We start from the raw sequence: 72,089 nt of genomic DNA, 5'->3' as shown, positions 1-72,089 counted from the left end.
TGAGGTACATCTTATGCTTTCTTCTGCAATCCCACAAATCTAGGTGAGGTCAGCTTCCCATTGCCTCCCATAAAGCTGTGGATTTTCCTAGACCGCCAGTTATACCATTCCTCCCTCCCTCCCTCCCCTCTTTTCTTCCTTCCTCCCTCCCTTCCTTCCTTCCTTTCTTTTCTTGTATTTTTTTTGGCAGGGTCTCACTCTGTCACCCAGGCTGGAATACCGTAGTGAGTGCAATCACAGCTCACTGCAGCCTTGACCTCCCAGGCTCTAGTGATCCTCTCACCTCAGCCTCCCGAATAGCTGGGACTATAGGCATGTGCCACCATGCCTGGCTAATTTTTGTATTTTTTTGTAATGATGAGGTCTCACTATGTTGCCCAGGCTGATCTTGAACTCCTGGGCTCATGTAATCCATGTGCCTTGGTCTCCCAAAGTGTTGGGATTACAGGCATGAGACACTGCACCCAGCCTCAATTCTATTATTTCTCAAAATGCTAATATTTGTTAGGCTTTAGGAATTGAACAACTTCATATTAGGTATAAAGGAATTGCAGGGGAGGAATGCATTCTACACTTCCTCCCACCACACACATATGCTACACATCCACTTTAAAACATATATCTGAAAGAGAATATATAAGAAAGAAAGTATAATGAGTTTCTTATGAAGTTTGTGAATATGGATTTGTTCTTTTTTCTTTAATATTTGCCCCTATCATAGCTTCCTAGGAATTGTATTTTCTGTGGTGCCCAAAGTAGAGACAGATGCATGGGTATAAGTGCGTGTAGGCAGCTTCATGCTCTGTAAAGGCACTAAGGCTGGCGGCCTTTTGTCTGAGTGACAAGTACCCTGAGTGCCCACAATTTCCCCTGCCACGTTGGGCCTGAACAGCGGTTTCCCTCTATGTATGGCAAGTTTATCAACTGCAGTTACTATGTGTTATTTTTATTTCTCTCGTTCTTAATAACAGTCAATTCAAGTTATATCAGAGTCGTATCTGAGATATTCTCTCCTTCTATCAGTGCAGTGATGTTATCTGCCTGTAACAACCACCACTGGCCAGGCATGGTAGCTCAGGCCTGTAATCCCAGCCCTTTAGGAGGCGAGGCAAGCGGATCACCTGAGGTCAGGAGTTTGAGGCCAGCCTGGCCAACATGGTGAAACCCCGTCTCTACTAAAAATACAAAAATTAGCTGGGCATGGTGGTGGGCACCTGTAATCCCAGCTACTTTGGAGATTGAGGCAAAAGAATCGTTTAAACCCAGGAGGTGGAGGTTGCAGTGGGCTGAGATAGCATCATTGCACTCCAGCCTGGACAACAAGAGTGAAACTCTGTCTCAAAAAAAAACAACCGCTGCTTCTCCATTGTCTTAGTGGGACTGGCATTTAGCCCAGAGTTCATAAAATGTATTTACATTCAAGAGCCATAAACTCATGTTTTCTTCCCATCACATGCAAGGCATGGATGTTATCCATTCATATTTTTTCATTTAATAACAAAAATATAATAGAACTTAAGAAATATTAGAGTTTCTTTCAGTTAAATTTGGAGATTTATTTTTGGAAATGACTTCCTGAGCAGTATCTCTGCTCTGAATTTGGGACTAAGACAAATTTCCCTGTACAGTTGACCCAGTGAGTTCTTATAGAGAGAATGCATATTCTCCAGGTATGAATAGAATTCAGGCAACTTTAATTGCATCTACTACTGGCCACAGCGCCCCTGAATGAGTCCTACAAGTGAAAAAGTAGTTTTGAACAATGTTTCAAAATTGACACATCTGCTTAAAAATTGTATTCTTTCCTTACAAATATCTTGGTTATCAAAATGGGTAATTTGCTGAAATATATATAAACTTCAACTGTGCCATTAAACAATGGATTATAATAAAGAAACGGAAAAATAACTGCTGTATAAAGTCATTTAGCTGGAAGTAATCAAATCAAGCCCTTTCTTTTTTTTATTCTTCAAATAATTCTATGATCCTGGCTCCTGATAAGAGGGAATTGTCTTACTAAAGGCATAATGGCCTCCTAGGGATTTGCTTTCCTTTCAACAATGAAGCAGGAGGAAAAGGTGTCATTGGGGATTTGAATTTAGGGGACTTGTTTGTACTTAAACTTGGCTTAATAAGTATTCTCTAGAGCTTGTTGTTTTTCTTTTTGTTATTAAAATAAAACAAATTTTGTAACTCATCTGTCAATGTCATTCATAAAAACAAGTTTTCACAAAAAATAGTCTTTTCTAAAATAGAAATACAAAAGTAATATTTCTCTTATAAAAGACTCAGACCAGAAAGATATAAAGAAGAAAACAATCATCCAAAACAACCACTATTAACCTGTTGGTATGCTTTTAGAATTTTTAAATTCATATATTCACAGGCAATTTTTTTTAAAGAAAAAGAGAGAAAGAAAGAAAAAAAAGAATAATAAAATGAACAAAAAAAGAAGGAAGGAGAGGAAGAAAGAGGAAGAGGAAGAGGGAGAGAGAATGGGCGTGTTGCTTTATTGCCCAGGCTAGAATGCAGTCTAAAAATGGGTATGCCTATAATTGTGCTTGCTAATGGAGACGTGAAAAAAATGAGGGAAGAAAATAACAAACAAGCAGCCAACCAATATTTCATTTAGACCTGTAACTAGGTGTGATGTGGTACTGATAAGAGTGTATATTTTGTGTATTTAAAGTGGAGAGTTCTATAAATGTTAATTAAGTTTACTTGTTCCGGATCTGAGTTCAGGTCCTGGATAACCGTCTCATTGATCTAATATTGATGTTGAAGTCTCCCACTATTATTGTGTGGGAGTCTAAGTGTCTATATAAGTCTTATATATCTGGGTATTCCTGTATTGGGTGCGTATATATTTAGGATCTTTAGCTCTTCTTGTTGCATTGATCCTTTTATCATTATGTAATGTCCTTCTTTGCTTCTTTTGATCTTTGTTGCTTTAAAGTCTATTTTATCAGAGGCAAAAATTGCAACTCCTGCTTTTTGTTTATTTATTTATTTTTCCTCTCCATTTGGTTGGTAAATCTTTCTCCATACCTTTGTTTTGAGTCTTTGTGTATCCTTGCATGTGAGATGGGTCTGGATGTAGCATACCGATGGGTTTTGTCTTTTTATACAATTTGCCTGTCTGTGTCTTTGGATTGGGGGATTTAGTCGATTTAAATTTAGAATTAATAACAATATATGTGAGTTTGATACTGCCATTTAATGTTAGCTGGCTGTTTTGCCCATTAGTTGATGTAAATTCTTCATTATGTTGATCCTCTTTACTTTTTGGTATTTTTTAGAAAGGCTGATACTGGTTGTCCCTTTCTATGTGTAGTGGTTCTTTCAGAAGCTCTTGTAAAGCAGGCCTGGTGGTGATGAAATCTCTGAGTGCCTGCTTGTTCACAAAAGATTTTATTTTTCCTTCGCTTATGAAGCTTAGCTTGGCGGGATGTGAAATTCTGTGTTGAAAGTTCTTTTCTTTAAGGATGTTGAATATTGGCCCCCACTCTCTTCTCGCTTGTAGGGTTTCTGCTGAGAGATCTGCTGTGAGTCTGATAGGCTTCCCTTTGTGGGTAACCTGACCTTTCTCTCTGGCTGCCCTTAGTATTTTCTCCTTCATTTCAACCCTGGTGAATCTAACAATTATGTGCCTTGAGGTTGGTCTTCTTGAGGAATATCTTTGTGGTGTTCTCTGTATTACCTGGAGTTGAATATTGTCCTGCCTTGCTATGTTGGGAAAGTTTTCCTGAATAATATCCTGAAGCATATTTTCCAGCTTGGATTCATTCTCTTCATCACATTCAGGTACACCTATCAAACGTAGATTAGGTCTTTTCACATAGTCCCATATTCCTTGGGGAGTTTGCTCGTTCCTTTTTATCCTTTTTTCTCTAATCTTGTCTTCTCGTTTTTTTTCATTAAGTTGGTCTTTGACCTCTGATATCCTTTCTTCTGCTTGATCAATTCGGCTGTTAATACTTATGCATACTTCGCGAAGTTCTCGTGTTGTGTTTTTCAGCTCCATCAATTCACTTATATTCCTCTCTAAATTGTGTATTCTTGTTAACATTTCATCAAACCTTTTTTCAAAGTTCTTTGTTTCTTTGCATTGGGTTAGAACAAGTTATTTTAACTCACAGAAGTTTCTTATCATCCACCTTTTAAAGCCTGCTTCTATTAATGGAACACACTCATTCTCCTTCAGGTCTTGTTCCATTGCTGATGAGGAACTGTGGTCCCCTGTAGAGGGAGAGGCGTTCTGATTTTGGGTATTCTTAGCCTTTTTAGGCTGGTTTCTTCCCTTCATTATAGATTTATCCACCTGTGGTCTTTATAATTACTGTCTTTAAAATTGGGTTTCTCAGTGGAGGTCCAACTTGTTGATTCACAGCGCGGGAATCTGAGCAACCCACTGCACCGGGTAAAACAGCGACGTTAAGATTGATGGTGAACTGATGTGAAAAGATGTCTTGTTTCTACTGTATACATGTTCGTACTGTTTAATTTTTTACCATTACATGTATTCTCAAGAAAAATATATCCCTTCTTAAGCGGAAGCTGCTAATCACCCACCCATAATCCAATTACTGCCATCTGCAGAAGAAAACAAGTGCTACAGCAAACATCTTATTCAATAGTGAAAGCCTTAATGCCTTTATCGTAAGGTCAGAAACAAGACAGGGATATCCGTTCTTATCTCTATTCGTCATTGCATTGGAAGTCTTAAGACAGGACAATGAAAAAAATAAAATAAATAAAAGGTATAAAGATCACTTAAAAAAAAGAAAAAAAAAGATTGTTGGTGCTTTTCTGACTCTGCACCAAGAACCGCCGCACTGAGGCACCGGCAAAACTGCCTCGCCAGCCACAAGAGTCATGCTGGCAACCTGTGGGGCTCCTCCACTGGGAATCTCCTGGTGCGTGAGCAACAAAAATTCATCTGAAAGTGTGGCATCCTCTCGTTCTCTGCGCATTCACTGGGAGCTACAATTCCGATCTGCTAGTGATCAGCCATCTTGGATCTCTCTTTTTTTTTTTGTAATTATAAAATGACTTTTAATGACAAGAAAAAGTTAGGAATAAAATAATGCTACATAAATGCTTTCTTATTATGAATATTTTGGAAGACAATCACAAAGCTAAAACTTTTAAAATAATAATTGCTACAGAACAGTCAAGAATATGCCAGAAACTACATTCTTGATCTTAAAATATGAAACACAACTTTGAACTGTGCTTTTAAATGACCAGTAGATTTGCAAAATCTGTGATCACATGAATGTCAGTTTGGCAGAATGGTCGTAAATAATAGTTGATGATAAATGACGATGTTCAGGGTGTGGAGTGATCTCTTGTGGAGGGCCACAGGGGTTGGCGTAAAGCTCTTGTCTTCTCTAATATCTGGATTATTGATGGTTAGCATTAATGATCTTTTCCGCGGAGCAGGACCAGGACCCTGAAGAATAATTTAGTGGAGCGTGCCGGGAGTCAATCCACTCTCCTCAGGAAAAGGGTGGTCTATGGGGCCCTGGAACATCTCAGGGGGCGCCTCCCCTATGGTCCGCCTCCTCCCCCGGAGTAGCCAGGAATTTTCACAGATAATTTTTAACAAAACTTGGTTTAAGCTTTACTTTTATATTTTAGTTTAAGTCATGTATTAAAGACATATTTTATGTTAATAAAGATGTTTATATCATTCTTTGTAGAGGTTACATAACTTTTCATTGTATAATGCACCATAATATATTCCAAATATCCCATATGGATGAAAATCTTTCTATGTATAAATTCTTGCTATCATACATAAAACTGCAAAACATTCTTGAATATATGTCTTTGCCTACATTTGTCCCATAATTTCTCTTGGAAAATTATTAGAAGTGAATTTACTAGACCAAAGTATATGTGCACTTGAAATGTTGACAGATATTATTTCATTATCCTTCAAACAAAAGCATAAATTTAAACTCTTGCCAACAGTATATGATGGTGATCATTCCCTTACTCCTATTCCAACATTCAGCTTTGTCCTCTTTAAGAAACCTGGCCAAGTTGGTAGAGAACAACAACAAATCTCATTTTTCTAGCTTTAATTACTATGGAGCTTACCCAATATATAATGTTTGGGGAGTAACACAAAAGACTTAGGATATTGCATAAAGATGTCCTTGGATGTCACCTCTTGCCACTTTACAGCTTAAGGACTTTGGTGCAGTCCCTAGCAGTGAATCATGAAAGATGGCAGGCTCAATAAATGTGAAAAGTAAATGAAGGACTTCTGCTCTCCAGTCTAGCATGTAAGAATATTGATGATTGTCACTCCATCTAACATTAAGTAAAAAGCTGAACAAACTGAAAAATCAGAAGCTTTTCTTAGATCCATAAAAGAGGCAAGAGAGGCAAAGTCACAGGGCAAACTGCTTCCCCCCATTCCCCCAACCCCCGCCAAATTGAAAAGACTAGCAGGAGAATAGAGAAAATGACACTTACTGAAGTAATAATCTCTATGGGAAACAGTGCAGGGTACATCATGCCTGACTATTAATAAAAAAATTATAAGACATAGAAAAAAGCCAAAAACACATTTGTAAGAGATAGAGCAAGCATCAAAACCAGACTCAGATATGGCAGGGATGTTGAAATTATCAGATCAATAATTTAAAACAACTATGATTTATATGCTACAAGCTCTAATGGATAAAGTAGGGAGCATACATGAATATATGGGCAATGTAAGCAGAAAGATGGAAGAAAGAACCAAAAAAGAAATGATAGAGATAAAAATCGCTGTAATAGGAAGAATGCCTTCAGTGGGCTTACTAGTAGACTGGAGACAACTCAGGGAAGAATCCCTGAGGTTGAGGATATCTTAACAGAAAGCTTCGACTCTGAAAAAAAGAGTACAAAGACTGAAAAAAAAAAAAAGAACAGACTGTGATACAGCTACAAAGGATATATTATATGCATAATGGAAATACCAGAAGGAGAAGAGAAAGACAAAGGGCTAGAAGAATTATCTGAAACAATAACAGCTAAGAATTTCCCCCAAATTAATGCCAGACATCAAGCCACTGACATAAAAATCTGAGAGAACACCCAACAGGATAAATCCCCCTACAAAATACCCCTAGGTCTATCACTGTCAGACTAAAGGAAATCAAAGATAAAGAACAAAATCCCAAAAGAAGCCAGAGGGGAAAAACACCTTACATAGTGTCTTAGTCCGTTTTGTATTGCTATAAAACAAACAAACAAACAAAAAACCTGAGGATGGATAATTTATAAAGAAAAGAGAGTTATTTGGTTCACCATTCTGTAGACTGTATAAAAAGCATGATGCCAGGCCAGGCGTGGTGGCTCATGCCTATAATCCTAGCACTTTGGGAGGCCGAGGTGGGTGGATCACCTGAGGTCAGGAGTTCAAGGCCAGCCTGGCCATCACGGTGAAACCCCATCTTTGAAAAAAAAAAAAAAAAAAAGCATGATGCCAGCATCTGTTTCTCTCCTGGTGGGGCTTTTGTGCTGTGTCAAAAAACACGGTGGAGAAGGTCAAAGGGAAAGTGGGCACATGTGAAGAGGAACCAGATTCAAGGAGCATCCTGGCTTTACAGCAATTCACCCTTAGAAGGAACTAATCCATTCCTGTGAAAGCTAAGCCAATATTGCCAAAGTGGGAACCCACTCACTACCACAAGAATGGCACCAAACCATTTGTACCAGATCCACCATCATGACTGAAACACCTCCCACTAGGCCTCACCTCCCACCACCACCACAATGGAGACCAAATTTCAACACAGGATTTGGTGGGGACAAATAAGCCATATCCAGACCATAGCACTTAAAGAGGAAAAAAGACAAGAATTACATCCTACTTCTCTTAAGAACCTTTCAAGCAAGAGGAGAATACAGTGAATATTTAGAATTGAGGGAGAAAAACCAGCAACCAGGTTAGGATTCTGTACCCTGTGAAATAATCCTTGAAAAGTGAGGGAGAAATACTTTCTTAGACAAAGTTGAGAGAATTTCTTGGCAGTAGACCTGCCTTGCAACAATATCTTAAAAAGTTCTTTAGAGAGAAGGAAAATGAAGAAAACTATAAAACTCAGATGAGAGATATCGAAGAACTTAATGAATTGAAAGAGCTTCATGTTTATGAGTAGGAAGACTCAATGTTGTTAAGATGTCAGCTCCTCCCAACTTGATCTTTAGATTTAATGCAATCACAATCAAAATCCCAACAGGTTATTTTGTGGATATCAAAAAACTGATTCTACAGTTTATTTGCTACTATGGTCTAAATGTTTGTATGTCCCCCAAATTCATATGTTGAAACTCCCAGGGTAATGTGGGGCTATTGACAGGTGATTATGCCATGAGGGAATTAGTGCCCTTATAAAAGAAACCCCAGAGAGCTAGCTCACTCCTTCTACCATGTGACCACACAACTAGATATCACCACCTATGAACCAGAGCACAGACGCTAAGTCTACTTATGCTTTGATCTTGGAGTTCTCAGCTTCAAGAACCATAAGGAATAAATTTATAAGCCACTCAGTGTAAGGTATTTTGCGATAGCAGCCCAAGTGTACTAATACAATATTGCCAACGCAATATTGAAGGAGAAGGAAAATGTTGAAGTACCAATACTACCCAGCTTCAAAAGTTACTATATATAAAGTTACAGTAATCAAGGAAATACAGTATTGGTGAAAAAATGCACAAATAGATCAATGGAATAGAGAGCCCAGAAATAGACCAACATAAAGTCAACTGATCTTTGACAAAGGAACAAAGGCAATACAATGGAACAAAGCTAGTCTTTTCCGCATATGAAACTGGAATACCTGAACATCCACATGCATAAAAGATCTGGACATAGACTTCACACACTTGGCAAATTTTAACTCAAAATGGAAAATTTAATGCAAAACTATAAAACTCCTAGAAAATAACAGGAAAAAACCTAGATGACCTTGGGTATGACAATGACTTTGTAGATACTACACCAAAGACACAATACATGAAATAAATCATTAATTAGGATGGATTTCATTAGCTTTAAATAACTTCTGCTTTGTGCAAGACAATGTCAAGGAAATGAAAAGAGAAGCCACAGGTTGGGAGAAAATATTTGCAGAAGACACATGATAAAGCACCGTTATCCAAAATATACAAAGATATTTAAAACTTAACATTGAGAAACAAACCACCCAATTAAAGAGCTGGTCAAAGATCTTACAAGACACCTCACCAAAGAATGTGTGCAGATTACAAATGATCACATGAAAAGATGCTCTGCATCACACGTCATTAGGAAAATACAAATTAAAGGAACAATAAAATACCATAATACAGCTATCAGAATGGCCAGAATCTAGAACACTGACAACACCAAATGCTGACAAGGATGTAGAACAACAGGAACTTTCATTCACTGCTAGCAGGCATGCAAAATAGTACACCCACTTTGGAAGACAGTTTGGCAGTTTTTTACAAAACTAAACATAGTGTTATCATTTTTTCCAGAAATCACGCTTCTTGGTTTCACAAAAACATGTACATGAATGTTTATAGCAGATTTATTCATAATTACCAAAACTTGGAAGCAACCAAAATTTCCTTAAGTGGGTGAATGGATAAACTGGTACATCCTGACAATGGAATGTGACTCAGTGCTAAGAAGAAATGAGCAATCAAGCTATGAAATAATGTAGAGGAAACTTAAATTCCTATTACTGAAAGTTAAAGAAGCCCATCTGAAAAGACTACATACTATACCATTCCAGCTATATGGCATTCTGGGAAAGGCAGAACTATGGAGACAGTAAAAATACTAACGGTTGCCAAGTTATGGTGAATGGAGGAATGAACAGGTGTAGCACAGAGGATTTCTGGGGCAGTATGGTAACATAATGGTGGATACACATCATGGTACATTCGTCCAAACCCATAAAATATACACCAAGAATGAACCCTAATGTCAACTATGGACTCTGAATGATAATGATGTGTCAATGTAGGTTGATCAATTGTAACAAATGTGCCACTCTGGTAGGGGATGTTGATCATAGGGGAGGCTATGGAGAAGTGGGGGCAGGAATATATGCGAAATGTCTGTACTTTCTGCTTAATTTTGCTGTGAACTCAAAACTGCTTTAAAAATAAAATCTATTAAAAATAAATAAATGAAAATATAGGTGCCTAAGACACAAACATTGTCTGTTCCCTGGGTTTAATGGCTATCACTTTTGTACTTGTTCACCTTCTATCTGCCTTCTATCTGCAGGACTGGTCAGTTGGCTCGTTTAGAAAATTAGGGTCTTTTCATACCCTGTGTGCCAGAGATTGCACTGCTAGAAGCACACTAAATTCAAAAAGAGGAATTCTGGTCTAGTGAACATGAGTTTGAATAATAATAATTAAAAACTTACTATGTACTTTGGAGTAACACTTTGACAATCAAATATCTTGGTTACCAAAATGGGTCATTGATTGAAATACATATATACTCCAGTGGTGATATTAAACAATAGATTATAATATAATAAATACATGGAAATAGCAACTGTCTAAAGTCAGTAAGCTAGAAAAATCAATGAAGTCCAATTTTTTAATCCTCAAGTAATTATATGATCCTGGTTTCTGATAAGAGAGAATTGTCTCACTCAGAGGTTTAATAGTTTCCCTGAGTATTTACTTAAGAGATAATGGGGATCCTGTAATGACCCTAAACAAAACGTTGGGATCCCAGAAGGCAGTAATGCATGACAGTTTAGTTTTAAGTGACGTTATCCAAGGGGGATATGGTTCTTTCTTCCTGAATGAAATGGTCAGCTGGCACTACCTAAATGCCTTTTATGATTTATCCATTTCATCCAGGCTATATTACTCAGAACTTCAAGGTTTCCGTCATCTGCATTTTTTTTTTTCTTTTTTTTGAGACAGAGTCTCCCTCTGTCACCCAGGCTGGAGTGCAATGGCACAATCTCAGCTCACTACAAACTCCACATCCCAGATTCAAATGATCCTCCTGCCTTAGCCTCCCAAGTAGCTGGGACTACAGGCATGCACAACCATGCCTGGTTAATATTTATATTTTTTGTCTAGATGGTGTTTTGCCATGTTGCCCAGGCTGGTCTCAAACTCCTGGACTCAAGTTATCCCCCTGCCTCAGCCTCCCAAAGTGCTCGGATTACAGGCATGAGCCACTGTGTCTGGCCCTCAGTCATCTCTTTTTACAAATACTTAGGCTTTGTGACCTTGGGAAAGTAGCTCAACGTCTCTGAGTTTAATTTTCCCTATGTGACCTATGTAAACAATAAAGAGATTGCATAGTGCACCATAAACAATTTGGATTTACCCCAGGGATGCAAAATTTATTCAACATTATTGGTAATACAATTATCTACATTTTAACAGACTAAAGATAATTTAAAATGTAATCTTTTCAATACACAAAGAAGTTCAATAAACTAACATTTATTTATTTAAAAATTATAATGATAGGGAACTGCTATAATATGCAAATGGTATCTACAGAGAAAACCTATAACAGGCATCATGCTTAATGGTGAAACACTGTAACTATTCCCAGTGAGATCAGTAACAAGGCAGGGTCTCACTATTTCTCTCTCTACGCAATATTGTACTAGATGTCCTAGATAAGATAATAAGGAAAAAAAGAAACAAAAGATAAGGATTGGAGAGTAAGAAATAAAATTCTCTTTATTTGCAAATGATATCATTGGGTAGAAAACTTCAATGAATCTACAGAAAAATTACTAGAATAGTAAGAAAAGTTAAAAATGTGGCTCCTTTAAAAACAATATGTACCTTTAAGTTGCAGTTCTAAGCATCAACACAAAAATTTTTAAATATACTATTTTTATAAAAAGGTTTTTATGGTACTATAAAAATTTCAGATTTCTAGGAATAAATCTAACAAAATTATAAGAAAAAAAGATGTATAATATCTTTAGAGCAAAATTATAAAATTTTATTGAGAAGACACAAACAAATGGAAAAACATTCTATGCTTATGGATAGAAAGAATCAATATCATGAAAATGGCCATACTGCTCAAAGTAATTTATAGATTCAATGCTATTGCCATCAAGCTACTACTGACTTTTTTCACAGAACTGGAAAAAAACCACCTTAAACTTCATACGGAAGCAAAAAAGAGCCTGCATAGCCAAGACAATCCTAAGCAAAAAGAGCAAAGATGGAGTCATCACACTACTTGACTTGAAACTGTACTACAAGGCTATAGGAACCAAAACAGCATGATACTGGTGCCAAAACAGATACAGACCAATGGAACAGAACAGAGGCCTCAGAGGTAACAGCACACATCTACAACTGTCTGATCTTTAACCAACCTGACAAAAGCAATGGGGAAAGGATTCCCTATTCAGTAAGTGGTGTTTGGAAAACTGGCTAGCCATATGCAGGAAGCTGAAACTGGATCCCTTCCTTACACCTTATACAAAAATTAACTCAGGATGGAATAAAGATTTAAATGTAAGACCTAACACCATAAGAACCCTAGAAGAAAACCTAGGCAATACCATTCAGGACATAGGCATGGGTAAGGGCTTCATAACCAAAACACCAAAAGCAATGGAAACAAAAGCCAAAATAGACAAACAGGATCTAATTAAACTTAAGAGTTTCTGCACAGCAAAAGAAACTATCATCAGAATGAACAGGTAACCCACAGAATGGAAGAAAATTTTTGCAATCTATCCATTTGACAAAGGGCTAATATCCAGAATCTACAAGGAACTTAAACAAATTTACAAGATAAAAAAAAAAAAACCATCAAAGAGTGGGCCAAGTATATTAAGAGACACTTCTCAAAAGAAGATATTTATGCAGCCAACAAACATATGAAAATAAGCTTATCATCACTGGTCATTAGAGAAATGCAAATCAAAACCACAATGAGAAATCATCTCATGCCAGTTAGAATGGCAATCATTAAAAAGTCAGGAAACAACAGATGCTGGAGAGGATGTGAAGAAATAGGAACACTTTTACACTGCTGGTGGGAATGTAAATTAGTTCAACCATTGTGGAAAACAGTGTGGTGATTCCTCAAGAATCTAGAACCAGAAATACCATTTGACCCAGCAATCCCATTACTGGGTTTATATCCAAAGGGTTATAAATCATTCTATTATGAAGACACATGTACACATATGTTTATTGCAGCACTGTTCACAATAGCAAAGACTTGGAACCAACCCAAATGTCTATCAGTGATGGACTGGATAAAGAAAATGTGTCACATATACACTGTGGAAAACTATGCAACCATAAAAAAGGATGAGTTCGTGTCCTTTGCAGGGACATGGAAGAAGCTGGAAACCATAATTCTCAGCAAACTAACACAAGAACAGAAAACCAAACACCACATGTTCTCACTCCTAAGCAGGAGCTGAACAATGAGAACACATGGACACAGGGTGGGGAACAATACATACCGGGGCCTGTTGGGGGATGGGGTGCTAGGGGAGGGATAGCATCAGGAGAAATAGCTAAAGTAGTTGACAGGTTGATGGGTAGAGCAAACCACTATGGCACATGCATACCTATGTGACAAACCTGCACGTTCTGCACATGTATCCCAGAACGTAAAGTTTTTTTTTTTTAATCACTTTTAGGTGGTATCTACTGATGAAGAAGAGGGTTATAATCACAAGCTCCTTAGTGAGCAATAGGAAATGGTAGCTTGTGGTATAGAAAGAAGAATGGGGTGGCACTAGAGACCAATTTAAACCACTTCACAATTGGGCCTGACCCCAGCTTTGATTTGGAACTCAGGGCAGGAGCAGTCCCGCAGCAACGTCTTTTCCTGTCTTCAAGCACAGGAAATCAGTTACACTGACCTGACATACTTGGGTAATAAACAGTAGCAGCCTTTCCCAGGCAGCGTTATACTTCTTCCCCTGTTAACGTCTCCCATTGTGGAAAAATCTAAACAAACTAGAATTAACAGGAATCCAACATCTTCCTTTTCATAACAAAAATTTTCCTCACCTAACTCATTTAGGAAACTTCTTTTTGGGAGGTTAAAAAATTGGAAAAAGAAAAGCTTAACATTAGTGCATAGCTGTTTTTAACTTCTGTATGTTGAAAAAGCATATCTGATCAAAATTTTTCACCTATTATGTTTGATATATAAGTAAATAAATGCACACACAGACACAGCAATGATGGTGAACAGTCTACGTACAATGGCATGGATGAGTCTCATAATATGCTGAGTGAAAGAAATCATACTAGAGAATACATACAGAAAGATTCTCTCTATATATAAAGTTCAAAAACAGGTGGGGCCAATTCATGGTGCTGTTAGAAATCAGAAGAGGGGCTACCTTTGTTGGGAGGGGACAGTTAATGCCCAAAAGAAGAAAGCCTCTGGGGAGTGGTAATGATCTGGATGCTGGCTACAGGACGTGTTCAGTTTGTAAAAATGCATTAAGCTGTACATATATATATGTATATATATATATATATATTCCCTTTTGTATATAATATTCCAAAGAATTTCAGTTAATATTTTCTTACATCAGAGTAGTGTAGCTCAGTTAGCCCCAGCAAGCCTCTGGCTTAATGTGGTTTTACCTTTCCAGAAAAAAAAGCCATCAGTTATTTTAAGAGTGGGAAAATTCGAAGGGCAAGTAGAGTATAAACTCCAGAATGAAGGTTTACCGGGTAAGAGTCTCTACATTTTCCAAAGCTTGTTTATTTCTTGATTCCAGCTCTGAAGGAGTCTCAGCACTGTCTTTCTCATGTGTCTTAGAAGAAGATAGCACCTGCTTCTAACACCTGATACACTGTATTTACCAGCACTTGGCAAAGAGAAAAGCAACACATTTTTCCTATAGGAGAAATTTGGTGCCTGTTTCCTACCAGAAACCATAGAAAGTATTTAAAACTTTCCAGGGGGGCAATAGTCTGAAAATAAACAAATTGATGCTATAGAATGGACAGTTCAGGCTTCTTTTTTTCCTCAAGATCTGCTCCCTGAGCCCCTAAAGACTTTTCTGTCTGCTACTGTTTCTTCATTCCTCATCTGCAAAGCCAGCCCTGAGAAGTACCAATCAAAACCAGGGAAGGCTCTGCAAAGATGTACAAAGAGAAGTCACCTTAATAACCACTGACTGCTGCTTGTGATATATTTCACTCAAAAGAGGAGTTAAACAATGGAAGAGAATGCAGAGGCCAGAAACAATGCTGAACATTGACAGCCACCTGATATTTGAAAAAATCCACAAAATAACTCCCTATTCCATAATGATGCTGGGATGACTGTCTAGCTATATGCAGAAGGTTTAACCTGGACCCCTTCCTTACATCATATACAAAACTTAACTCGAGATGGATTAAAGACTTAAATCTAAAACCAAAAACTATAAAAACCCTGGAAGATAACCTGGGAAATATCATTCTGGACGTAGGACCTGGCAAAGACTTCATGACAAGACACCAAAAACAATTGCAATAAAAACAAAGTTGACAGATGGTACCTAATTAAACTAAAGAGCTTCTGTACAACCAAAGAAACTATCGAGTAAACAGTCAACCTACAGAATGGGAGAAAATTTTTGCAAACTATATATCTGACAAAGGTCTGATATCCAGAATCTATAAGGAACTTAAACAAATTTATAAGCAAAAAATGACCCATTGAAAGGCGACCAAAGGACATGAATAGTCACTTTTCAGAATAAGACAGTCACAAAGCCAACAAGGATATGAAAAGATGCTCAACATCACTAATCATTAGAGGAATGCAAATCAAAACAATAATGAGATACCATCTAATACCAGTAGGAATGACTACTATTAAAAAGTCAGACAATAACAGATGCTGGTGAAGTCTGCCCGCAATGATATGGATGAATCTCACAAAATGCTGAGTGAAAGAAATCATACCAGAGAACACATAAATTTACTAATGCATCAATTTATTTATTTTCAGACTATTGCCCCCTGGAAAGTTTTAAATACTTTCTATGGTATCTGGTAGGAAACAGGCACCAAATTTCTCCTATAGGAAAAATGTGTTGCTTTTCTCTTTGCCAAGTGCTGGTAAATACAGTGTATCAGGTGTTAGAAGCAGGTGCTATCTTCTTCTAAGACACATGAGAAAGACAGTGTTGAGACTGCTTCAGAGCTGGAATCAAGAAATAAACAAGCTTTGGAAAATGTAGAGTCTCTTACCCGGTAAACCTTCATTCTAGAGTTTATACTCTAACTTTTCCTTCGAAGAGAAAGTTAGAGAAAAGGGAATGCTTATGCACTACTGGTAGGAATGTAAACTAGTTCAGCCTCTGTGGAAGACAGTGTGATGATTCCTCAAAGAATGTAAAACAGAACTACCTTTCAACCCAGCAATCCCATTATTGGGTGTATACCCAAAGGAATATAAATTGTTTTACCAGAAAGGCACATGCATGCATATGTTCATTACAATACTATTGACAATAGCAAAGACATGGACTCAATCTAAATGCCCATTAGTGGTAGACTGGATTAAAAAAAATATGGTACATATATATGACAGAATATTATGCAGCTGTAAAAAAGAACAAGATCATGTCCTTTGCAGCAACATGGATGGAGCTGGAGGCCATTATCCTAAGCAAACTAACACAGGAACAGAAAACCAAATACCACATATTCTCATTTATAAGTGGGAGTTAAACATTGAGTACACATGGACACAAAGAAGGGAACAATAGACATGGGGTCTACTTGAGAATGGGGAGGGTGGAAGAAGGGTGAGGATCAAAAATACCTATAGGATACTATACTTATTACTTGGATGATGAAATAATTTGCATATCAAAACCCTGTGACACGCAATTTACCTATATAGCAAACCTGTGCACGTACATCTGAACCTAAAAATTAATGGGGGATGGGTTAAGCTGCTTTGTGGTATAAATCTGAGCATTAATATTAAAATATTTACCTCATAAGAGTAATTGACATTTATTAAGCAAACAGCCAGGTACCTTACACACATGATGTTTAATCTCATAATCATCTTTAATCTCAGTTGTATGTACATATGTGGAAATTGAGCCTTGCAGAGATGAAATAATGGGGGATGCCATTTGACTAGAAACTGGAAGCGTTAGGATTTAAACTCAGTTGTGAATAGGTTGGTAGGCTTTGCTTTTTCCACATTACAGCATGGCCTGCCATGAAGAACCGGTCCTTTCTGGTGTTTGTCTTGTTTGGTTTAAGTTAAGCAAATATTTATTTAAATATTTGAGATCTGCTGTTTTTACTCAAAAATTTGAGTATAGTATGAGATCTTCTGAAGCCAAATAACTCTTATTCAATGCTTAGTGAAGAAATCTTATGGATGTAGTTCTTAATTTTTATGTAGTTTCACTGCAAAAGTAAGTCTTATAGAAAGATTCGTTGTGATTTTTTTTTCCTCCTTTGGACATCAGCTTTTTCTTTTTCTCAGCCCCACTGTAAGATAATTTTTAAATAAGAACCTTGTTTTTATAGCAAGTGGGGACATTTTTCCCAAATGAAAACAATATGTTCATTTCATATGATAAAATTAATACATTATTATTTTTTAAATTTTGACATAAAAATCATTAAAAATATGTTTTCAAATATTACTTGAAATTCTACCATCCAGAGATAATAGTGCTTGAAGATTTTATATATAAACACACACACACACACACACACACACATATATATATATATATATATATCATCCTAAACTTCTTTGCTTAAATGTATATAAATATTTTAATAAAAACTAGGAGATGAATGCCCTTTGAATGAAAATAAATGCAATGTGTATGCTTTAACATCATGCCTTTGTTATAACATTTATCACAGCAGTTATGAGGTAATAATTCACATGATCGTTGCTAGTAAGTTAATAGTTAAGTGCTTGAACTCTGGAGCTAGCCTCCCTGGATTTTAATCCTAGATCTGTCATTGACCAGCTGTGCAATCCTAGGTAAATTGCTCTTGTTCCTTAGTTTCTTCATCTGTGAAATAGAGATAAATATAATATCCACCTCATAGGATTGGTGTGAGCATTAAATGAGCGTATTTATGTAGGACACTTTCAACAATGCCTTCACATACTGAACACAGATATACTGTCTGCTGCCTTATTTGGCTAATGTTTTTCCTACCTCTAAGCTGCATGCATACAAGGACCACATTGGTTTTGTTCCACATTGCATCCCCAACCTGGGATACAGTGTGTGTTCAATAGTAATTGACTGTTATTACTAGTGGCATTTAATAAATATCTGTTAAATGAATGAATACCCATTTACTGCAAGTGTATTTAATATTGATGGCATAAAGGGAAAAACTCAAATTTTGGAGTCAAACAGATTTGAAAATCTTATTCCCTCATCCTCAGTTATTGACTTTTTCTGGGAGGTGTGGGTGGAAGACAACTTACTGAACTTTTCTGAATTTCCAGCTTCCCATCTATAAAATAGAGATAACGATTCATTCTTGCAATGTATGGATTTGAGACAACTGTGTAAGTTTATCAATAAATAGTAGCTATTTTTGTATAAGTATTACCTGTAATATCCAGGCCACTGCTTTGCAAAACCCAAAGCGGGCACCATTCATGTGGAATACGATATAAATGGTGTCCCCTGGAGCAGTGCAGCATGGAAACTCTGAGGGTACCTACAGTACACTTTATAGTTCGTAAATTACAGATTATCCCTTTATCAGAGTCTCTCAAGGTTGGATGTATTTGAGGTCCATAAGAGCAATTTAGGGTTAACAGTAGCTGCAGAAACCATCTGCAGTGATATTCTCGTTTTAAAGCCATGGTATATAGGTATAAACTTGGGGCATGGATTCAAATATTTTAAATGTCAAGTTCACTGTTTTCTAAAACACAACAAATACCCAGTGAGAGAGGGAGAAAGGAAATAAAGGCCTCTAAGTAAACAAATTAATGTCAGTAGTTGTACTAAATACATATTGATGAACAATAGAGGAACCAATGTCCAATCAGATGACCAGGATATTTGGCAATAACAAGTTGCCTTAGAGGACAAATGAGCTTCTTGGCATGTTCTTTATCAGCATTACAAAGCTAAAGGCTACATTTATCCTGACTTAATAAGCATAACCTGTTGTGCAAACACTCTGTGTGTTTGCATCTATTGTTGATGCCTGATGCATGAATCAGGCACCCAGTACAAACGTTTTCCCAGAACTTTCTTATGGACATCATCTTAAAGTGCCTGGTCAGTAATCATAGGTTGGTATACAAAAGGGACAACCTGGGGGATGGCTAGAGCTTGACTCAGTCATTCCATTTCAATAGAGCAGGAAGGGGAAGTGGTGGCCTGTAACCTCGGGGAATTTTGCCAGCTGGTTCACCCCACTCTCTGTACTGCTCTGAGGAAGTGGGACAGCCTAGAACAGCACCACGCATGAGAGAAATGCAAACCCTAACCAGAGAAGCAGACTCTATGCCAGTGGTAATAGTTCAGGACCACCACCACCTTTTATTAAAAATTTTAATAACACTCAAGTATTGGCAGAAAGAAATGATCTTGGGTTAACTATAGCTAGAATATTGGGCTCTTGCTCTGTGGCAGAGTCAGCTAATCACATTTGTTTACATCAGTTCCCCTGAGGAAGAAAAATACACTGATGTTGCAGCAAGATGAATTTAAGCTAGATGTAAAGAAAACTTCCTTTAGCCTGTAATGCTAGGCTAATTACATGTTGGAACTATTTGCTCAGGGAAGAATTGTGTGGGGTCCTTTCTGAAGAAAATAGAGAGCTGAAATAATCTTGCAGCTCACCGAAATTGCAGGGTTTAGATGCACACTGATACTCGTTCTATTATCCCTGTAATGAAGGCTAATGGAATAAGAAAAATATCTTATATTAGTATGTTTTTATACTTATTTGCAAGGCATAAATAGGTTTGGATCTTAATTGAATTCTAACATGTATTGTGCACAAGCTGTGAGCAGTTTCACGCGTTAAGTATCTGGCTGTGACTAATTTTTCAGGAGTTAACATCATCTAGTAGAAGCGTCATCACAATAGTAAGAACTATGTGACAGGTCGTGATCATTATTATAATCACACAAAGAGCTGTAGAATTTTAATTGGAGGATTTAGGAGAATTTTGTGAGGAAAATGAGTCCTAAGCTGGGTCTCATAGGCTGGGCTAGACTTAGATTAATGGAGACTGGGGCAAGTAGAGACAGCAGCCCAAGTTGAGATTTGGAAACAAAAAAGCACATGACAGCTTCAAGGAGAGGCAACTATGCCAGTGTGTCTAGACTTTACCGTCAGGAATCAGAGACTAGTGGGTAATGCACTGGCCAGCTCCTCTCGTACATAGTGCAACGTTGAATAGGAGCAGTGATGGTGTGTTCGTGAAGGTTCTTCACAACACAAGAGCCAAGCTGGGTGGGCATTCAAGAGATGTGTTGGGAGAAACACCTGTAAAGGATAAAGGGAACAAAGCAGGAGCAGCCTTTAGAATGGGATGCAAGCATAACACCTGTCAACTGAAAAAGAGGAAGAGAGGAACCAGGAAGCATTTCAGACTGCAGCACAGTCCTAGACAGTTTCAACCAGGTCAATGAGAATCTTTGAGTCAAAGTTCTCCATTGCAGGAGTTCCACACCAGTATAATGAACATGCACTAGTATTGCAGCCGTGCTCAGTCATTGGCTATGAGCAACGTGAGGGGATGTGCAGCCTCAGCATTAAAAGTCATGGTAGATCCAGAGGGGTAGCAACTGGGGCTTGGCTGTCAGTCAACTCTGCTCCCCTACAGGAGATGCCAGTGGTGCATTTTCATGGCCACCATTGTCAGTCAGCATCATTGAATTACTCCTGATTATAGAGACACAGCTGCAAACAATTCCCCATTAAATATGATGTTTCTTGGAATGTTTGGTAGATACTCATTTTTAGTAAGGCTTCCTAAAGTTTTTTCTTTCCATTTTAAAATCATGAATTTCTTTTTTGCAATATTGAGTTAGTTATATGGTTTCTCTTCTCTAATCTGTTAAGATGGTGGTTTATGGTTAGAAATCTTCTAATGTAAATTTTACTCTTATATTCCAGAAATAAACCTAAAGTGAGCATTAGGTTATATATTTTTTGCTTCTATATTTGGTTACTATACAATATTATGTTTAATATTTGTTCACATATATTTATGAATGAGATTGGACTATTTTTCTTTCTTGCCAATCTTTATTTGGTTTTTTAATTAAGAATATTTTAGACTCATGGAATATTTGGCAAACAAGCCTCGGGAAGTAATTTTCTTGGCAAATTTGCTTTGACTGTTTTGAGTATTACCCAATATATTTTAATTAAGTTGTTATTAATGTTTTCTTAATTTAAAAAATTACCTGCTATATCATTAGGGATATTGTTTATGTACTCCAGATTTTGTTTATTTATGCCATTTTTCTTTTTTCCTTGATGAGTCTCATAGATGTTCATCTATTTTTTTATCTTCTTTGATCTTCTCTTATTCTTTGTTTCTGTGTATTAACTTCTGTTCTGAAGTTCATTATTTTCTTTTTTTCTACTTCCTTATGGTTTAGTCTTTCAATTTTTCTCTAACTTCTTAGGTTGGGTGTTTAGTTTTTAGCCTGCTTTCCTTTTCTAGTATAAGCATTAAAACTATAAATTCTCCTTGTCATTCTTTCGCTGCACCCCAAATTGTTGATATGTACAGTATTTTTCAATTAGAATACTTTAAAGTTTCTTTTTGATTTTTAAAAATTAATTTTTAAATGACAAATAAAAATTGTATATATTTATTGTGTACAACATATGGTTTTGAAATATGTATACATTGTGGAATGGCTGCATTTAGCTAATTAACATATGCATTATCTCACATACTTATCATTTTTCATGGTGAGAACTATGTGACTTTTTAACTTATGAGTTATTTAAATATTTTTAAATTATTAAGCATACTGGGATTTTAAGCAATTTATCTCTTTATTATTAACTTATAACAAGTAGAACAGATATGGACCTGTATGATTCTGGTTCATTGAAATTTACTGACATTTGCTTTATAGTCTATTATATGGTCTACTTTTGTTCATTTTACATCTGTAGTAGAATTGGCTAATAGTTGAGTAAAGTGCATATATGTTTATGAAATCAAGTGTAATTCAGAGAAAAAGAGAAATTTATTGAATATATTGTTCTAGGTGCCATTATATGTTGTCATGTTTAATCCTCACCACAATTGTATGAGGCAGCCATAATTAATGCCACTTTACACGTGAGGAACCTGAGGGTTCAAAACAAACCTGGATCTACTATTTGTAAAGAATGAAGCAAAAATACAAATGAAGGCGCACATAGCCTGTAACTACACATTTAAGCATTTTAATTCAAGCTTTAAAACTGCTAAGCAAAATGTGCTCCTATGTCTACATTGACAGACATATATTCATAAGGAGCTGAGAGGCCTGGTTTAAATTTAGAAATCTTCCATGCTTCAGAGTCCCACACTGAAATGTGGAGGCACATGGTGAGTTGGTTCCCAGCCTTCAGTTCACCCACTTTCCCTTTACCAAAGCACTTTTCACACATATGTATGAAACCCCAGCCTACAAGTCCAAACCCTAAACAAAAGGGGACACCCTTGTGTATACACTGTGACACAGCCCATCCTCAGGAAAACCTGGAGAAGTCCATACAAGTTCTGGGAGCAAGCTTGGGACAGTTTCAGTAATGTGGTCTATAGGGGAGGCTTCAGATTTGCCTCTTCTTTTTTATTATTCTTTAAGTTCTGGGGTACATGTGCAGTGAAGATAGTGCAGGTTTGTTACACAGGTATACATGTGCCATGTTGGTTTGCTGCATCCGTCCCCCATCATCTATATTAGGTATTTCTCCTGTTATTGCTCCCCAATCCCCCCACTCCCTACTATCCCTCCCTTAACCCTCCCACCCCCCGACAGGCCCCGGTGTGGGATGTTCCGCTCCCTGTGTCCATGTGTTCTTATTGTTCAACACCTACTTATGAGTGAGAACCAGTGGTGTTCTTGTGTCAGTTTGCTGAGAATGATGGTTTCCAGCTTCATCCATGTCCCTGCAAAGGACATGAACTCATCCTTTTTTATGGCTGCATAGTATTCAATAGCGTATATGTACCACATTTTCTTTATCCAGTCTATCATTGATGGGCATTTGGGTTGGTTCCAAGTCTTTGCTACTGTGAACAGGGCCGCAATAAACATATGTGTGCATGTGCCTTTATAATTGAATGTTTTGTAATTCTTTAGATATATGCCCAGTAATGGGATTGTTGGGTCAAATGGTATTTCTGGTTTTAGATCCTTGAGGAATGACCACACTGTCTTCCACAATGGTTGAACTAACTTACACTCTCACCAACAGTGTAAAAGTGTTCCTATTTCTCCACATCTTCTCCAGCATCAGTTGTTTCCTGACTTTTTAATGATTGCCCTTCTAACTGGCATAAGATGATATCTCGTTGTTTTGATTTGCATTTCTCTAACGACCAGTGATGATGAGCTTTTTTTCATGTGTTTGTTGGCTGCATAAATGTCTTCTTTTGAGAAGTATTGTTCATATACTTTGCCCGCTTTTTGATGGGGTTGTTTTTTTCTTGTAAATTTGTTTAACTTCTTTGTAGATTCTGGTTATTAGCCTTTTGTCAGATGGGTAGATTGCAAAAATGTTTTCCCATTCTGTTGGTTGCCACTTCGCTCTAATGATAGTTTTTCTGGCTGTGCAGAAGCACTTAAGTTTAATTAGATCCCATTTGTCTATATGGCTTTTATTGCTATTGGTTTTGGTGTTTTAGTCATAAAGTCCTTCCCTATGCCTATGTCCTGAATGGTATTGCCTAGGTTTTCTTCTAGGGTTTTTATAGTATTAGGCCTTATGTTTGAATCTTTAATTTATCTGGAGTTAATTTTTGTATAAGGTGTAAGGAAGGGGTCCAGTTTCCACTTTCTGCTCATGGCTAGCCAGTTTTTCCAACACCATTTATTAAACAGGGAATCCTTTCCCCATTGATTGTTTTTGTCAGGTTTGTTAAAGAGCAGATGGTTGTAGATGTGTGGCATTGCCTCTGAGGCCTCTGTTCTGTTCCATTGGTCTATATCTCTGTTTTGGTACCAGTACCATGCTGCTTTGGTTACTGTTGCCTTGTAGCATAGTTTGAAGTCAGGTAGCATGATGCCTCCATCTTTGTTCTTTTTCTTAGGATTGTCTTGGCTATGCTGGCTCTTTTTTGGTTCCATGTGAAGTTTAAGGTGGTTTTTTCCAATTCTGTAAAGGAAGTCAATGGTAGCTTGATGACGATAGCATTGAATCTATAAAATACTTTGAGCAGTATGGCCATTTTCACAATATTGATCCTTCCCATCCGTGAGCGTGGAACGTTTCTCCATTTGTTTGTGTCCTCTCTTATTTCCTTGAGCAGTGGTTTGTAGTTCTCCTTGAAGAGGCCCTTCACATTCCTTGTTAGTTGTATTCCTAGGTATTTGATTCTCTTTGTAGCAATTGTGAATGGGAGTTCACTCATGATTTGGCTCTTTGCTTGTGTGTTATTGATGCATAGGAATGCTTGTGATTTTTTCACATTGATTTTGTCTCCTTAGCCTTTGCAGAAGTTGCTTATCAGCTTAAAAAGATTTGGGGCTGAGACAATGGGGTCTTCTAAATATACAATCATGTCTTTTGCAAATAGAGACAATTTGACTTCCTCTTTTCCTTATTGAATACCCTTTATGTATTTTTCTTGCCTGATCACCCTGGCCAGAAATTCCAATACTGTGTTGAATAGGAGTGGTGAGAGAAGACATCCTTGTCTTGTGCCAGTTTTCAAAGGGAATGCTTCCAGTTTTTGCCCATTCAATATATTGGCTCAGAAGACACATTTTCTTAATTCCATGAATTTCTCACACTATAGAAAGGGTGCTGAAGGAGGGTCAGAGTGAGGACTTCTAAAGCATAAGGTTTTAAGTAGGGGTCACTCTTGCCCAAATTTAAGAAGGGTACTAGAATAGTCAACTAATGTGCTTTAGATCACACTACTACTAGGTACCAGAACCCAAATACAAGCATAGGTCTTCTGAAATTAATAATAATAATATTACCATTATTATACCAGTAGCTGTCATTTATTAAATGCTTACAATTTGCCAGTCACTGTTCTAAATTCTTTATATGTATTAACCTATTTAGCCCATACAACTGCTATATGAGGAATGTACCCTCATTGTCACTATTTTACTGATGAGAAAACTTGCATAAAATGTTTAAGTAACTTGTCCAAGTCACAGAGCATAGTGAAGCCACAGTGTTGCTCAATTTGCTCTTAAACTTCAAAGGGATGGGAAGGACACTAAAGTCATAGAGTCACTAAGAATTAGAGCTAGAAGGCGGGTGTGGTGGCTCAGGCCTGTAATCCCAGCACTTTGGTAGGCCGAGGCAGGTGAATCACAAGGTCAGGAGTTCCAGACCAGCCTGGCCAACATGGTGAAGCCCCATCTCTACTAAGAAAAGTACAAAAATTAGCCCAGCATGGTGGCATACACCTGTAATCCCAGCTATTCGGGAGGCTGAAACAGGAGAATTGCTTGAACCCAAGAGGCAGAGGCTGTAGTGAGCCAAGATCACACCACTGCACTCCAGCCTGGGCAACAGAGCAAGATTCCATCTCAAAAAAAAAAAAAAAAAAAAAAGAATTAAAGCTAGAAAAAACTCTAGATGTTATCTAGTCTGCCTCCTCCCATTATAGTACAAGAGAAGAAGGCCCTGAGTTACTTGTAGGTATTTTGGCATGTGAATTGCAGGTGAATGTACATTCTATTGAAGATAAAAGATCTTTAAAGATATTGCTGGGTATAGGAACAAACAGTGGTTTTAAATCTCTGGGCTTTAACTTTTCTCAGAACAAGGAATTTTTTTGATTTTAATCTATATGCACATCTCTATTTTTCTCAATTATTGGGTAGTAAAATATGACTTTTCTCCTGTAACATTTTTTAACTTTAATGAGTGTTCCTCATAATAGAAAAGTTTGGATACCAATGCTATGGGTTTATGCTTTCTAAAGAGATAGTAATTTCTCTAGAATGTTCATATAATGCTCCAGAAGTAATTACAATTGTGCAAGTCTATGCATCATCAACTATACATTCTGCCTGTTTACTCCAAATCCACATGAAGCTGATTATACAGTCAAAGTGAGCCCAATGAAGAGGCATTTTAGGAGACTTCCTGGCACATTGTGACAGGGTCAGCCAGTCTGCATTAGGATCTTGGTCAAAACTGCATTTCTAAAACTAAATTCTGTTTTCTTTTAACGGGTCAGAACTGATTCAAATCCACATTTTTAAGAGCCTTAGATGTGGGACTTTTCCTATTCCCAGTCCCCTCTATTGGTCTTCGTGAATCCACAGGCAATTTGGACACATCCTTGACTCACTCCTATATTAAGAATTAAAAAGCTAAGTTCATGCAGAGGAAATATAACAAAGGAGGGACTTTCCTACAAGATCTTTTGAAAATGGAACATTTGCATAAGCCATATTTAGCCTGAATTGTTGTTTTATGTTTTTCCTTTCTGAATATTTGTTACACGCCTCCTAGCCAGCCCACCTCACCCTGACCCCAACTAGTCAGAGACCAAAGCCTTCACAATGTTTTACACTGGAACCTTCCTGGTCCCACCCTCATCATCACGCCTGAATAATAACATTCACTGACTGGTCTCCCCAGCTTCTGTTTACCTCCACTCTTAAACCTTCTGACACCTTAATTTTCCCTGAATACTATTGTGATCCTGTCCCACTCTTGCTCAAGTTTTCCCAGAAACTCGAATACAAACTGTAAGTTTTACCCTAGAGTTTAAAATCACTCTGTCTTTTTCATCCCCAGTTCTCTGCCAAGACAGTATAACCTGTCTGACACCTCTAACTTCAATACCTTTGTCTAAGATACTATACTCTCCCTCTGGTTTCTAACTAAACCCAGTCTAGGATGTAAGTTTGTCTCTGAATTCTGCTGCCCTTTGCCAGGAGGTCTCTTCCTCCTCTGAGCCACAGCATCTCTGCGCTTGCACACTTGGCACGGGCATAGCACACAGCCTCAGCTTGCAGTTCAGCATGTTTCCCTCCCCTCCCCTTCCAGATGTTGTATCCCAGGAACAGGAACTCCGCCCTCACGTGTCCACAGCCCCTGGTAATGTTTCCCGCAGCCGTACATTTTCAGCAAATGTTTAATCGGGTAATTGAAGACCACTGTCGTATGCCTTAAGCCTCTCTTTTTGCTAAACATGCCTGTGTCCTTTGTCATTGAACAACCCATTTTGAATTATTTTCTTCCTGATAAAGGGGCCAGTTCTGAGGATGCTGAGATCAAGAGACATAGCCTATTCTCCCAAAACGGCTTTCAGGAGTCATTTTGTTGTGAATTGAGAAATGGCTGCATCCTATTGGACTACCCACTTCAGCAAGAGTGTTTGAAACTAAATCTATTCTAAATAATTTTTTATTTCCTTTTCTCTATGGCATTAGACACACAGCTCTTTTTACACTACCTTTCCTTACCTATTAAACAGACACTCAGTAACTCTATAGACACTGTCTAGCTATATGAACTTAGTCAAACTAATATCTCTGAGTTTCAGTTTCTTACAATTTAAAATGGGAATAATACCGTCTATGGCCAGGGATTAAATGCTCTGAGGAATGTAAACCAGATGTCAGGTACCATCTCTCTACCCGCTAAAATCCAGATAAAATGAATTAAAAATATTGGTCCCAAACCCTCTAAGAGTTCTCGAAATTCTCAGAGAATTTTCATGCTCACCTGGGCACTGATTTTCTTCTAAATATTTTGTTTCTAACTGAATATTTTGTACTAACTTTGCATTTTGTGGCTATTACTTCATATCTACTTTCCCAAATTAAAGAACCAACCCCTCCACCTTAAACTCCTTCTTCAAAGCAACCTAAATACAGTTCTGGGTTGCATTCCTTGTAGGATGTTACAAGACAGCCCCCTGGCACCAAGCAGCCTGAAAGTGCCCCAGCCCAGAAGCTAAGGATGTTACGGAAGGGAAGGTTAGTGTGATGCAGGGGAGTCACACTGTTTAAATCCATACAAGTCCCCAGAGGCCAGGCTGACCCCCCCCCAACACCCAGAGTTCTTCAGCTTCTCACATTTCTAGTTCTTCTCTCTCTACTTTCATTACCTTCGCTTTATTTTTTCTTCTCATGTGCTCACAGGAGCAAAGAAAACTAACTCCTCTAAGTGTTCTTATGCAGAGTGCCTTAATTACATATTACTATTGTTTGAGTTCTTGCCAACACTATGTCTGTAGGGTCTCACCTGCTATATTAAAGGCTTATCTAGAAAAGGTAGCTTTCTCCTGAAAAGAGATTTGGATGCTTACTAAGATAACTGTATGCCAAGATAAGTTTAATCTAACAAACTTTATTATTATTATTGTTATTAGAGACAGGGTCTTATTCTATCACCCAGACTGCTGTGCTGTGGTGCAATCATAGCTCACTGGAGCTTCAAAGTCCTGCGTTCAAGCAATCCTCCTGCCTCAGCCTCCTGAGTAGCTAGGACTACAGGCATGTATTATCATGCCCAGCTAATTAAAAAAAAAAAAAAAAAGGGATGGAGTCTTGTTGTATTGCCCAGGCTGGTCTCAAACTTCTGGTTTCAAGCAATCCTCCTGCCTTAACCTCCCTAATTTTTGGAATTACAGGCATGAGCCACCGCACCCCACCACGATTTAAAAACTTTTAAAAGAAACTGCATTCCTTACTAGTATCATCATTATGGTTACTACTGCTATTAAAACAATTGGTATTGAAAACACCACTACCAGATCAAGCTTCATACCAAGATGTCAAGTAAATATTATTATATTACTTCCAACTAAAACCCTTTCAGAATCCCACAGGGAAGGCTGTATGTATCTCATAAAATGTCAGGGCCCACTGGATCAGACAAGACCACAAAGGCCAAAGTGAAGGGAAGATCTCATTGTTTCTGCCTTATTTCCCTGTCCCTTGTTGTGGATGGTGGGTAGGCTGTTTTGGTGATGGCAGATTTTCTTTCCTGAATAGGACATGTGAACAGAAGGGAAAAATCAAATTGCTGAAGTCAAAAGAGGGAAACTGGAAAAGAACTTGGACTTTGGAGAAAAGAACCCTCGAGAAAAGCCAGCTGGCAGATAGGAGAAAGTTTAAGACAAAGAACATAGATGTCTAAAGAATACATTTATTCATTTCCCACAGTGCAATTGGGACAAGAAGCCTCTGTTTTGCCTCATTCTATTCTCATTAAATCATTAAAGCTCAAGCCATCCTTCTGCCTCAGCTTCCTGACTAGCTAGGAGTACAGGTGTGTGCTACCATGCCCAGCTGATTTTTTAAAAATCAGATTTTAATTTGGTGAACTATTTCCATAGGAAACTATAATCATATAGCCTAGGCACATTGATTTTGGGTGAACAAATCAAAAGGAATGAATAATTCTGTGTTCCTGGGACTCTGTTGATTTCATGAACTTGGTAGTCTCAATAAAGGGAGAGAGGAGTTCACACAACCATGTGAGGAAGTTCATGGGATCCCCCTTTCATAAGTAAATTGGAAGTTCAGAGAATAACAACTGGCCTGGGTCACATCACAGAGACAGAGGCAGGGTTTCCAATGATGCCCCTGACTCCCTGTCCCAGGCCCTTTCGCCTCCCCCAAGCAGAAGTGCAGGTGGCAGAGCTGACCCTCTGCAGTTAAAATCTGAGGGCTGGGTTCCTAAGGAAACACAAATAAAAGAACTCCTGATTTCTAATCTCAGGATAAGGACTCAGAGCTCCATCTGTTAGAGCCTTAGGATAAGAGCCAGAATCGTATACCAAGAAAGCATGAAAGGTGAGATTTGGGTGAGGAAAAAAAAGAAAGTCCATGTTTAAGGTTCAGTTCACAAAGCAATTTCATACTTAATGAACATCATAATAACCCTGTGAGGTAAGCAAGGCAAATTTCATTCTTATTTTACGGACATAAGAAGTAAGTCTCAGGGAGGTTAAGACCAAGGTTTTTGGAGAAATTTATATTATGAATCTTTATTTATGGGATATACTATTAGATAATTCCTAAGATCATATAGGAATCCTAGAATGTGAATATAGAACTTTATTTTTAAATCTATATACACCGTAGTTACAAGGAATAGTGTCCATTTTGGTTCCTTGGCCCTGATGTTTTAGTTGAACAAACATTTTCAATCAGGGTTGCCATGTGAGTCTGTGCAGGTGTGCACTGCACAACTCCAGGGGATACACCCTAAACTACATGAATGTGACTTGCACAGCCAAAGGGAGAATCTTTTGCAACAGCTCTTGCTGTAATACAGAATCTGAGATGTCTTTGAGAATGAAAAATGTAATCATTACTGAAAAATTATTCTCATAATGTGTGCAAATTTGTATGAAATCTGTACTGGCCATGGGACAAGGAGGTATTTCCAGCTAGCTTCTGACAGGGTCCTGTTCTCTCATAAAAATTCAGCTCTTGACATTAGGTGATATCTGCCCAGGTCATCAGATGCTGTAGTGAAAGAGGGTTTGCTGAAACTTATATCAGCAGTGATGTGCAAATTCTTACCGTTTAAAAAAACAAAACCAAAACAAAATGTATGCTCTTTCTGATTTATTTGAACATTCATTTATTGACACTCCAGGGATCTGGCACAATCTCTGCCCTAAAGGAGCATAAAATTTCACTGGGGAGAAAACATATTATCATATGTTTGTATGATAATTTTCAAAATAACAAACTAGGCAAACTAGGTAACACTTAAAAAGCAGGCTGTATTCAAATGCAAAATTGCATATTACAGGCTAACTTTCAGGAAGAAGCCAGGAAGAGGAGATCATCATGAGCTGGACTAGTTAAGGACTAGTTATAAAAGAAGTGGTGGAGGTGAGGGAGGCCTGAGATGAAATGTAAAGAATATGTAGAATCTAGGTAAGTGGATAAGAAGTTTGGAGGGCAGAGGAAAGGAGAGCATTCTCTACCTGTTTTAACTCTTCCAAGGAATTTCTCTACCTGTTTTAATTCTTCTACATAACATCAAAGAGATGTCACTTGCAACTAGCATTTCAGTGATGTTTTCTTATTAATAATACACTGATAAAAGAAGCATTGACTATAAGAAATAGGAATGGATCTCATAGAAAGAAACCACAAAACCCCCAAACTAAAAAAAAAAAAAAAAAAAAAAAAAAGATGCAGGCTATTTCTCTTTTCTCTTCTTTTGCGTGGCACTCATGAGACACTACATATGTAAGCCAGCCAACTGAAAAAGAAAGGCAGCGAAGAAGGTGAGGAGGCTGAAGGCAGTTAAATAGGATGGTCTCCATCCACAGATGGTGAGGCTACAGTGCAATAGGACTCTTTCAACTTGAGCAGGACCCCGTCACTTCACTGGACTTAGACAGCAAGGACAGCATAGACTTTGTGAACTTTTTGTAAGAGTGTAGCTCCGCAGTATACAGAAGACAGGATGTGAAATTTGATTTGCAAGAAAACTAAGCCCATAGTCACATATGTGTCAAATTTTCACTGCATTTAGAAGTGTCTGTCATCAGGTACAGCAGTGAATTGAAACTGGAAATAGGAGTCAAGAAAGAGGGGAGTCAGCCATGTTCATATTCCACCTTAATCTTTTCCACTTATGATCTTATTTTTCCTCAGAAAAGACAAAAAGCTGAGCTGTATAAACATCTGTGGGCTGGGGTTGAGAGATAAATGAGGGGCAAAATGGAAGCAGAAGGAGCTGTTGGTCAGGTAGAAATCTTTCCAGATGCGGTGAAGGAAACACACTTCATCTTTGTTGTAGGAGGCGCCACCACGCAAAAGTTTCCGTGGGAGGATTTAAAGGATCCAGTGATTTTTAGTATTCCAAGAGTTTTCTTTTATCGAGGGCAATTTAATATGGGTCATCCATACTGAAAGAAAAACAAAAGATAATAAAGAGTTTAAAACTTGTAAAACTTGGAGTGTTAGTAGTAAAGGTAAATATTTATGAGAGATGAGAAGAGGAGCAAGGAAATGCTTTCAGCTGAAAATCTCAGGCAAGGTGCCAGCCTTTAGGAATATTTGAACATGAACGAATGGTAAGCAAACCCTGAAGCAGCACTTCTCGGACTTTCATGTGCTTACCACTCAGAGATGGTGTTAAAATGCAGACTCTGATTCCATAGGTCTGAGTGGAGTCTGAGATTCTGCACCCCTAACAAGCTCTCTAGTGATGCTTATGCCACTGGCCCACAGACCACACTTGGAGAAATTTTTGTGGTACGGTCTTTGTCTCCAGATCTAATGAGTTTGAAGGACAGTGCAGATTGATTTTGAGCAGCGGAAAGTCAAGAAATTAGAAGGCATGCTTAAATGGAAAATGAAATTGGAGAAAACTAAAACTCATGAAATGATGGTAATTATAAACTCCTGACAAATTATATCCTGGGATATAATTTAATGAGATGGTAACACATTTAGTTTAAGGAAATAAGTGACACTTTTTTGTGTGACACGGCTGTCTTATTCTTGGAAAGGACACAAGAGAACAAAATGTGGTATGTCTTAATATCACCTTTCAAAGGGAGAACTAGATTCTGAGGTGCTGTTCTCATGATGAACTGTCAGGGTAAACCACAGTTCAGCAGCTGCAAAGATGCTTGCCAAAATAGAGACAAGAAATGTTTCTGAAAACAAAATTTCACATATGCCCTCCTCTGAGGTTGGCATCATATCTTCCTGTGTATCTTGGGTGTAGCTTCTACCCTGCCAGAATTTAGACAGTAGAAACCAAATGAGGTGATAAACAGAGCCAGTTTGCAGAAGAGTCAAAATAACTCAACAAGAAATGAAACCACAAATGCCCAAGGAGTCATTCATTCGCCATTCAAAAACTAATGGAAATGAATACAAACTACTATGAAAGTTAGCCTAAGAACTTAAAAACAACGGCACACTGTTTAGTGTGATAGTATTCATTTTACCTCTGTAAAATGACTTGTTCAGAAAACACACCCTACTTCTTCTACCCCACCCTTCCTCAATGCCATCACACAACGGTTTCAGTGTGAAAAAAAAAATCACATTACTGGAAAAGGAGAGTATCTAGGACTTACCACGCTAAGCTGGTAGTCAAGAGTCTTGAGTTCTAAAAGCATATGCTTTAAGAGCATGATCCCTGGATCCAGATGAGTACGGATCTCACCATTGCCATTTATTGTGACCTCAGGCTAGCTATTTTATTTCTCTGTGCCTGTTTCTTTACCTGTAATGAAGATGTTCATAGACCCTCTCCCACAGACTTCAAGGCATATTTCATGATTTAAAACATGTAAACCATTCATAATCGTGTACAACATGGAATTAATATTTGATAAAGGTTTATGATTATTGTAACTAACTTCATCACTTGCTCAAGGTCTAAAGAAAAGTTACTTAATAAGTTCAACTATAAAAAGAGTTTGAATGTCATACCCACCAAAATCCTATTCAGACCTAAAATCCTTATGAATTAATACAGCCTTGGTCAATAAATGAGAACTAGGCAAATAATTCTTCTTTGCTAGGCCCTTCTAGGCTGTCTGGTGAAGCATTCAAGACTGATGTTGGTGGGGCCAGCCTTCCTTTCCAACTTTGATTAAACAACTCCTCAATAAGCCATGGGCTCTAGAAAGTTCTGCTCATTGGCCCCTGAGAAATGCCTTCATAGTCTCACTACCATTCCACTGCTGACACCATTTCCCTCCTACAGACTGCCTCCCTTTCCTGCTTTTCTCCGTAAACCTAAATCCTACCTATTCTTCAAAAGCAACCCAGGTGCCACCTTCTTTATAAGCTTTTCTATAATCACTAAGCCAAGTGATTTTTCCCTTCTTAAATATAGCACTCATTGGCCATTACCATACTCTGCCTTGTATTTTTCTGATTTTTTCTTTCTATATTCCTGTCGTAACTCCCCAGCTAGGTAATAATCTCCCTGAAATCAGGGGCAAGCCGTACTCCTCTTGTCTCAAGCATGTTTAGCATTTTCCAACACAAAAAAAAGTTCAATGAACAACTATTAATTGATTATAAAAAATCAGTGAACCATTAAACTTAGTACAGCAATTTTCTTAGCATGGTAATTAGCTTATTGCTAGTATTCTTCCAACCAATACCTCTTCCTGTGCCTCAAGGACATCTTAAAAAAAAAATCTAGTTGATCTGTTTCCATCTAGTGGCAATTAAAACAGGTGGTTCCTGTAGCCAGAAAACAGCTCTGGGTAGATTGTGCCAGAAAATACTTTCACTCAGTAGGTCGGAGTGTGAAAGAAATCTTCACAGTTTGTGGGTTTCCTGCCACAGACATAGGGAGACCAGCCCAGAGAAAGAAGCTTTTCCTCACTAGACTCCATTTACACTATTAAAGAGAAGACAGAGTAATTAAAAAGAATAAAAAGAGGCTCCACCGATCAAACATCTCCAGTTACCCCTGCCCCAGTTCTTCACAGCCAAACTTTTTAAAAGAGCTGACTGCATGTTCTGTCTCTACTTTCTCATCCTCAGTGATGCTCAGCACTTGGCCATATGACCTCTGTTTTGATATCTGCACTGAAAATGGTCTCCCCACTGACACCCTTGTTGCATCGAGGGGATACTTACTGCTTCTCCTGGCAATGTTTGAGACCGTTCCCCTTTCTCTCTTTCTTTGGCATTCATGACCCCACACTCTTCCTCCTCTTCCTTCTCCCTGCCTGGCAACCTCTTCATCATTTCTCTTTCCCTTGGCCGACTTGTTAGATAATGATGTTTCCCTGGCTCCCCTCCTCTCTCCTCCTCCATTCTCGGAGCACACACACCCTTCCTGGATGATCGTACCCATTCCTGAGATAGCAGTTAACTCCTGAAATGTGAGGGACCCAAACCCACATCTCCTTCCCCAACGTGGCCCTGTGCTGTGGATAGGCCCAGTGAACCACAGTGAATGATGTGCAGACACCAAAAGCTCAGTATAAAGCTGAACCCACAATCTTTACCCCCAAAACCTCTCACTCTTTTATGTTCCCTTCTCAGAAGTAAACAGTACTACCATCTGCCACTTTCCAGGTCAGAAAGATGATAATTTTATTCTTCTCTCTCCCTTTTAGCCAATTAACAGACACATTCAGTTAATATCACCTCCTCTGATTTCATGAGCCCATTCTTACTACCATTTCCCTAGGCAGGCACCGTCAGTTTTAACCTAATAACTTCAAATGCCTCCAAAACAAGTCTGTTTGCCACTTGTCTCCCACACTTGCCATACTGCTCTGCAGGTTGACCTTCATAAGATGCAGGAGGCAAGGCCACTCACTGTTTAAACCGCTTTAGTGATATCCCAAAAGACCTCAAGATAAAGCCCATATCACATGGCTTATAAATTACTTTATGATCTGGCTTTTGGTGTCTTTCCCCACTTTTTCCTTTGCATTCTAAGCAATGGTCCATACTAAGTCTGTGGTTGGTAGGATGGTTGCCCAAACCAGCATCCAATCCCTTCAGAAATCATTTCACTTCATTTCTAGCATTTTAAAGGGAGCTCAGTTGTCCAGCTGGGTACTGAATATGTCACCAAAGTCTTCCTTTCATAGTTAATTTTACTTACACTCATTCTTAAAATTCCAGAGCAAGTCACTAAACCCTAGAAACTGAGAAATATTTTACCATCTTCATTTCTGCCAGATGGGCCATGCACTTTGACATGTCTGCATGTCCTCCCACTATGCAATTTCTCCAGTTGAAGAAATTTGAGCTTCAAGACCAAACTAAAAAATAATTGCCTCCTTGGGGAAGCTGTAGGAAGAATTCATGCTCCCTACCTTTCCTACATTTCTGAAGGTCAATGCCTAGTAGAGCAATTGAATGCAAATATTCAATTGAACAAGCATTTATTCATTTCTCAATAAATGGTTGTTCAGTTGATTCTTTCGTAAGTAATATATTTAGGGCCTCATGTTCAGCCAGAACAAAAAGAACATAGCACAATGTTTTTCACCCTCAGAGAAAATTCTGAGGCAACCAGAAAAAGCTCCCTTTATATCAACTGCCCTTTTCTAATACGGAATTACTTGTTCATTCATTCATTCAGCTCCACTAGCACCAAAAAGCACAGCTCTGAAAGAAGGCTAGTAGATTTATCACCTTATCTGGTCATTTGGATGAGGAACCCAGGTAAATAAACTACTATGGGGTTAAGGTGTCTCGCTAGAGCAGGAAGTAACTTAAGGAAGTAGAGAAGGGATCAGCAGACGTGGAAACTCCTTGCCACTGATAAAACTTACCTTTTCTGGGATTTCTTGTCTAAAAATAGAAAACAGAGAAATGACATTAGCAAAAATCAGATAATTTAAAGTTTTAAAGTAGGAGAGAAGGAAGACTCCCACTCTCAAAACTGTCTTTTGAAGTGTATTAGGTATTTGTTAGGTGGACCCCATCTGTGTCAAAGGGGATTTGGGGAACTGGCTTGGTGTTCTAATAAACAGTGGTAGATAAACAGGACAGACATGTTGATGCAGGTGCCTCTCGGGGTTCTATTCCATTCTCTGTGCTACTAAAAAAGACAGAAGTGTAGGCTACATTGCCTGGTTGTGAGACCCAATATGCCCATTCAAGTGTTTATAAACCCTTCCCAATCTGCCATCTCATCCTACCTACAGATTCTTCCCTTGAGGAGTAGCTGCTGATACTGTAAGACTATGTGCCCTTATACCTCACAGCATCTTCTCTATGAGAATCCACAAGAGAATTTCACTTTGGTCTTGTTGGTAGGAATTACACAGCCTCATCTGAGTAACTAATGTGTGTTTATCTTACAGACACAAGGAATATCACATGTTTCTCCTTTGACTGGCTGCAAGGAAACTCAGAGCAAAATCTGAGACCTTCTCCTACCAAGTATATGGGACTTTGTGGCTTACATTTTGTGCCATAACTTCAACCTTGGTTCTTTTAAGGAACCCAGTTTAAATTTTCAGTTTAAATTTAACTTTGTTTTTCTTACTTTTTAACTAATTTTAATTTGCTATACTGAATGCATTTTGTACTATCTCACATTATTTTTGAAAAAAAGCAGAATATAAACAAGTAGATAACTTTAAAAAGAAAACTCTTTGAGCAGAAAGAATCATTTGGGAGGCAATATATTTCAGTGGCTGTACACTGGCATTCTAGAATCATCCCACCCAGGTGCAAGCCCTGTTTTGCCACTCGTAGAGAAGTGTGTCTTTGAACAACTGCTTATCTTCTCTAAACTACAGTTTCTTCGTCTGTTGAAGAGGCATGATAATTGTATCATCCTCATTGGATTGATAAAATAAAATATATTCAAAGAATTTAGTTCGGGTCCTAGCACTTAGACACTGCTCCATTACTGTCTTAATCCTTTACAGTATGAAAGACTAGTATTTGCAATCTTTTCTTCTAAAATTCAGCCTGCTGATGACCAAATGCACTTGAGCAGGGAGAATCAAATCTGAATTAGCTTTAGATTCTGTTTGTTTAACTTCACATAATTTTTTTTTTTAGGGACAATGAAACTAACAGCAATAGATGATTAAGAATCTGTTCCTACTGAGAGAGTTTCTTTTTGAAGAAAAGGGAACTAGGGGGGCATGTGTTCAGTTTCATGACTTCATCTAACCCTGGGTGTTGGTTTAGGTGGGAAATTCTTCCAACCGAGGAAGAAAACAGTTCACAAATCTGAAGACCAGTAGTTTTTGAAGATGTATCTGGATGGGCGTCTAATCTCTGACTCTGGGGCCTGCTGATATGGGGTTTTTGAGATTTGGCCTAAAACATCATTGTCTTGGTTTTCTCAGTTACCAAACAGGCCAATAGTAGTGACTAATCAGAGAATGATAACGCCAGGAGAACAGAATGTGTCTAGATGAGTCCATGCACAGGACACATGTTTCTGGAGCCCTTCCTTATTCCTTTCCCAAAAGAAAGGAGCCAAAGTCTCAAACTAAGACTGCTAGGGCAGGGGACAAAGCGCTAGAGTCAGAAGATTCATCTGAGGACAGAAGAATAGGGGTAAAGACTCTGGTCACTTCATTGGCTACCATGCTCTAAATAGTTACCTGTGCCCTTTTTCTAGCTATTAGAACCCAGAAAGCCCATAAATTATCTCTTTGTCTCTCTCTTTCTCCGTATATGTGTATACACACACACACACACACACACACACACACACGACACAGACACATAGACACGCATACACACCCTCAAACACACACATGCAGATTTAGGACTTTTTACTTTTATCCTTGTAAATGCCATGAACTATATTTTGTCCTAGAAAAACTCTTAGGTTTAGCCTGGGAACGTAGCCATTACTTCTACCATTGTCTCTATAGGAAAAATATTCTTCATGTTTAAACGACCAACCTACAACTAAAATTTTTGGAAAGCAGAATTATTTGTAAGTTGGTAATACTGGAAGATATTTTACAAATGAAGACTTTTTTTTTCTGAGACAGGGTCTCACTTTGTTGCCCAGCTAGAGTGCAGTGCTTCTACCATGGCTTGCTGCAGCCTTGACTTCCTGGGTTCAAGTGATCTCCCACCTCACTCACCTGGGTACCTGGGACTACATTTGCATGCTACCGTGCCTGACTAATTTTTGGTATTTTGTAGAGAGGTAGTTTCACATGTTGCCCAGGCAGGTCTTGAACTCCTGAGCTCAAGTAATCCTCCTGCCTCAGCCTCCAAAAGTGCTAGGATTACAGGTAAGAGCCATGGAGCCAGGCCCACAGATGAAGACTATTTAATCTCATATTAAAGATACCCTGAGCTTCCTACAAAACCTGTGATTTTGGGGGCTTCTGTTTTCTTTGTTGGCATAACTGTAACTAGCGTAATTGCCCGTTATCTGTTTCCTGTTTGCCCCACACTGATTCCCACCGCAGGAGTATGCAGTTTTCAAGTTATCGGTTGAGATCTTGTACAGAAATGACTCCAAGGTAAAAAATTTAAAAACAAACCCACTAATTTTTTTTACCCTTGCTTATAAAATAGCCTTAGCCAGCTAACCCCTCACTAAATACGGGTGACTGATTCTATTCTTTTGATTCTACAAACACTTTATTAAAAGATTTCAGAATTTGGAAATAAATAGTTTTCTTGTTAAGGTGATTTACAGCCTCAAAGTCCTTAAATTATTTAGATATAGCCACCTTATCCCAGGGGGCAGTGTGTAATAACCCATCCTGTTCTCTATCTCTCAGTTCTGCCATCATTACCCAAGGTAGGAATAAAGACAGGATGATTGGGGTCAGGCACATACCTTTTTTTAATCTCCTTGCCAGCCAAATGATAAATGCCAACCCAGAGAATGCAGTAACTATGACTGCCACTGGAATGAAGAGGGGGTTATAATCGCCATTCTTGATCATTGAGAAACTTCTGTCCAATTCTGAAAGAGTAAACAGTAAGGCACATAGCATGAGACCACAAGCATTATTTCCTTAGTCCATCTCATGATATTTGACTTTTTTCCTTCTTACATCTTTCAGTAGTAGCCCATGTGATGCCATTTGACAGATGAGGAAACAGGCATGGGAAGGTCTATGATAAGTCTACAGCATAGGCAAAAACTGGACCAGCCTCACTAGTCCAATGCCTACAGAATCTCAATCCCCAGATTTGTGGTTCAGAGTTCCTGGGAATACACCTAAAAATGTTGGCAAAAATGGTGGTCAACACCGTATTTAGCTCCATGGACTTGTTCAATGGTTGGAACTCTGAAACACAGAGAAGAGCTAGAAAGCCTAACACAACTTCAGGAAAAATAAAAGCCAGTGATCTGAACTGGATAATTCATCAGTCAAAGAAAATCATTAATGCTTTTACTTTAAAGCAGTTGTGCAAAAATAAGCACTTGTTTCCATGCCAAGGACCTGCACTAATCTCTTTCAAATGAGGTAGCCCTACCACTTCCCTCTACTTGCTTCACAAATAAGTAAAAGGGCATATTTATAGATACTCTTGTAACTGTAAACTAAGTTCATTTGGGAGCCTCTATTTAAAAACGCTGGTATAAAAAAAATCTGTTTCCTGATACCAACATTGGAAGGAACCTACTTTTTACGTGTTGGCAGAGGGACTGATTCTATCCTTAGTTCTCCCCATTACTTTGATGAACCTTTTCAAGGTGCTTTGATCCCCACACCCATATATGATGGAGAGAAGGCTCAAGTTCCTGGAAGCTTCAGACAGAGGGCATCTTTGGCTTGATGAAGAGAAGGAGGAAATGAACACTAGCTAGGCCTTAGAGGGAAATGTGTCTGATAGGCCTAATATACAGTCCTCTGCTAAAGGGCTCCCTGCCTTTCTGTGCTCACCCACTCTACTCCGTGGCCCTGGACACACAGCACATCCAGATCAGCGTTTCTGACAGCTTCTGCAGACCCTACCACTTAAAGACTTTTGTCATCCATGCAGATAGTCTCAGGGGCAGACATGGGTAACGGTTCACATGCTAACTTAACATGCATTTGCTTTAGCACCTATTGCCAAGCACTGTGTCAGGTGGAGGGTATACAAAGACGAAGAAGACATGATTCTTCTCATGTTCAGACAGATTTGGGGGCATTAGCTGAATGATAATTCAGGAGTATCCATTAGTTTGGGAAGTAGGTGGTCATTGGTGACCTTTTAGAGGCATTTCAATGGGCCAACGCAGATGTTAGGTTGTAGTGGAATAGAATAATGGATAAAAAGTAAATCAGTGAGTTCAGATTTTAAGAGTTAAGATGGCAAGAGGTGAGAATGAAAAAAAGAAATGGTTGCCATTAAAGGAGGAGGCAAGAGCAGCCAAAGATTTTACAGTGAATTAAGCATACAAATTTATTTTTAAGCCACATTTACTTAGCAAAACAAAATATAAACGTTTATGTATCTCTTTCCTCACATCTGTTCATCCATCAAATCCATGTCTAAGTCTCCAGTTTTTCAGGACAAACTTACTCACTTTGACATATTGGACTAGGATTTGACCAGATTCCAGATGATTCACAGACGGTTTTCTTCTCCCCAATTAACTCAGTTCCTTCTGAGCAGCTGAAGGTACATGCAGATGTAAGGCTGAAGCTGGCCAGTGGGTGACTACAGCTCATGGTCCCCAAATCTGGTGCTGATAGAGGCTCACACTGAATCGCTTCAATTAAAAAGAAAGAAAGAAAAAAAAGACAAAACAGTATTTCTGAGTAGAGACTCTCCCTTGAGCAAAGGATTTTTAGCCGGAGCCACCTGACTACATTACTTCTGATAAAGCTTCCAGGCTTGGCTTTGTTTTCTTAGAGAATGATGGTGGATAGTGAATGAGAGATGAAGGTAAGGAAGCACTGAAAGCTGGTGGGGAGAGGAGTGGCTCCTCCAGGCTGCTGCCACAGCTAAGGTGACCCTCCACTTCTGCTGGAAGTACCATGCCACATGGCCTCTGCATCAAGGATGCTCATGGAATATTCTCAGAGAAACTCCGCCTTTTCACCTGGTCTAATATCTACCCAAGCAGTTTTGAAAAACATCCCTAGTCACTGAAGCAAGTCCAACTTCTGTAAAATTCAGTAGGTGGGTTGACAGTTCTGTGATTTCAGTAAAGGATTTTGATAGCACTTCTAAGAATTAAACTACTTAAACTAATGCGTCAGGGGCATACTTGTGGAAAATTTAACCAAAACTTCACAAGTTCAGATGGTATTGGTTTTCTCCCAGATGGGGATAAGGTTGGTAGTTAAAAAAGAAAAAAAAAAAAATTCTGCCATTTTTCAAACTTAAAAAGATCAAGATATTGTGTTTTTGTTTTTCAGTTGTTATTCTCCTAAAAATTTATGCACAAGGAAAAGTAAAAGATGGTTTTAAGAATAAGCCAAATAAAACAACCAAGAAAGACCTCTACTACCCTGAGGAGGAAATTGGTTGGTGTTAAGTAGGACACCACATAAAGTAGGTGTTATTGAGAGGAGAAGGACCAAAATTTAACTGAGCTTCAGCAAGATATTATTTATGCTATGGCAATGAGAAAAATTAAAACCACAGTATAACCATGCTGTATTCCTATAAATCATATTACCAACTGTGAGATGACATTTGGGGTATTTGGTTTTTACTTTTTGTTTGGGAGGTTTTTCAAAAAAATTTAGTAAGAACAAGTCCTTTGAAAAACATCACAGTAGGTTAAACTAAGTTAGGTTAAATTAGGCTCCTAAGTTTGACTTCTCAGCAAACTTTTACTGAATGTTCTGACTGTAAGCCCAGGATCAACATGACAAAGCCTCTTGTCTGAAGTTACTCACCTTGACAGCTTGGTTCTGGAGATGACCAGTTTCCAAATGGTCCACAAGTAGTTTCTTCAATCCCAGTTAAGTTTGTTCCCTCAGAGCAGTTGAAGGCACACTGTGAGCTGAAGCTGAAGTCTCCCAAAGGGTGAGTACAGGCCATGGTACCCAGCTCTGGGGCCTCCAAAGGCTCACACTGAATCACTTCAATAGGCAAAGAAACAGTATGGGGAAGAGTTAAGAGGACCTGTTGTCTGGATTTGAATCCTAGCTCAGCCACTTGATAACCATGCACCTTTAAGAAAGGTTATTTATACTCTCCAACTTCAGTTTCTAATTATACATTAGCTGGTCTTTACATTATTATCTTTGGCATTATCTGGAGGGAGAATGCTTAAACCCACATAGGTTTAACTGGGAATCACCACCTCAGTTGGGAAATAGCTATCCCATCAGAGCCCCTGAATCTACTAGCGTATTGGGAGTAGGACGTTTAGAGAAAGAGTAAGTCTCCATAATAACTCTTCTTTGCAAGGAGAGAATATGAAAGCTTAGGAAGCATTTTGACCTCAATTCTGTCTTCATCTATTCTAGCTCAGTTCCAGAATTTTAACTCTTGATTTTGACAACCCTCTCCAGAAACTGTACCTATTTCCCTTTCCTGATTGGTGGTACAAAAGGTAAATGTAAGACTTGGAAATTAAAGTCTTCATGTTTTAGACCCTGCCATGCCAGTGGTAAACAGTACAAATTTCATGTCCTATTCCTCATCTGCCAAATTTCAGCCATTATTGCTACCTTGCTCTCGAGACTTCAGTGAAGAATGGACTCAAGGAATCAGAAGAATTTTTGTATTTGGAAATTATATGAGATGACATTAGGGATGAAGATAGGAGCTAAGAGAAAATGTTATCTTTTTTCATTGATTTAACAAGTATCTATTATATATCAAGCATTACTCTGGGGATTGAAGAGCTTAGATTTCACCTTGTAGTGCAAAATAGTAGGTAGAAATTAATGGGTGGATTGTCACATATGTGTGATGTGTTTTAATTGCTTTTAATTGATCAGTCTGCCTGTAGCATGAATAATATATCTGAGGGGAGCTAATTTAAAATTTTAGAACTCATCTAGTAGACTATTACAAGAATCTAGGCGAAAGATAACAGGGGCAATGGTAGTAGAGTTGACAAGTGTTAGTGGAAGACAAATTAGAAAAGCACTAAGTTGTAAAAACTGGTAGAACGTTACCCCGCATTAATGTTGGGCAGTTAAGAGAGTCTCATACCAAGGTGCCCATGCAAATGGTGATTCCATATACTGATATAAGACATAGAAGTACAAAAAGGAAAGCTGTCTGGGAACAATTGATTTTAGAGTCTGTTGAACATCCCAAAGGACATCCTTAGCATATTTGAGTTCAGAACTGGAGATAGGTTTGTCAGTCCAAAGATCACATAGATTTCTGAGTCCAAAAATGTCAGTAAGTTTGACCAAAGGAGACATGTAGATTAGAGTCAGAAGAGCAATAGACAAAGGATAAAAGCTGAGACATCATAATAATTTATGGTCCTGGGTAAGTGCCCATGAAGGATCCCAGGAGAAATGATCACAGGTAGAAAGAGAAGGAGAAAAGAATGAGATGACAGAAACCAAGACAAAAAAAAAAAAAGTAAAACGTTAAAAATGAGTGAAATAGGTATACCAATAATTAAAAATGAGTGAAATAGTCACACCAATAATATAAGCGCTAAAAAATAAAGTTCAAAAATGTGGTAGGGGTAGAGTATTAGGAAGGAATCATGGCCCAGGGATCAAGTGAAATGAGTTAGTTCTATAGATCCATTTCAGTTGGTTGACATTGAAATTTATTTCTGTTTTAATTATTTATTCTTTACAAACATTACATTTTAAAAAAATTAAATTGTCCAATTCAATTAAGGCTCACAAGCAAGTGCCTGATATACACCAGGCATTTTGTGAATCCCAAAGATGCGATGATAAAGAAGGCACTTCCTGATCTCAAGAAGCTTACAGTACCAGAAGAGATGGGCAGGTGAACAGATGACTTCAACATATGTGGGAGAAATAAGGAAGAAATATGTGGAGCTATCAAAACTAAGAAAGCTTCCTAGAAGAAATTGTCTTTGAACTATGTCTTAAAGATGATGTGTTTGTTGGCCATGTGCAAAATGAGAGAAAAGGCCAGGAACAAAGTCAGTGAGTTACAGAGCACATGTATTAAGTGTGGAGAACTGCAAGAAGGAAAGGAAGTACTAGAAGGAAAAAGCAAGATTACCTTCTTGGTAACTCAGCCTCCTAATGATAAATGGCATAGTTTCTTCCAGACCTTAGAGTTCTAATTAATCTAACAAGCTCATTAGATTGTGAGCTTCTTGACAGCAGGAATCTACCATGCTCATCCCTTATTGTAACCTGACAGCTTTTACCCCAACACTGTGCTCCTTGTGGTACTCAAAAAGACTTGTTGAGAAGTGAATTGAAACTTCATGTTGACTTATGAAACCTTTACGGAAAAGTAACAACATTGTGAAAGCAGAGCATTCTGATCAAAACTTCCCATTTCTCAGAATGGCTAGTATTATTTTGTTTCAACGAGCTTCCATCATAAGCTATAATGATTCCCTTGACTTTATTTTAAGAAGAAGCAAAGAAAGGAAAGAGACTTACCAAACTGACACTGGGGCCCATAGTACCCCACATCACAGTTGCAGGTGTAATTATTGATGATTTCTACACATTCTCCATGGCCACTGCATGACCAGGGCTGGCAAGAAGCTTTAAGGAGGTCAGAAAAAAAATTAATGTGATTACATTTCAGTACTCAAAGTCATTTATTTGAACGTAGATAACCTTTTTCTGAGATGATTTAAATAATCAGGAAAGGTTTGTTTGTATATTCATAGCATAAAATCATATGCTAAAATTTTTACCTACAGAATATACAAAGCATATAGCCATAGACATTTATTTGCTTTAGGAATGAAATCACCAATACTAATATTCTGTAATGCTTATATGAGACTTAGTGGCATACCTCAAAACTCTTGAAATTACTTGTTTATAATGTAATAAGAAGGTTAAATGATGGCCTGACCTCAATAATTTCTGCAGGCAATTATTTCTTGGCAATCCCTTTCTTGATAGAAATCACAAAGGTTAAAAAGTCCAAAGTTGCTAAAACAGTAGAGTCCAATTTACAAGAGACCAAATTAATTATGGTTCGCTATTAAAACATCACTTGGAAAATTCCTGGCTATTTTGGAATTGTAAAATATTTACAGAAATATTCATACACCAAAGATAGTGCCATTTTTATCTAAAATTGTATAAGATTAGACCAAGAAAGAAGCATGCAGTTCCACGTTCCCTGCTTCACAATATGAAAACTAAAGTGTTGTGAGCCTAAGTTCCCAAATGGCCCCAGCTCTCAGCTTCTCCTCCCCTGCCTTATTATCAAAGGCACTGATTGTCTAGTTCTTCCTCCGTACTTCCTACATACACCTATCGTTTTGATGTAACTTGACTTAGGGGTATAGCTTTTGTGCATAGAGACAAATCTTACACACCAGAAATGCTCAGAAGTGACGTGGTACAAGATTATGCAGAGGGCTAGACATATTTTAGAATGAACCAGCAGCTGTTCTCATCCCCCTCACCTTTCCATGTGATTAATCTGCTTATTCTCTTAACTGTGGTCCTTCCTGAGTCTGAGGCAGTGTAGCCATCTTGTTACTCCCTACCTGTGTAACAGAGGGCTGCCTTTGGTTTGTGGCAGGCATCATCATTCCATTTGCCGGCATCTTTGGCCCTCTTGATATAGATCTCCACGCAGTCCTCCTTGTTCTTCTTGTTGTTGGGCTCCCCAGCTCCCCAGTTCTCTGCTTCTTCAGTGAGAGATTTGTTGGTTCCCACCCACGTCCATATTCCTCCTATCTTCCGGATGCCTATCCAGTAGTAAGAATGACTGAAAGGCAGAGTCTTATTCAGGTACTCAATTTCTGCCTTGTTTTGTATGGCAACTAAATCTGTATAACTGTCTTGGCAGAATCTCCTAGCCCTTTGCCAGTTCATGGATTTTTCAGAATAATGGTAAGTCCAGCAGTCGGTTCCATGATGTGCCAGGAAATCTGCAAGACAACAGTGTGACCTATGCAGACTTACAAAATGTAACAGCTAAAAAGAACCTAGCACTACTCCAGGCTGAGTGAGACACTTAATAGAGATGTAAAAACAGAGCCTAAGAGGGTATGTGACTGTCTCAGGATCACAGAATAGTTGTTTGCAGATTTGAAGTAGAACCTAGACCTTCTGGCTTACATATGAAATGCTTTTATCTAAGGTTCTATTTTAAACAAATTTAGTTTAAACAAATTTAGTGGCTTTCTAGGTTTATTTTCTTATTAATTTTGTCACCAAATTATTTCAGGTGAAATTTAACCACTGTATTTTAGACACTCATATTTCTTTTTCTTAGTAGCTGTTAATGATTTACAACTAATTACAGTATAGTATCTTATAGCTATACAATTTACACTATAGTTTTTAATCCTGGAATAATTTCTTGAAAGCCAACACATATGTACCCATGGAAGAAGAGTAATAAGGACAGGAAGAAGAGTGGTGTACTTTTAAGTAATCTCTTTTATATCAAAAACATTTTATTTTACCATAGGAAGAACTGCTTCTGGGAAAGCCCAATATACCACTCAACTCTTATATATCTCACTGCATAATTTTTATAAAGAACAATTTACAAAGCCAAAAGATAGAGGTTCATGAAATTGATTAGATCATGTTCTATACGCAAAGAGACTCAACTAATGATGTTTAATAAACATATGGATCCTTCAAATATGAGGGCTTCGAAGATACCCAATTAAACACATAAAGACACAATGACTTCATAGTAATATATGGCGTCCTAAGCATGGTATGATCTACATGAATCACTGTTTGATACCGTAAAGAAACAGATATGATTGATGGTAAAGAGCATCATAAAATAAACATTTTGAACAGAGCTTTGAATGAGCATTCCACTAGAATGCAAGTTCTAAGAGGGAAAAAACTGTTGTGCCCACTGCTGTGTCCTCAGTGCCTATCATGGATTTCACACATTGCAGGGACTCAGAAAATACCTGTTGTAGGAAGACAGCACTAAGTTTCCATGTGACACAAAGCAGACATGGCATAAAGAATATGTGAAGGGCAGAGTTAACATGTTTGCTTGGCTAGAGCTGAAAATCCATGCTAGGGAGTAAGAAGACATTAGTTTACTTAGGAAATGAAAAACCAAGTTCAAAGCTATTGCTGGAGAGTCTTCAAGAATCAGATATAAAATTTGTCACATCAGGCCGGGAGTGGTTGCTCACTGTAATCCCAGCACTTTGGGAGGCTGAGACGGGTGGATCACAAGGTCTGGAGTTCCAGACCAGCCTGGCCAATATGGTGAAACCCTGCCTCTACTAAAAATACAAAGCTTAGCTGGGCGTGGTAGCGCATGCCGGTAGTTCTAGCTACTTGGAGGCTGAGGCAGATTTGCTTGAACCCAGGAGGCAGAGGTTGCAGTGAGCTGAGATCGCACCACTGCACTCCAGGCTGGTGACAGAGTGAGACTCTGTCTCAAAAAAAAAAAAAAAAAAAAAAAGAAATCGTCACATCAATGGGAGGACCAAAATCTATAAAGTTCCATCCCTTAATGAGCTCATATTGTAATTGTAGAAATGACATTAATGTACACTGAACTATTAATAAAAAATAGAAAATGAGGTGCTAAATATTTGGTACAGATTGTAAGTGCCTTAACAGAGATTTCTTAATTAACGTTATTCCTTTATAATTGGAGAATTTTGTGGGGTTGTTGGGATTTGAACCCTATAGCACGGGCCATGGTAGATTAAAAATAGTGTTCAGGAGTTTCTGGGAAGAACTAAAGGTAAGAAGAAAAGAGATGTTCATAGAAGGGATGGAATTAACAGCTCTCTGTGTAATAATTTTCCCTTAGACTATGTATAACCTGTGGATATTTAAGAAAAATAAATATAAGTAAAATAGACTTAGTGATATGTAAATATCATAACATACCACAACACAGCATTGTCCACCCCCACAACTTGAAGATGTTCCATAAGTCCCTCTGGATGCTCTGACATTTCCATGGAAATATCTGCAAATGAAATACAAAATTACATTTAGATTTATGCTCTTAAACCACACATTTACAGCCCTTCAGGTGGTGCTTACAACTTTCTTAATATTCAAATTAAAACACACATGCATACTAACCCTGTCTGAGGTAACAGGTTTCTCAGACATAGATGAAAAAGTACTTTAAATTTACATCAGAACTGATGCATAGTTTTGTTTTATTTTACTTTTGTGCTTTACTTTCAACTTGCTAATCAGTACTGCCCTGAATCTTTTCTTTGGTTCAGTAATTTTTGTACCTGCTTTTCTGCTGAGCTGTTAGATGAAACTGTTTAATATTTAGTATGTATATTTTTAAAAGTCTTGTTGGTGCTTAATTAACTATTGATGCTTATATTTATGTTATAGCCTCACACTTGATCATAATGGGTCAGTGCCTCAAATAACTAAAACAATTAGCCAAACAGACACCAGAAAGAGAAATATTTCTTTTTTTTAAATGGAAAGAAATACATTTTGAGTAACTGAAATGACAAAGTCACAGATTTCCTGCACACCTTAAAATTCTATCTTCCAAAGTGTATCACTTCTCATGTAGACATAGCATTTATTGCAAAAGATCTGATTTCAATAGTACCTCTTCAGGAGTCTCCCCAGAGACAAAGTCAAGAGGAAATTACCACATCTGAGAAGAAAGATTTCAGGATCACTTTTTTGAGAGTCTGAGAAAATTTTTAGTTTCTATCGTTTTTAAAACCAGAATTGAAATGGGGTGCTTCCTATCTTTGCCACCTGCCTCTACAGCCCCAAGAGTTTCTATCTGGGCATCTAGAAGTCTTTTAGGCTCAAAGGCTCACCATGGCTTTGCTTGGTCCTTCTCTAGTTCTTCTGCAGCCCATTCAGCCTCTTGACTTAGCACAAGGGGTCTCAGGTTCTTGCCCAAGAGGAGCGTGCTGTGCTGCAGGGAGACTGCACTGAATGTCACCAGAAAGCCTTGCTTCCTTTCAATTCTCTAACCCAGTCTCACATCCTCCTCCTCCCCTTTTCCCTCCCCTTCTCTTCTCTTTCCTCTTTCCCCACCCCTTTCCTAGACTGGCCTCTGTTGCCTCCCACTGACAAAAACAATGAACTGCTGACCAGAAAAGTAATGTGAATAGATTCTCTTCCCTCCCTCCTGTCTTTCTATTCTTTCTTCCATTCTTCTGTGTATCTTTCCTTCCCCTCCTCCTTTTCTTCCTTTTTCTCTTTCTCCTCCTCCTTCCCTCATTGTTGTTGTTGTTCTTCTTCTTCCTCTTCTTTTTCCTCCTCTTTCTCTTCTACTTGTTCTTGTTCTTGTTTTTGTTTGGTTCTTGTTCTCCTCTTTCTCCTTTTTCTCTCTCCTCCTCCTCCTTCTCTTCCACCACCCTCCCCTCTCTTTTTCACAAACTCTAAGCTAACTGTTGGCTACCTGTGGTAGATGGCCCCTGGAAATAGCAAATACTACAAAGCAAAACTGCATTTCAGACACATTTATGATGTTTGCAAAACTTTAGTAGAGCTAAGCAGTGGACTTGACTCATTTCCGTTCCTTCACCTCCGTCTTTCCTTGCTCACCACCTAGTGGAGGTCCTTGTTAGCAGCACTTTCTGAAGTTAACCCCTGAAGAGAGCCGATGCTCTCCAGCTTTTGCTCCTTAGAGGTTTAGGAGCCTACAAGTACCTTTAATATTCCTGGAGTATAAAATGAGAGGGTGATAAGGCTGCATATGAAATTAGGACCCCTATGATGAAGGACAATAAAAAGGAAGACTCACTGATGTGAGTCAGTGAGTCAAATGCAAATCAGATTTGCATTTTTAGGAAAATAATAACAGCAACAATAATAGCTACGAAGCTCAGCACCCCATATTTATTATCTTATTTAATCTTTATAACAGCTCTCTGCTATAGATATTATTATTATCCCCATTCTAAAAAGGCTCAAAGAGGTGTAAGAAAGTTGCCTTAGTCGCATAACTAGTAAGAGACACGGTTGGGAATTTGAACAGAGGTCAATCGGTTCCAAATCCCATGCCCTTGATCATTAAGCTGAAATTCTGGCAGGAGCTTGGAAGACATGGTAAAATGGGGACAAACCTGGAGCCAGGGAGACTTGTGAAAGCACCAGTGCTCCTACTATACCCTGAAAGAAATGCCTAGACTGGCTTTTTTCTAAGTCTTTTCTAATGCTCTTTCTGTCTCTCCTTAGAGACAGGAATCTTGCTCTGTCACTCAGGCTAGAGTGCATTGGTGTGATCATAGCTCATTGCACTCAAATAATCCTGGGCTCTAGTGCTCCTTCTGCCTCAGCCCCCCATGTAGCTAGGACTACAGGTGCATGCCCCCACCCTCAGCTACTTTTTTTATTTTTATTTTTTGTAAAGACAGAATCTCACTATGTTGCTCAGCATGTAATTCTCTCTTGAAGCTTGTCTAATCAGGCTTTCAGCCACACCGGTTCCCTGAGACTGCTCTCACCAAGGCCCTACACTTCACTAACACCAACAGCCTATTCTCCATCCTCATCTTACTTCACCGTGTTTTCCCCCAACTTCCCTGGCTATTTCTTCTACATCACATGTTGATTCTCCTTCATATCCCCAACCTCCAAACCCTTGGAGTACTCCATATTCCAGGGATCACTGCTTTGCTTTTCTTTGTCTAACTCACTGACTTCGTGATCCAATTGACTCTCTTGACTTCGAATATCATTTAAATGCTAATGACTTCCACATTTATATGTCTGGCCAGAACCATTCTCCTATAGCCAAATGCCTACTCAATATCTCCATCCCCAAACAAATTTAGTTGTTCAATAAGCCTCTCATATTTTACATATCCCAAACTGAACTTCTGAATTTCTCCTTCAATCTGTAGGGCTCTTCCCACAGCCTTTTCCATCTCAGTATATTATAACTCCATCCTTCTGGTTACTCAGACCAAAACTTTTAGCATTAACTGAGGCACCTCTCTTTTTCTCACAACTCATATCCAATGTGTCAACAAATTTTGCTAGTGAAAGAAGCCAGATAAAAAAATTTACATGTTGTCTGATTCCATTTATATGAAACATATAGAAGAGGTAAATTCATAGAGACAGAAAGTAGATCAGAGGTTCCCAAGCGCTGAGAAGGAAATGGGAACTAACTGCTTATAGGGTACAGAGTTTTCTTCTGATAAAAATATTTTAGAGCTAGATAGAGATTTTGTTAGACCATTCTTGCATTGTTATAAAGAATTACCTGAGACTTGGTAATTTATAAAGAAAAGATGTTTAATTGGCTCACACTTCTGCAAGCTTTACAGGAAGCATGGTGTTGACACTGCTCAGCTTCTGGTGAGAACTCAGGAAGCTTACACTCATGGCAGAAGGTGAAAGGGGAGCAGCCATATCACATGGAAAAAGCAGGAGCAAGAGAGGGATGTGGGGAGGTGTCACACACTTTTAAATGGCCAGATCTCACGAGAACTCACTATCATGAGGATAGTACCTAGAGGATGGTACTAAATTATTCGTGAGAAGCCACCCTCATTATCCAATCACCTCCCACCAGGTGCCACCTCCAACATTGGAGATTACAGTTTGACATGAGATTTGAGTGAGAACATGGATCCAAACCATGTCAGAGTTGGTGGTTATACAATGTGATAAATGTCACTGGATTGTGTACTTTAAGATGGTTGTTTTATGTTATGTAAACTTCACCTCAATAGAAAAAAATGAATGTACATTCAGCCAAAAGAAGATTTAGAATAGGAGAAGTCCCAGAGATATATTAACAGCCATTTGATAGGTGGTAAGAAAAAGAGTGGTTATTAGGCTATTTTGTGACCCTCAAAGGGTAGAACTAGATTGGGTGGGTAAGTATTATAAAACCGTCACAAAACCCTGGAGAGAGGAGCCAGTGCTGAAGAACCATTTGCCTGCCATGAGACAGTACCAGTGAATGCCATTGAAAGCTTCATCCCTGGGTCCAAGGGATGGTCAAAGGACCACTACCCAACCCTTCCCTAGCCTATGCCTCCATTACAGATGACCTCAAGATTTACTTGCTTATTGCTGCCAACCAAGGCTGCGCTCACTGCAGTTGCTATCAGTTTATCATGGGTAGAAGGAATGCACAGTAAAGAATTAACTTACTGCCCACCTACCTCCACAGTCCTATCAGGACAAATCGCCATGGCTCACAGAGTTCTTTTCCTTATATTTGGCATATAAGCCCCTTTTATTGTCTGTCATCTATCTCCCGGACAGTTCACCTAAACTGCTCTCTCCTAGCCCAACCCTGATTTTCATCCCAAATGCTTCCTTGCCGTCCCTGGGATTCGTCTCTTCACCATCACCAAATTTCCCTCAGTCTTCCAGTTTCCTATTCAAATGTTTCTCCTAGCTCCTTGCTTTGTCATCAGCCTGACTGCCTCCCAAGGACATCACTTCCCTTTGCAGGTTTCTCAAGATTACAATATTTATTCTCCACACGGCACACACTTCAGGGTTGGAAGGCAGGGTGGTCTTCTTCTTTATAATGAGTGCCTCTTGTAGACCTTTCTTCCTCTGCCCTCTTGTAAAAAAATGAAAAGAAGAAACAAAATAACTCTGCTTTTTTGAAGCTCGTGACACTGAGATAAACCATCTCACTGTCCTTATTGTCATGACCTCTCAAACCTCCTGATCTTCCTCTCCCCGTAAGCACTTCTCATAGTCTTTTTTTTTTTTTTTTTTTTGAGGCAGAGTCTCACTCTGTCACCCAGGCCAGAGTGCAGTGGCACGATCTAAGCTCACTGCAACCTCTGCCTCCCAGGTTCAAGCAATTCTCCTGCCTCAGCCTCCCGAGTAACTGGGATTACAGGCACCTGCCACCACACCCAGCTAATTTTTGTATTTTTAGTAGATGGTTTTACTGTCTTGGCCAGGCTAGTCTTGAACTCCTGACCTCATGATCCACCCACCTTGGCCTCCCAAAGTGCTTGGATTACAAGCATGAGTCACTGGGCTGGGCTGCACTTATCATCATCCTATGGGACTTCACCATCTATGGCACAACCCGTAGCTCAGCCCAGATCCTCAGCTCTCCAATGAGGTTTTCCTCCACTTGACTTGAGCTACCTCATTCCCTAAGCAGAGCCTCAATCTTGACATCACCTAAGTCTGTACCAACTCTAAAGTCACACGATCAAACATTTCACTCTTTAACCACTGTATCGTATTCTTGCAAGTATATTGCTCAATTATCTCATTGCAATGCTTTTTACTCCTACCTCATTGAACCTCCCAACCATTAAACATTTCCTTATTTCAAACCATCAGTTTTCTCCTTATTTACTCCCAGTCTATGCTGCACCATTAAAACTGCCTTCACGAAAATTATAATAGAAAATTATGATAGTGAAAGAGATCTTATCTAACCAACCCCCATCTTGCCGTTAACTTCCAGATTGCCCTTAATCGTTCCTGGGCTTGGGCCAAGCTAACTTTGGCAGAAATTTAGTTTATAGTTTAGCTTTTCTCCAAAACCAAACTGCCTTTGTAAAGGTAATAAAAGACCACTAATGAAAGGTTAGGAGAATGAGAGGAGCCTGAATTTTGCTAAGGTATAGATGTAAACAATTACCATTATTCCAGAGGACACAAGATTCACAATATCCCCAATTACTCCTGCAGATAACAGCACTATCATAGAACCTGAGTGGCCTTTTGAGATATCTTTTCAGATTCCTGTGGCCCCACCCAGAAAGACTTAGCATGCACAAGGACCATTTTCCACACCCCTATGATTGGATCCCCAACCAATCAACAGCACCCATTCCCGTGCTTGCCAAACTATCCTTGAAAATTCCTGGCCTTAGAATTTTGGGGAAGGCTGATTTCAGTAATAACAAAACTCCAGTCTCTCATTCAGCTGGCTCTGCATGAATTAAATTCTTTCTCTATTGCAATTCCTGTCTCGATAAATCAGCTTTATCTGGGCAGCAAGCAAAATGAACCCATGGAACAGTTACCCTGTTGGCAGATATATCTTGCTTCCATAACCAGATTTTTGTTAAACAAATTTACTCTATTTTCTTGATATTTACAACTGTGAATGTCGTGTCCAAATTCCCTTTATTTCTTGTTGAAAAGAACTATATTGCTATAGCCAGTACATACAGACGAATGGCTAATTATTCAACACAGAGGTGGATGTGATCATCACTGCAATATGTAAGTGAATGTTACACATTGTCCACTTTTCCCAAACTACACAGTGTTATATGGCATATGAGCCAATCAATGGTGGCAAAACTCCAGAAATACCACATAGACATCAAGGACTCATTAAACTAATCAATCTATAGTCCTTTTTCAGTAATTTCCAAAACTCGTTGTGCATCCAGATCACTTGGTAACATTTAAAAAAAAATACACACAACATTCGCTTCCAATCCTACCGAATCACAATATTTTGGGTTGGTTCAGGAACAGATTCAGGATTTTTTTAGAGCCCAAGGTTTGTACAATTTGAGGTCTTTTTTTGAGAAAAGGAATGTAAAAATGTCTTGCTTTTATAGATTTTACAAAGATGTATTGCTATGTAAACACATTTCTAGGACCAAGGCCCTTGTAATGTAAAGGTTCATCTAAGTAGTGGACCCTGAAGCTTAATTTTCATTAACATCAAGGTAAATTACCTGTAGGTTATGGTTTAGGAATATATCTGTGTGTGGGTATCTGTGTGCACATGAGCATGTATGTTTGTGTGCATGTTTTAAGCTCCCAGCTGAGTGAACACAAAACTAGATCTTTCCCTTCTGTAGCATCTGTACTGTTTACTCTGTGTACCTCAATATTTTTTTTTCTTTTAATATCTTTTCTTTTTCTCTCTTATTACTTCCTCTTGTGCTATTTTTCCACCTCCCTTTTTTAAAAAAATTTTTCCCTTCTATTTCTATTAATCCTTAGCCCTTACAATGATTCCTACAAGCCCCATTTCTGTATTTGGGGATTGAAATAATTGCTGGACTTTTGAGAGATGGAGATATTAAATTGCAAACTGGCAGTAGAGGGGGGCAGTTGATACATAACTGGGTTTTAAACTCTAGCCTACTGAGACAACTCATTCCATTTATTGAAAAATTATTCTACTTTTTATGATGAGCAAAAATATGCATTCATTCATCCATGCATTGATTTACTCATTTAATTAATATTTGTTGGATATCCACTCTGCATCAGGAATGCACTAGGTTCTGGAAATACAGCAACGAACAAGTTAATTTTTCCCTACCCCTAAGAAACTTAGAGTTTAGTGGGGAAGACAGACACTAAACAAACAATTACACAAGTAATTATTTATCACAATTAAAGGAAGGAAGACAAATATGAGTTAAAGAGGAGACCTAGTCTAAGTAGCCAATTCTCATGAAGGGACATGTATTAGTTGGACTTCTCCAAAGAAACAGAACCAACAGTGTGTGTGTGTGTGTGTGTGTGTGTGTGTGTGTGTGTGTGTGTGTATGTGTGTGTATTGGGGGTGAGGGCTGGTATTTTTTATAGAAATTGTGTCACACAATTATGGAAGCTGAGAAGTCCTGTGGCCTGCTGTCTACAAGCTGAGAACCAGGAAAGGCAGTGGAACACTTCAAAGTCCAAAGGTTCTAGAACCAAGAGTGCCAGTGTTGGAGGGCAGGAGAAGATGGGGGTCCCAGCTTAAACAGAGAGTGAATTCACTCTGCCTCTAACTTTTTGCTCTACACAGGTCTTCAATGGGTTGGATGATGGCCACCCACATTGGTGAAGACAGTCTTTTTAGTCTACCAATTAAATGCTAATCTCTTCAGAAATATCCTCACAGATAATCAAGAAATAATGTTTTTTCAGGGTGATAGAAATCTTCTGGAGTTAAACAGTGGTAATAGTTGCACAATACATTTTTAAAGGGTGAAGTTTATGGTATGTGAGTTTTATCTAAATACAATTTTTAAGAAAGAGCCTTAACACAGAGATAAATATAAACATTTTTATTGTCAGATAGTGTCATGTCAAATAGGTCTGACATAAGCTTAAATAAATACATACTTTAAAAATTATAAAATATTTTAAGTTATAATTTAAAATTTTCAGTAAAACTCAAACACAAACCACATCGGTATTTCACACAGCTAATTTCTAATGCAGTTTACATAAATATTTACAACACAAACAATTTCAAAGAAAGAAACAATTCATTCCACACATAGCCTGATCACAGTAGTTGTTCTCTGTTATTTCCCGGAGTTTTTCTGCTCCTTAAAAAGGGGCTGTTCTGATCCTTATGACATCGCCCTTTTGACTGCTGGCTTTGTCATTGCCAGTGTTCAGCCAGAACTTCTCTGAAACTTTCTTTTTCAACACATGCTAAGTTAATGGAAGTGCAGAAGAGTTTTGATTCTCACACTCCGCAAGGCTAGAGCAGCTTTGACAATTACTAACCGAGAATTTCTCATTGCCAGTGATCAACCGAAAACTGGACATTTCCTTTGGGATTTTTTAATCTGCTTATAAATAAACACAAATGCTTGCTCATACAGGCTTTCCTCCCTTCCAGAGCACCCTAACATACAGAAGAAAACAAATAGGGAATAACTATTAGCCATCTTCATTCTTTAAAAGTCTACTAGATGACTCTTTTATATGGTGAGTTTCTATCATGAATTTTAAATCTTCCATAATATACAAGGATTATGTTTACATATTACATCTGACAAACATCTTTGTAGGAATGCAAAGCACATCCATCCTCTGCATTCTTTTCCAACAAAGACATTCAGAAAATTGTACCTTCGTGCATTTGCATTTATGCCTTTATTAGATCAAAACATTTGACCTCATGGAAGTTTTTCATCATGGAAACCACACATTTCTGAAAAAGATACCTGACAAAATACAAACGTTCCATTCAGTTTTTACTCTCTGATATCACCATGTTTTTAAAAACCAACTGTAGTAAAAACACTCAGAACTTTACACTGATTAACATCATGCCTTGCTAGGGACAAGTGTTTCCCTTTTTGAAATAAATTTATAAGAGATGTAACATAATTTGTTAACAAACAAAGAGGGGGTAATCTAGGATAAGTAACTTTTACCCATAACAGTTTATAAATTTACATATTTACAAGTTTTTTAAGTCCCTACACCACTTGTATTGAATAAAGAACTATGGAAGATTATAATATATTCAATGCAAGTAAAAAAGATCACAATCTTTAAGAACTCTTTAAGAAGCACTGAATCCCATAGGGATGAAAGTGATTAAATTGTGCATAGTAACCCACGGAGCGTTGAGTAGGATTTGCACCGTTAACAACCCTCCATGCATTGGCCTATGTGCATTCAAAATCTGTCATTTTTTCAAGTTAGAAATAGAATATTTTTAGCCATTTTTTCCTCTGAACTCTTGATAATTATTATTCATTCTTATGACAGCAACTGTGGAATCAGCTTTTGAAACACTGTGAAGGGCAAAAGAAAGAAACAAAGCCATAAAATGTTGTGTTTCTATACCAAGATTTCACAGCAAGCAAGGGGGAGTTAGAAAAGGAATTCTGAGATTTCACAGTCGTGGTCTCTTCGCCTTTGCTTGGAAGAAAATGTCCTTTCCTTTCATCAGCCAACACTTTCTTGACCCTGAGAGTAGGAAAGAGAACACTGAGTCCATTCAGTCAAAGGCTGGCCTTGCCCACTGGACTTTGATCCACTGAAGTGGTGGTGGGTGTTGCGGTTTCACCCATAAAGGCATGTGGTATAGCAGGCAAGAAGGGCCAGAGACCCGGGGAGAGTTCTCTGTCTCTGTTGTCTTCAGTGTATCCCTCTAGTTCTCCAGATGCACCTGTATTTCTGCAAATACAAGCATGCATGTCATCAGAACACTTAATATTCTGTATACATTCTCACTAAGATAGTGCATGTAGGAACATCAAATTCTATTCAGTGATGATGGATACGTATTATACATCTGCCAAAACCTACAGAATATAGAACACAGAATGAATCCTAATGTAGCTTGTGGACATTAATAAATAGTAATGTATCAATATTGGCCTATCAGTTGTAACACTAATAAAAAATGTTAATAACAGGGGAAACTGGAGGGGGTGGTGAGGAGATATGTTGAAACTCTGTATTTTCTGCTCAATTTTTCTATAAACTTAAAACTGCACACACACAAAAAAAGGTTCTTTTAATTTTTTAAAAAGTATTCAGAAGGACTTGACCCTTCCAAATTCTTACAAAGCAGGTCAGAGTGGTTAAGAACACAAATTCTAGAACCAGACTGCCTGGGTTTGGATCCTGGCTATACCGCTTACTAGCTTGGAGATTTCAGGCAATTTACTTAACTTCTCTCTGTCTCATTTTCTTTATTTGTGTGATTGCAAATATACTAACAGGCTGGGCCCAGTGGCTTATGCCTATAATCTTAGCGCTTTGCAAGGCCAAGGTGGGCCGATCAGTGAGGTCAGGAGTTCAAGACCGGCCTGGTCAACATGACAAAACCCCGTCTCTACTAAAAATACAAAAAATAGCTGAGTGTGGTGGCAGGCACCTGTAATCCCAGCTACTCGGGAAGCTGAGGCAGGAGAATCGCTTAAACCCAGGAGGCAGAGGTTGTAGTGAGCCAAGATTGCACCACTGCACTCCAGCCTGGACAACAGAGTGAGATTCCATCTCAGTATTAAAAAAAAAAAAAAGAGAAAAGAAATATAGTAACAGCCCCTATCTCAGAGTTCCTAGCTTAGAAAAGTTCCTAGAATATAGTAAGTGCTATGTAAGGGTCAGCTACCTTCATTATTATTATCTGTCATAAATGAAATTACACTGTAATTTCACATTTAAATTCAGATTTTGGACTTCTCATGAAAAATTGGGAGCTGAATCAGGCAAGATAACCCCGTAGCTATTTGCCAGCTTTAGGAAGCTGCTATGCCCTTCGGATGGGTGTGCACTTTGCATTTTACCCTAAAGGCCAGGAGCCATGCTTGTGCTCTGATTATTGCAGAGGCCCTGAGGCAATACCCTGAGGTGACGATTTCTCCCCCACCTCCTCCCTGAAATATTGGCAAGTTTGGAAGGTTCAAGGAGAAACAGAGCCTGTAGAAAAGACGCCTCTCTCATAACCATCTGTAATTTACAAGTCTTACCTGATTCTTTTGAACTTAAAGGATGTAAGAAGGCTTTTGGTAGCTTCCATCTGATTCAAGGCTTTGGCAGCTGCTGTGGAATACATGAGAACACTAGGTAAAGCACTGTCTTCCAACATGAAGAGAGAAAAATGTGTGGAATGTTCAATGGCATGCTTTGTATAAGAATGCAACTTACCTGGCAGGAACAAATTTCTTTGCTGCAAAAGAAAAAACAAAAATCATTAATTCAAAGTACATCATGTTAAAGATACGTTAAGTCCAGATACAATATGACTTAATTCATTAAGGGTTACAAACTCAATGCCTCAGGGCCTCTGCAATAATCAGAGCACAAGCATGGCTCCTGTCCTCTAGGGTAAAATGCAAAGTGCACACCCATCCGAAGGGCATAGCAGCTTCCTAAAGCCGGCAAATAGCTACAGGGTTATCTTGCCTGATTCAGCTCCCAATTTTTCATGAGAAGTCCAAAATCTGAATTTAAATGTGAGATTTCCTATTTTGCAAATGTCAGAACTTAACTCAAAAATGTTTTAAGTACTTTTAAACATGTAAGCCATGTTTAAAAGTGTAGTCAGATGTGCTTGCATATTCCTTAAGAGATACTCCCAAATTTAAGGCTATACTCCAAATAAATCTCCTTAGGAAGGATTTTATCCATTTTCCTTAAAGCGCTCATGATGGCAGTCTCATTGCACAACTCCTGGAGGCATCATATAATTCAATATGAATAGCACCCCCTGGAGTTGTACAATATTAGGCACAACTAACATTTCTATTTCCTAAAACTCTTCCCATACTGAGTTGTACTACTAACTCTTTTCCTAATACTTCTGCTTAATTATACTGCATTTATTAGTGTTTATCCAGATTCTAATTATTGTTCAAATTTGTAAGCAAGACCATGGCTTATCAATGAGAAAGAAATGTACTTTAAAAAACATTTCTGAAGTGTATCCATAAACGTCCTCACCTTTTCGAAGGAATTTCCGAAGCCAGAGGAGAAATGGTACTAATGTTAGGAGAGAGACTCCAGCGGCAGAAAGTCCAGCTGCCAAGGGAATGTTGGACTCGGTGGGAGCTAAAAAAACAAGAGAGGAGGAAATGGCATGAGAAGGAACTGATGTTAAAGTCTCTCTGTCCTGTCCATTTGGCCTTTTTTCTGTACACCGATTACTAGCAGCAACAGAGCTATGTAGTTTAATATAAGAAGCAGAGATGTGGCATTAAAGGCCTTTGAGATTTGCTCCAAGCCACCTTCCAAGTTATTTCCACCATAGCTTCCACCACCGGCAGGCTAACTTGCCAAGCTTGTTCACAATACCATATCGCGCTTGGTTAATAAACACTGCACTTGGTGCTCTCTTGCTCTCACTCCCTCTTATTTTCCATTTCCCCTTTCTCCTTTCCTCTCTATGTCTCCTTTTTCCGGTCATCAGAATTCTATCCATTCCATCAACATGCAACTTCTGTTTTTTCTCTATCTAACCTCATAAAATTTAATATGCATAATTTGTTAACCTGGGCAAACTTTCTGGCTTGGATATAATGGAGAGTTGATTACTGTAACAAGATAGCTGCCCCTTTTTCTCTTTAATGCCCCAGACAACCACCATCAGTCAATGCATCACCTTCACAGGCAGGCAGCATCCCAGACCAGTGTCCTGTGGCACCACACGTCAGAGCTGCTGAGCCATTGAGCGTCCATCCTTCAGGACATGCGAACTTGCACACAGTGCCAAACACAGGCTCCCCACTGCAGCTCATGTTGATCTTTCCCGGAACTGCCAGGCTTGAACATTTCACCACTGCAAATGTTAGGTACACAGGTAGAGTTTCAGAAAAATCTACTGGAAAACTTATAAAACTCACTTAAAAGTCAACATTAAATGTAATGTATAAGCACTACATTTTTGGCATGTAGGAAATTAGGATCAAACCCCCTTGGGGCAATCTAGGTTCAGAAATTTATGAGGTATTTGACCTGTACCCTAAAAAAGTCTGCACTCAACTCTACCTTGGCAGGAAGGAACCTCTTGTGTCCATTGTCCCTGAGATGTGCACTCGAGTCGAGTTGATCCATGTAATTCAAATCCCTCCTCACAGCTGAAGGCACAAGAGGACTTGTAGGTGAATTCTCCAAGGGGAGAATGAGCACACCTCACCATGCCCCTCGGGAGCTGGCGAACAGCATCACATCTCACAGCTGGAACACATGAGAGAGCACTTTAGAAGTTTATTTGCATCTCTGGTTTCCCAAGATAACCAAGTTCCTAAGCTCTTCAATAGTTTTTATCTTAAAATAAAATAAAAACAAAGACCATACCTTCACATGTGGGCTTCTCGTTGTCCCACTCCCCTGTGGGGCCACACTGGAGCCTTTTGGAGCCCTTCAACACAAATCCCTGCTCACAGGAGAACTCACAGCTGGATCCATTCTGGAAACTGCCAGAAGCACTAGGAAGACAATTCATGTGGCCTCGCGCAGGGCTGGACAAGACCGTGCACTGGAAAGCTGAGACATCAAAATGATGGTCAGAAAATATTGCAGTGGAACTAGAGAGTACTTGGCATTTGTTGAGTGAACCCTGTTCATTCGAGCAACACTTGGATAACTGAAGGTCTTTATAACTCTCTGGACAAATGGGAAGATGGGTGTATTTTTTTTTTTTTGAATTTCAACCCCCTCACTGATCATGGCACTAATTAAAAGACTAATTAACAGGGACATTAGTTCCTGGGCACTGTTATCTAACATGCAAAAGAAGTTATGGTCAAGGGAATGATTTCACACAGTCTGAGGACAACATATGGGTCATGGATGTTTATAGATTGGTGCCAAAAAGAAAGAAAGAGAAGAAAGCACCCCTATAAAAATTTATCTGCTTTGCAGTTTGGTTTTTGTGTTATAAGATTTTGCTACTGGAAATCATTCTGTGCTGGCTTTGGCTAGGAGAAAGCCAGTGCCTGATGGTAAAAACTGCTTGTTTTCAATATCCTTGCTCTTAAAGTGAATTAAAGTGCACTGCTTATGTATGTATCAATACTATTGCTGTAACTGACACCATGCTTGAAACAGTCTCATCACTGCTAATTGTGAGCCATTTCAGGAGAAAGGTGTGATGAGAGTTTTAGATTCAAATCATGTTCTCATTATTCTGCTTTCTGAATTTTCTAATATGATTCCTTCAGATTAAGAATTCTGTCTACTCTATGCTAATGTCTATAAAGTTATATTAGCACATCACAGTTCAAAAAGCAGCAAAGCATTCATTCTTAATACATATGATCCTTTCCCTGGCCAAACTAGTTATTTTAAATGAATCTCAGAGATATGAGTGTTGCTCATCAAATCTTATTTCAATAGTTAAAGTGGGTATTGAGTTTTTTTCACTGTCAAGTTTGAAGATGATTGCTCTTTAAGAAAGTATAAATCAAAAGGACCTCAAACTTACCTTCACAAACTGGGATTTGCGGTGTCCATGTCCCTTGAGTGGTGCATTCAACCTGGGCTGGACCCTGCAGCATGAAGCCTTCCTCACAGGTGAAGTTGCAGGAAGAGTCGAAGGTGAACTCTCCAGCAGGGGAATGGCTGCACGTCACAGAGCCATTCTGAGGCTCGGGGATAGCCCTGCATGTCACAGCTGTAACAAATGTGTCCATAGAATTGGTTTGGCAGGGCATGGAATTAGTTTACCCATTTTCAGTATTGGGAAAATGAATGTTAACAGTAAGTCTCCATGTGGAGCAACTTTACCTTTACACATTGGCTTCTCATTGTCCCAATTCCCAGATGAGGTACACCGAAGGCTCGGGGCTCCCATTAGTTCAAATCCTTCTTCACAGTCAAATGTACAGGTTGTGTTCCATGGGAAGCTTCCAGGACTTTGGAAACATTCCACAAACCCATTGGCAGGATTTGTCAAAGCATCACACTCAACCACTGGGGATTTGAAAGAGCACCATGAATTTTACAGAAGAATGATATCTTCACTTCCTTTTAAGCTGGATGTATAACAGAGTGAGGAAGCTGCCTTCAAAGGGTAGAACCCAAAGTCCTGTGTCAATTCTTAGGGATATACACAGCCAGAATAAAAGCTTTTATTCTTTTTCATGGATATTTCTATCTTCTCTGATTAATTTTCACTTTGCCTATGCTGAGTGGTCTCTAACCTTTACATGAGGTAAAAATTTAAAAAAAAAAAAAAAAAGATTCTTGACTGGTAGTTATGACTAGTACTGACATACATTGGCCATTCATTTATTTTAGCCTATCGGAACCTGAAGAACTGATTTTTTCTTTTTTGGCCTCTGGTTCAGAAAGATAAAATTGAAAGAGAAAAAGAGATACTGAGACTGCTTGATTATCATGGTCTTAAGTTAGTCCCATAGCATGGAAAAGCTAAACAGGGAAACAAGATGAGAAAGTCATTGAGAGTTCTAGAGCTTTACTGTTTTATGGTCTCCTTTACGAATTACCAGAACCCCAGAAACACCCACTCCAAACATAGAATAAAAATTTCTCTCAACCCAAGCAGGTACTAGGTTAGCCATATACATTGGCTAAGAGAATACGTTGTATTAAAAATGAAGACAGAAAAAGAGAACTTTCCTGAAGTTTTGAAAATGTTATAAGTTGGATTAAAAAACAGAAGCAATAAGGGATGACTTGGAGAATATTCTGTGCATTCTGAGAGGGATTTACCATTGCAGGCTGGAATAGGAGCACTCCATTCTCCAGAGGACATACACTGTGTGGTCTCCATGCTGCTTGGCAGGTAGCCCCTATCACAGCTGACAGAGCAGGAAGAATTGTAGCTGAAGTTTCCCAGTGGGTGACTGCAAACCAAGCTTCCATGCTCAGGGGATTCCGGGGCTGTACAGTTCACAACTGAAACAGAAACCCAAATCAGCTCTGCTCATCTCTTACCTTACGCAGTTAAGAACACTAGAAGCTACAACTACAGGGTTTTTTTCAATTTAAAAACTTATAAAATTTTTAATGGAATATGTAAAATTGACTGTAATTCTACCCTTTTTCTTTTAGTCAAGAAAATATTGATCCACAAAAAGAACAAAAAACCACAACCACAACCACAAAAAAAGAAATATTCAGTGATACAGGGAGAGTAGTGTAATTGTGTTTTTCTCAAAACTGATCAAATTATATAAACAAACAAAAACAGCAAACTTAGTTGCTGCAACAAATTTCTGGTTACTTTTCTCACAACTGCCAAAAATACTACAGTAAGCTTCCACCCAGGGTAAGAACCATCCACGAAGGTATATTTCAAGTTTAAGTACTAGAGTACATTATGAATTTTAAAAACTCTCATGCTGCACTGTCTAATATATTAGCCACTATCTATTTGTGGCTACTCAAATTAAACTTGAATTTGTTGAAATTAAATGACATTTAAAATTCAGTTCCTCAATGTCACCAGCTACATTTCAGGTACTCAATAACCACGTGTGGCTCACAGTTACACACTGGACAGCACAGCTATGGAACATTTCCATCATCACGAAAAGCTCTATTGCACAACACTGTGTGAAGGGACCTTGGAGAGAAGCTAATCTAACTCTTAATTTACAGATTTAGAAACCGAGAACTCATTTCATTCAAGTGACTAACTCCATGCTACACAGCTAGTCATTATAGAGCCAGAGCATGAACAAAGATGCCCTGGACTCTGTAACTCACTCATTTCCACTGCAATGTCTTGTTACCACCTAGATGAAGTGAGTACCTGCTCCTTGCAGAGACACAAAACTACAGTTTATTGAATGTGTCCTGTGTGCCAGGCACTATGTAACCATGAGCCTATGAAGTTCACACTATAATTATGCCCATTTTACAACGAGAAAACTGTGGCCTAAAGAGATAAATTATCTTCTCAAGATGCTGTAATAAATAACTGGTGAATCTAGGACTCAAACCCAGAAGCATCTGACTTAATAGTTTCAGCTCACAATCACCAAATGACACCGTCTGCACCAGAGAAGGAAAGGCATGCAGACCTAACTCTGAAGCCAGCAAGGATGTGAGATGGTGCTACCATCTCAAGTGAAGGAGCAGGTGAGAACCAGGCTTACCTTGCTCACACTTGAGTCCACTGAACCCAGGAGCGCACTTGCAAGTGTAATTATTGATGGTCTCTACACATTCACCGTGGACACTGCAGGATGTATTGGTGCAGGCAGCTGCGCAAAACACAAAGCATGATGAGGACGATTACTGTGGTTATTCCGAGTGCCTTTGAATTTAGAATCAACAGTGTGCAACAGAGACATCAGCAATGCTACAGAGTTCCACAAATCTTAACTGAAGTGTTCTACAAAGTGCCAAATCGGAGTTTCAGGCCCACTTATCTTAAACTTTGTTGCTAATGTACAGATGTTGGGAGTATGACTGTGGCTGGCATGTACAATGGAAAATTCACTTCTTCACAAACTCTGAAGACAGGTCCCCTACCACAAATAAACAAGTAACTAAAATATGTAGTGTGTGTATTTTTACATGCAAAGAACTACATATATGCCTACAGTATTTATATACATTATATATACACATTCTTGCTCACATTCACACAAAGCAGTGAAAGAGAGAAACTTTAGCAGTTAAACAGAATCTTTTAGAACATAAAATTACCACAATAGAGAGCAATTTTGGCATGCTGTAAATTTGCCAAGACGCGCACACACTGAAACTACCTCCCACTGCTGCTGCAAACTCCCTACCTGTGTAGCACAGGGCCAGCTTCTTCTTGCTGCACCTCTCATCATTCCACATGCCCATGTCTTTGTCTCTCTTGATGTAGATTTCCACGCAGTCCTCATCGTTTTGCTTATTGTTGGGTTCACCTGGAGCCCAGTTCCTGGCTGCTTCTGTCAAAGGTTTCTGGGTTCCTACCCAGACCCACACATTGTTGACTTTTCTGATTCCAATCCAGTAATAACTTGGTGAATAGCTCAATATGGAGTTTAGGTACTCAATCTCTTCTTTGTTTTGAATTGCAACTAGATGTGTGTACCTTTGCTGACAATAAGCACTTGCCTCATCGTAAGTCATAGTTTCCGTGGAGGTGTTGTAAGACCAGGCTCCACTCTCTTTAATGAGAAGCACTAGTGGGAGAAAAAGAAAAGAAATGGTAGAGTTTGGTGCTGTTGTGGTTTAACTCTGATACCTGTGCTTCTTATTGTCTTATTTTTGACCTACTGTGGGCCAAAATGTTTGTGGCATGGCCCAGAATTTTTTCACCTTTTCAAAAGGAAGAGGTACGTATGAAGAAACAACTACTAATTTTTTTATCGAGCACTTAGTATGCACCATGAAGCACTGTTTGAGGTACTGTCTAAGAAGCATGCTATTGAATCCTCACAAAGCATCTGGAAAATAAGTCATTTATGATCCACACTTTACACTTAAGGAAAGAGAGACACTAAGAGGTAATGAAAATAGCCCTGAGCCCTGGGCAGGCAGAGGTCAGGAATGCTGCCATATATCCTGCACAGGACAGCCCCAGCCAAGGAAGGATATTTTCAGTCTGAAATATCTGTAGTGCGAGGATGAGAAATCCTGGTCTAATGACACTGACTTACCGAGAGTGAGAGCTGAGAGAAACTGTGAAGCGATCATGACTTCAAGAGTTCTTTTTGCCCAAAGGTTTAGGCTTGAAATACTTTCCTGGGGAGAAAAAAATACAAAATGAATTAGAGAAGGAAATCCTGGGCAGCCAGTTACATTATTCTACCATGATATTTAAGGCAGCATCCTAAGATTTTGGGTAAAGGATTTCAGTGCCATAATCTTTGTTTCAGAGTTTAATTAAAGAAATAATACAAAATTTAATATTTTCATCTTTTTGGTCAAAGAGAAAAGAGAGGTTTTAGCTACAATACAATAAGCTTGTACAGATGTGATTTCTATTAGAAGGCCTTTTGCATTTCTATGTTTCATGGCCCAAGGCTGCCCTTGTAAAGCATTCTGCACTGACCGTTTTGTGAAGCAGTTGTTCAAACACAGGATCTCTCAGATGGGTATCACTGCTGCCTCTGCCTCAGGTCAGTATAGTAGTTTTGATGTGAAGTCAGCCAAGAACAGCTGAACACTACTGCGGCTGAGGCCCTTTTATAGGAGGGATTGCTTCCTGTGAATAATAGGAGGATATTGTCCAAATCCAGTAAAGAGGAAATTCCCAATGGCAACCAAAAACTTTCCCGGGAATATCCACGATCCTTAAAATTACAATGATGTCAGAACTCTGTCTCTTGAAGCTACTTCACCTTTGTCCATGCCTTTATATTTCATATGCAATTTCATTAATATGACACAAATGTATGATTTTTAATTCTCAGAACATAAAGTCTATGTCTTTAAAAAGTTGTAAAACTTTGCTTGTTAGTAGTGTCCCCCATGTAGTTGTGGTAATAATTACAACAATACATTTGTCACCCACAGTCCACTACCTTCAATTTCCCATTCATAGCTGTCAATAACCAATCACTACTCATTTTTTCTTTCTTTTACACCTGCCAGTTTAACATACTGACACAGGAATAAATCAGAAGGTAGATATTAATCTTCAGATTTTGCATAGCAGTTATGCCTAAATTAAAATATTATCTAAAAATAATATCTACCACTCAAATGTTTAAAATAATGCCCTATTTTAAAAAAATAATTAAAATGGGAAATAGATGTTTATATCTGGGAAAGGTTCATGGTTTGTTCAGTAAAAAAAAGAAAAACTATGTATACATATGTAATTGGTCCAAATTTTGTTTAAAATTTTTTAAATGTAAATGTGCAAACAGTAAAAACTCTTCCACAATATTTAACAATGACTATCTCTGGATGGCAGACTTGGGATACTTTTTATATCCTTCATTATTATTTTCAGGATTTTTCTAATTTTTTCAATTTTCCTTTTTTTCACCTTTATAGTAACAAGAATACAATTTAAAGAAACTTGTCTTTAGGTCGGGTGTGGTGGCTCAGGCCTGTAATCCCAGCACTTTGGGAGGCCAAGGAGGGCAGATCATCTGAGGTCAGGAATTCAAGACCAGCCTAGCCAACATGATAAAACCCCATCTCTACTAAAAATACAAAAATTAGCCAGGGCATAGTGGTGTGTGCCTGTAATCCCAGCTACTGGGGAGGCTGAGACAGAAGAATCGCTTGAACCCAGGAGGCGGAGGTTGCAGTGAGCTGAAATAGCACCATTGCACTCCAGCTTGGGTGACAGCAAGACTCCATCAGAAAGAAAGAGAGAAAGAGCAAGAAGGAAGGAAGGAGGGAGGGAAGGAAGGAAGGAAGAAGGGAAGGAGGGAAGGAGGGAAGGAGGGAAGGAAGGAAGGAAGGAAGGAAGGAAAACTTGTCTCCAAATGCAACAGAAGGAGATGTATGTGGTATCATATATTTCTGCTCTTCATTTTGACATTTCTTCTGCGTGATTGTATATACAACATATCCCCATTTTACAGATGAGGAAATTGAGCAACTGGGATTTCATCTCATTCAAAAGCGCCGAGCTAAGGGTGGGAACCCAGGCAGTTAACATCCAGAGCCCACTCCCTGAACTGCTACTCCAAACCATGATTCTTCTGTTTTAATACCCTGAGATTCCCTGTTCTAGCCAAGTTTCCTGGACTCTTTATGCCTTCTTCCTGAGACCTCCTTGACCATCACAGCTCTCCACTGAGAAGGCTGTGTCATGGGTTCTGAGACATGGGGGCTGCGAGCAGTAGGGAGAGGATGCAGTGAGAACAGACCCTGGGTCCCCAGTGTGTAGGGAGAAAGTGGACAAAGGAAAAAACAAGCAAGGCAAGCAGAGCCATGCATAGGTCACGTTGAGCCCTAAGCCACACTTCCCACAAGTTTCTGATTCAAAAGCAAATTTTCTCTACTGCGAAAGGGCAAAATGATTATTCTAAATTTACATTGAGAGAGCTTCAGGGAGAGAATCCAACATTGGAACAATAAGACAAATAAGGAGAGGAAGAGATAAGTGAGTAACAGTAACTTATATGTAGACTATATATATATATAAAATATATATAAATATAAAATATTATGAAAGAAAAATAGACTCTCAAGATGCCAGATTCACTATGCCAAAGGGAAAGTTAAGCTTGGGAAATGAGTCATGCAAAACCCTTCTTCCTTTTGTTCCCAAATAGCTGTAATTTCACATGCTTACTTTATCGTATAAAGCAGTAATTTCACATGCTTACTTTATCGTGTACTGAGCACGAGATGAATGGATAATTTCTCTCTACTCCCTTCTTTTTACATGTAAAATGTAGACTCACTGAGTGTTCATCAGAGCCTTGCAACAATAAATACTTGCCTAATTGCCAACCCATCTTTCATTTTTTTTCTTCCCCTCCTGCTTGGTCTTTCCTCTCTAAAGATGGAAGTTCCCAAAACCCTCTGGAAAAAGTACAGGTCACAGATCTTACAGTGACTTGTGTTTCTTTTTCCTGGGGACATATTCAGCCGTGACAAAATAAACCTCTAATCTATTGAGATATGCTACAATTACTTTTTGGTTTACAATATGTACATATTTTTATATATCATAGATATACATGTTTTAACCAGAGGTATGTTATTCAAAATCCACTCACCCTTACAATTATCTGCATTCTCTCACAATATTTTCTATGTCCCAGCCCCTGAGGTTGGGACTGCAAATCAGGTACATGGGTACTGGGAGCTGATGGACTCCCTTCTGGCTGCCTGGGCTGCTGAAGATGCCATAGGCAGACCCAACTTTCGTCTCATGGAGAGACCGTGGGCCTGCGCAGGGTAGGAGTGGGGTTACAGCCAGACTACAGCTTATTCACCTGCATTTTCCTGTCAGGGTCTCATGAGAGGCAATTGCTTGTTTTTTTTACGGGGGTAGGGGGAATATCAGGGGGAGTTGAGGAGGAAATTGGGTGAGATTGGAATAGCTGGGCATGTTGAATATTATCCCCTTCTTCAAATAATCCAAAATTTCCCCCCAAGAAACAAGCTGCTCAGGGGTGCTTCGAAGCTCCACTGAATCTTTTAGCTCTGAAGACGTAGCTGGCTGTTACTGGACTGCCAGATTTCAAGGCTGGCCTCATAGGGACCCTGTTGGCAATTTCCTACATGGGGGGAGCATCCCCTACATGGATGAGAATGAAAAGCGGAAAGAAGACGGTGCAAACACAGGCACACCCTAGTGTCTGCCACCAGGGCTATTTCATCTCGGAGGTGTCACCTTTCCTGTCTTTATTGTCTCTTTTCCTGGAAGTCCCTTGTCCTCTCCTCCACACCCTTTAATCAGGCATCAAAGACTTTAACCACTTTTACTCTGTGCCCAGGCCCACTCATTCTCACTTTTATGGCAAAGGGAGTAGAAGACAGAGAGAAAGCCAAGATTAGGGACCCTAAGACAAATGTTAGAATTTTAACCAAGGCTACCCTGTGGACAGAAGGTTATTGGGTTTGGTGGAAAGCAGCACTGGCCATAACCACATGTGGCAAAAGCATCTATCAAGGAGTGAAGTTATTTTTGGTTCCTCAGGGCTGAATGTGACTGGGAAGCAGGGCAGGGGTGTCCTCCTGCCTTCCTGAGGCTGTCTGTTCCCTTACCTCTGGGAAGACTTATTTCACCTCTGAGTGCTTAGTTTCGAAAGCCTTGGTTTTCCCTCTCCCATAAAAAAAAAGTTCTACTCTGCTAACATCTAAGTTACCTTTGTAGAGTCTTAGGTAGAGGGAGGAAATCTCAATAAAGATTCAACCCTATTTGCAAAATACAAACATGGTATTTCTTGCATTCCCAAAATTGTGAAAGAAAACGTTAGTATATCACCACAGTAGAGAATGGCATTTTTGTTTCATCAAAACCTAAATATATTTGATGAAAATGTGTCTGGTTCTAAGTTTATTTCCCAGAAAGCCATGTTTACTCACGTGGAATTTATAGACATCTTGTAATATCTGAGTTGAGTAGGAGCTCTGGGCTCTATCTCACTCTGCTCTCCCACACCCAAGGGGAAGTGTAGGGTTCTCAAACTTTAATATGAAGAGGAATCACCTGGACAGCTCACCTAAAATGCACATCTTTAGTTCCAATACTCAGAGGATCTGACTCAATAGGTCTGGGTGGAGCCCAGGAATTTGGGCGTTAAATGAATATCTCAGGTGATTCTAATACAGAACATGTAAGATGACCAGATCCCATCACACTTTGAGATATATTGGCCTAGGGCCAACTGACTTGGAGAAAACACTAGTAAGACCCTATGGTTGGTGCTCAGCTATAGGTATCAGAATTTTGATCAAAATTTTA

The 72,089-nt window shown here is 38.7% G+C and overlaps 2 protein-coding genes across 2 annotated transcripts; both read right to left on the bottom strand.

Annotated features, from left to right (window-relative positions):
- Positions 1-30,738: 30,738 nt before the first annotated feature.
- On the bottom strand, positions 30,739-49,641 carry SELL (selectin L). Its single transcript, XM_032291438.1, has 9 exons — positions 49,447-49,641; positions 48,527-48,608; positions 46,183-46,569; positions 45,110-45,217; positions 42,437-42,622; positions 41,113-41,298; positions 39,427-39,555; positions 36,425-36,443; positions 30,739-32,056 (listed from the first exon to the last, which is right to left on the bottom strand). Exons 1-9 carry the CDS (start codon positions 49,486-49,488, stop codon positions 32,038-32,040), a joined length of 1,158 nt encoding a protein of 385 aa, XP_032147329.1. The 5' UTR covers positions 49,489-49,641; the 3' UTR covers positions 30,739-32,037.
- Positions 49,642-56,589: 6,948 nt separating this feature from the next.
- SELE (selectin E) lies at positions 56,590-68,301 on the bottom strand. The gene is made up of 14 exons (XM_032291437.1): positions 67,761-68,301; positions 67,366-67,450; positions 66,505-66,888; positions 65,860-65,967; positions 64,469-64,654; positions 63,521-63,706; positions 63,219-63,407; positions 62,090-62,278; positions 61,781-61,969; positions 61,395-61,571; positions 60,737-60,844; positions 59,942-59,963; positions 59,764-59,836; positions 56,590-58,462 (listed from the first exon to the last, which is right to left on the bottom strand). Exons 2-13 carry the CDS (start codon positions 67,400-67,402, stop codon positions 59,779-59,781), a joined length of 1,833 nt encoding a protein of 610 aa, XP_032147328.1. The 5' UTR covers positions 67,403-67,450; positions 67,761-68,301; the 3' UTR covers positions 56,590-58,462; positions 59,764-59,778.
- Between the last annotated feature and the right edge of the window lie 3,788 nt (positions 68,302-72,089).

The sequence above is a fragment of the Sapajus apella genome, unplaced genomic scaffold (assembly GCF_009761245.1).
Source record: "Sapajus apella isolate SASKATOON/1434 unplaced genomic scaffold, GSC_monkey_1.0 scaffold25, whole genome shotgun sequence".
Taxonomy (NCBI): Eukaryota; Metazoa; Chordata; class Mammalia; order Primates; family Cebidae; genus Sapajus; species Sapajus apella.
This window is presented reverse-complemented; position numbering and strand designations above follow the sequence as displayed.

Excerpts from the sequence above, each read along its gene's own strand:
- SELL (XM_032291438.1), bottom strand. The coding sequence starts at position 49,488 with ATGGGCTGCAGAAGAACTAGAGAAGGACCAAGCAAAGCCATG. Across the intron at positions 48,609-49,446 it reads AAGGACCAAGCAAAGCCATG|ATATTTCCATGGAAATGTCA; the intron begins GTGAGCCTTTGA and ends TTTCATTTGCAG. Across the intron at positions 41,299-42,436 it reads TCCAGAACCAAGCTGTCAAG|CGATTCAGTGTGAGCCTCTA; the intron begins GTGAGTAACTTC and ends TTTTAATTGAAG.
- SELE (XM_032291437.1), bottom strand. The coding sequence starts at position 67,402 with ATGATCGCTTCACAGTTTCTCTCAGCTCTCACTCTCG. Across the intron at positions 60,845-61,394 it reads GATGCTGCCTGCCTGTGAAG|CTCCCACCGAGTCCAACATT; the intron begins GTGATGCATTGA and ends TTGTTTTTTTAG. Across the intron at positions 59,964-60,736 it reads TCGGAAATTCCTTCGAAAAG|CAAAGAAATTTGTTCCTGCC; the intron begins GTGAGGACGTTT and ends TTTCTTTTGCAG.